Source organism: Heterodontus francisci, unplaced genomic scaffold (genome assembly GCF_036365525.1).
Source record: "Heterodontus francisci isolate sHetFra1 unplaced genomic scaffold, sHetFra1.hap1 HAP1_SCAFFOLD_102, whole genome shotgun sequence".
Classification (NCBI taxonomy): Eukaryota; Metazoa; Chordata; class Chondrichthyes; order Heterodontiformes; family Heterodontidae; genus Heterodontus; species Heterodontus francisci.
Genome location: NW_027140380.1, coordinates 1,566,841 through 1,638,929, shown reverse-complemented (window position 1 = coordinate 1,638,929; position 72,089 = coordinate 1,566,841). Strand labels below are relative to the sequence as shown.

The window sequence follows — 72,089 nt, the reverse complement described above, 5'->3', positions numbered from 1 at the left end:
CTTCACCAGAACAGAGAGTGAGATGTAACATTGATCATCAAACAGACTGTGAGAGAATACAACAGAATAAAACACATGGAGAGACACTGTGGAATAACAAATAGATTTGATTGGAATGTTGAATTTTGATTGGAATGGATAAAACAGCAGATTAAATTGGGATTCTCATCATTATATTGATCTGGGACAGAAAAGAGAAACTGGTGGGAAGAAGGAAGAAAAGAAAGGATGGAACTGTTCAGTTTTTCTGAGTTTTTTCACCCACCCATCAAAGCTGGATTTTAAAAAAAGATGCAAATAACAAAGAATTTCACCAAAAAGGGAGATTAAATGCTGCCGAAACCTTGGATCGAATGATACCCCACAGGGCGGCACAGTGGTGCAGTGGTTAGCCTCACAGCTCCAGGGACCCGGGTTCGATTCTGGGTACCACCTGTGCGGAGTTTGCAAGTTCTCCCTGTGTCTGCGTGGGTTTCTTCCGGGTGCTCTGGTTTCCTCCCACATGCCAAAGACTTGCAGGTTGATAGGTTAATTGGCCATTATAAATTTCCCCTAGTATAGGTAGGTGGTAGGGAAATATATAGGGACAGGTGGGGATGTGACAGGAATATGGGATTAGTGTAGGATTAGTATAAATGGGTGGTTGATGGTCGGCACAGACTCTGTGGGCCGATGGGCCTGTTTCAGTGCTGTATCTCTAAACTAAACAGATCACCTGTTTAACTGTCTCCTCACTGGGGGATTTCAATCAGTGAGTAATATTATTCTCTACCTTTTTTTTTGTTAAATGAACCCAGAACTGTCACTTGGAGTTAATATCTGTGTTTCCACTCCTGAAGAACAAAAGTGTGAATTTCTCAATATTTTTTGGACACATTTCCTGCTGGAAGAACTAAGAACTCTTTTCTAATTTACACAATACTATATACACACTCATCAAGCCTCCGAAGCTAGCATCCTTGGTGCTGCTCTCTCTTCCAAACCTCATCTCATGTGACTGTTACATCATCACTCTGACAGTGGGAGGGGTTGATCCCACTGTTTTCAGCATTAACCCTTTACATCCTTATACTACACTGTCTGTTCAAAAAAATTGGGTGGAGGGAACCTCTTTCATTTATTGAAACACCAACAGCTGCCAGTTGAATATCAACTCAACCCATCAGAGAGAGAGAGAGAGAGAGAGAGAGAGAGAGAGAGACTGTCATAGAACTTCCTGCATCCAGTCCTGACCCTGTCACACTCAGCAGATGCTCACCCAGACCCCACTCTCATCAACACTGAATACTGTTACCGAGACCCTTCAAATACTGTTTATAAAAAGGTAGAACAGGTCAAAGTTCACACAGCTGTATTGAATAGAACAAAGTTTAATATTTTCTCACCGTCTGTCGGTAACCACATGAGACATAGGTTTTCTTATTTGCTTCCTTTGATTTTTCTTGTTCCTGACTGACAAATATTCCAAACCTCGGATCAACCCTCCCACTTGCGTCATGTCCCAGTCACGGTTGAAAGCAACACATAACGACACAAACACTCTGAAACATACAACGCAGTCACACTTTCCTTCAGTGAGATTAATGTCGAGCTGTTTTCCAGGTTGAATGTAACTGTGAACAAACTTCTATCAAAGAAGTTGCCTTTGGCGTATCAGCACTGAATTTCTGTGCAAGGAGGAACAGCCATTCCAAACTCACATCCTTCACAAAGGCTGTTTTCTCCTGTGACTGAAATTCATTATGTAATTTGAATTCTAAGTCAAATTTCACAAGACAGAAATGTAAATGAAAGATCAGGAAGCTTCTAAAGCACACTGCAAATGTGCAATAAGGCTCTGCTGGGAGTTGAACCCAGGATCTCCTGCTTACTGGACAGGTGCTGTAACCAACTAAGCCAGAGAGCCAGATTGAAAAGGATTGTGCAGTTGAAATCAGAGAAGGGCACTATTTATTCTCATCCCACTTCTCCACTGGTCACAACATATTTTAACTTTTCCCACTTCCAGATACAGTCGATCATATACTGTATTTTTCCCAGAACTGAGAATGAATGTTTTGGAAGTAAATACATAATTCAATTTTTTCCAAAAGTTTACAGAATACAACATGTGAGTAATATTCCCCATTGCTTTCTCAGCACTGATGGATTGTGAAGCGGGAGACAGCCAGAAGTCCCACTGAGCCGCACTGACCCTGAGCTGAGAAGGAAATGAGATAAAGTTCAATTCTTCGCAGCAAGATGCTGCAGAGAGATAAGAGTCCTGAATCAAAGTGAGACTTTCTCATACTGTTGTTGAATTTCACGTCAAACAATCCTTGTACTCTCTGCTAATGAAGCCAAAAAAAAGGGAAAAACAGAATGGCACTCAAACTCACAACCCTGAGATTAAAAGTCTCATGTTCGACTGACTGAACTGTCACTTCTACTCGGTCTCTTATTGGATGGATGCAACTGTATGCTCCAACGCTGGGGCAGCTTTCAAATCCTCCCATGGATCCACATGTCAGACTGAGTTCCATGTTGTAGACTCAAGCAAAGGAAATTTGCTCACTTCCAAAACTATCAGTGAGTTGAAGCTTATTACGATCAACATCATCAGAGGTCAGAACTACCTGGTGAAAGAAAACACCCTGAAGAAGGATCCACAATTATTCAAACAAATCGACAAAGTGAAAAACAAAAAATCGATGAGTTAATCCAAGACAAACAACAGAAACACAGAAGAATTCCATTCCATACCAGAACCCAGTCCTGTTGTTTTTGGATCCAGCTCTCAGTTACTGCTTCACCTTCATACACACACTTGGCAATCTGTACATTTAGTTCATTTCAATTTTGTCAACAGGCTCTTTGAATCCAGTTCTCTGGTCCTCAAACAGGCTCCGTGTGAAAGTCAACTCCGCTTTTTGTAAGGCTGCAACCAATCGATGACCTTCAACTAAAAATGCAAATGAAGTAGGAGTCATGCAGGATTTGAAACTAGGATCTCTCACATGCTATCCAATTACACATCGAAAATGAAAACCATACCCCTGGGCCAACAAGACACTTACAAAGAGCCTTATTTTTAGCACTCTTTAGAAATGTGTCATTAAGTATATATTGCCTCTCCCTATCCCTTCTGCGAAAGTCTATCACCTCACACTAGTCACTATTAAATTCTATCTGCCACCTGTCTGCCCATTCTGCTAGCCTATCACTGTCCTGTTGCAGGCAGTTCATTTCATCCTCACTATTTACCACTCCTCCAGGTTTGGTGTTATCAGCATATTTTGAGATTCTACTCTATTTTCCAAGATCCTAGTCATTTACATATAGCAGAAAAAGCAGTGGTTCTCGCAGTGACCATTGGAGAACACCCACTGTCGACTATCCTCCAGTCTGACAAAGAACCGTTTACTATGATTCGCTATTTTCTGTCCTTAAGGCAATTTTCTATCCAATTGGACAGGGAGTCTCCTATTGCATGAACCTCACTTTTGTTAACCACCCTTTTATGTGGTACCTTAGAACAGTACAGCACAGTACAGGCCCTTCGGCCCACGATGTTGTGCCGACACTTTAAACTACTCTAAGATCAAACTACCTACATGCCCTTCATTCTACTATCATCCATGTACCTATCCAAGAGTCGCTTAAATGCCCCTAATGTATCTGCTTCTTCTACCACCGCTGGCAGTGCATTCCACGCACCCACCACTCTCTCTGTAAAGAACCTACCTCTGACATCTCCCCTAAACCTTCTGCCAATCACCTTAAAATTATGCCCCCTGGTGATAGCCCTTTCCGCCCTGCGAAAAAAGTCTCTGGCTATCCACTCTATCTATGCCTCTCATCAAGTGGTACACCTCTATCAAGTCACCTCTCATCCTTCTTCACTTCAATGAGAAAAGCCCGAGCTCCCTCAACCTTTCTTCATAAGACATGCCCTCCAGTCCAGGCAGCATCCTGGTAAATCTCCTCTGCACCCTCTCTAAAGCTTCCACATCCTTCCTATAATGAGGCGACCAGAACTGAACACAATATTCCAAGTGTAGTCTAACCAGGGCTTTACAGAGCTGCAGCATATCCTCGTGGCTCTTAAACTCAATCCCCTTCTCATCCATTCTTAATCCATCCATCCATCCTTTCTTAAAATCCATATCAACAACATTCGCTGCATCATCTTCCTGTTAGTTCATCAAAAAATGCAGTTAGTCAAGCATGAACTCCCATTTATAAATCCATGCTCACTCTCCTTAATTAACTCAAATCTCTCCAAGTGACTGTTGATTTTTTTCCCTAATTATTGTTCCTAAAACCTTACTCACCACTGCTGTTAATCTAACTGGCCTGTAGTTACCTGGATTGTCCTTACACCCTTTGTTGAAATAGCAAGTCACATTTGCCACTGTTCAATCCTCTGGCACCTCCACAGTGCTTTTTGGGAGGGTGTTCCTGGTTTTTGACCCTGCAACAGTGAAGGAATGGCGGTATAGTGCCAAGTCAGGATGGTGTGTGACTTGGAGGGGAACTTGAAGGTGGTAATGTTCCCATGCGTCTGCTGCCTTTATCCTTCCAGGTGGTAGTGTTTGTGGGTTGGAAGGTGCTGTTGAAGGAGGCTTGGCAAGTTGCTGCAGTTCATCTTGTAAATGTTACACACTGCTGCCACTCTGCACTGGTGCTAGAGGGAATGAATGTTTAAGGTGGTGGATGGGGTGCCAATCAAGTGGGCTGCTTTGACCTGATGGTGTCAATCTCTTGAGTGTTGTTGGAGCTGCACTCATCCAGGCATGAGTATTCCATCACATTTCTGACTTGTGCCTTGTAGGTAGTGGGCAGGCTTTGGCGAGTCAAGAGATGAGTTAGTCGCCACAGAGTTCCCAGCCTCATGACCCGCTCTTGTAGTTGTAGCTGTAGTTGTAGTAGTAATAGGCAATCGTCCGTCTCAGAAGACGATGGGCTACGCCCGGGGTGTACGTCACTTCTGTATTAAGCATCGTTTGTTGTGGCTGTAGAGGACGACTCGTGAGTGACAATCCCTTCCACAGCTGGTACAGATGAATATCATTGGCCCGAGGTCGACTGATAATTTTTCCTTCCTCTGAGCTCTCTTTGCCCCCAACTGGTCATTTCTTTTGTCCTCTGCTTTTCCCATGGTCTTCCTGAATGCCTTTCTCCAGGAATTCCAGTTAGCAGGAAGGACTTCCCATGCATCGACTCCAATCCCAGTCTGCTTGAGATCTCGCTTGCAGATGTCCTTGTATCATAGACGTGGGTGACCTGTTGGTCTCGTGCTGATAGCAAGCTCACCAAAGAGTGTGTCTTTGGCAAAGCGACCGTCATCCATTCAGCACACATGACCCAGTCAACAGAGTCACCGCTGACTCAAGAGGGCAAACATGCTGCAGATCCCTGCACGCTGGTGTACTTCTGCATTCGGCACTCTGTCCTGCCCGGAGATGCCCAATATCCATCTGAGACAGCGGAGGTGGAAGCTGTTCAGCTGCTTTTCTTGAATTGCATAAGTTGTTGATGCTTCTCTCCTATAAAAGAGGGTGCTGAGAACACAAGCCTGGTACACGCAGAGCTTTATATTTTCGATCAGTTTGCTGTCGGTTCATACTCGTCTTCTCAACTTTGACATGACAGCTGCAGCATTGACAATCCTGGTGCTGATTTCAGCATCAAGGGACAGATTGCTGGTGATTGTTGATCCAAGGTATGTGAAGCTGTTGACAACCTCCAAAGTGAGGCTGTCGATGTTGATGGAAGGTGGAGTCTCTACGTCCTGGCCCATAACTTTGATCTTCCTGATGCTGATCATCAGTCCAAACTCCTTGCAGGCCAGGGATAAGCGATCTACAAGCTGCTGCAAGTGAACTTCATTATGGGATTTCAGCACAGCGTCATCAGCAAACAGCAACTCACGGACTAGGAATTTACCCACTTTGGTCATGGCGCACAGTCTTGCCAAGTTGAACAGCTTGTCGTCAGCTCTGGTATGCAGGTGGACACCCCCATCTGAGTCACTGAAAGTGTAAAATAGCAGAATGGAGAAGAGTATGCTAATTGTAAAGATGTGAGCTGTGAGGAGCTTACAACCTGCTTTACTCCACTGCTGATCTTGAAAGTGTCTGATGTTGCTCCTTTGTAACTGACGGAACTGTGCATGTTCTCGTGGAAAGAAATGACGCCCAAGAGTTCAGGAGGGCAGCCTAGTTTCCACAGCAGTTTGAAGAGTCCGTCTCTGCTGACAAGATCGAAGGCCTTGGTGATGTCTATAAAGACAATGTAGAGTGGTCTGTCCTGTTCACAGTACTTCTCCTGTAACTGCCGACGTGAGAAAATCATGTCGACTGTCGATCTACCAGCTCTGAAGCTGCACTGAGACTCAGGATAGATGTGTGATGCCAGGGTCTTCAATCTGGTCAGAGCAATGTGAGCAAAGACCTTCCCCACAATACTTAGCAAGCAGATGCCTCGGTAATTTCTGCAGTCACTGCGATTTCCCCCTTATTTTTGTACAAGGTGACAATATTTGCATCACGTATGTTTTGAGGTGCAGATCTTTCCTTCCAACAGAGACACAGAAGTTCATGGAGATGCTGCAGCAGAGCCGCTTTTCCACTTTTGATGATTCCAGGTGGAATAACATCATTTCCCGGGGCTTTACTACAGGCAAGAAGGTCAATGGCCTTGTTGAGCTCCACTATGGAGGGCTCACTGTCCAGTTCCTCCATGACAGGGAAATCTGGAATGGCGCTGAGAGCTACTTCAATGACAATGTTCTCCGTTATGTAGAGTTCAAGGTAATGCTCCAAACACCTTTCCATCTGCTTGTTAGGTTCAGTGATGATCACCCCTCTCTTTGTCTTCAAAGGTGCTGATTTAGTTACTGCTGGTCCCATTGCTTTCTTAATTCCTTCATACATCCCTCCAGCATCCCCGGATTCAGCAGCAGATTGTATGCTGTTGCAGAGTTTTAACCAGTATTGATTAACCAGCAGTGCCGAGCAGTTTTTTTTTTAATTTATAAAATATACTTTATTCATAAAAATCTGTAAAAAATACATTACTAAACAGTTTCAAACAGCACCAAGTCAAAAAATGCAAACAGCACAAGGGAGATCAGTTTCCTTCAATACAATCATGAGTTGCCTCACAACCCTTCCATTTGATTTGTCATACCATAGACATTTTTACATTTTACAGCAAATGAAAATTTTCCCAATACAGTTCGAGGGGTTTCTGATGGATCCAGCCCCTCAGTTCAACTTGGTGGGGGGACCATACACTGTGGTCTTTCCCCATTGAGCCTTTGCTGCGGCTGCCCCAAGCTGTAGTGCGTCCCTCAGCACGTAGTCCTGGACCTTGGAATGTGCCAGTCTGCAGCATTCGATCATGGACAACTCTTTGCTCTGGAAGACCAGCAAGTTTCGGGCAGACCAAAGAGCATCTTTCACCGAATTGATAGTCCTCCAGCAGCAGTTGATGTTTGTCTCGGTGTGCGTCCCTGGGAACAACCCGCAGAGCACAGACTCCTGTGTTACAGAGCTGATTGGGATGAACCTCAACAAAAACCACTGCATCTCTTTCCACACCTGCTTTGCAAAGACACATTCCAGAAGGAGGTGGGCCGAGCAGTCTGCAGAGACCTGTTTCTGGAAGCTCTGAGAGCATCGAGATTTTGTTTGCTGGGGACTGGTTTGTAGTTCATGAGGACTCTCCTCTTAGTTGCAATAACTGACTCTATTTCACTCCAATAAGCCTCAAACCAGTCAGCATTCCTCCCATCTCTTTTTCCATACACAGTGAGTGCATTGTTGTTTGAAAGTGCCTGATCAAGGATGTTGAGGAACTCCTGGGTCCTTTCTGGATCAGTGGTTCGGCGAGTGTTGATCTGAGGACGACCTTTCTTCATGGATGGGTGAAGCTTCCTTGTCTGAAGCCTGACCTTGTTACACACCAGGGAGTGATCAGTTTCACAGTCAGCACTGTGATAGCTGCGAGTGATGAGGACACTGCTGAGGGTGGTAGGTCTGGTGATGATAAGGTCTAGCTGGTGCCAGTGGCGTGATCTCAGATGTCTCCAGGACACCCTGTGGCACAGCTTGACCTGGAAGTAGCTGTTCATCACACAGAATCCATGCTGACAGCATAGCTCCAGCAACCTCTGTCCATTTTTGTTCATCTTGCCAAGCCCCTGGTGCCCTATGCTCGTTGGCCAAGCTGTAGTCAGTACCCAAGCTTGTGTTGAAGTCTCCTGGAAGGTACAAACCCTCGGTGCTGGGAATTCTACTGATGGCAGTGTCAAGTGTCACATAGAATTGATCCTTGACATCTAGGGTGGAGGTGAGTGTCGGGACATAGGTGCACATGAGATTAACTGGGCCCGAGCTTGTTGACAAGTGAAGAGTAGGAAGTGTCTCTGAGCCAACTGTGGGGGGTGGGGGGGGGTTCACTCATCGCAAGTAGCATGTTTTTTTACTGTGAAACCCACTCCAGGCTCACGAGTTGCCTCTTGGGCATTCCCCTTGCCAGAAGAAGGTGTTCCTGCAGAACAGCAATGTCCACATTGAGTCTTGTGAGTTCTTTGTACTTCACAGCTGTCTTGTGTGTGTCATCAACCTGCAGAAGGTTGTCGGTAAGGCCAGGACACATGGTCCTCACGTTCCAGTTTGTGATGAAAAGGACTGGTGTCTTCTTTGTTAAGTTTGTCTTGCCTGGTGCACAGATTATCGATCCACCTGTTGAGAGATGACTCTCTGAGCTCCAAGCACCCATTGAAGCAAGCAGGTTGTGGCAGGATAGCAACTAACTGACTGGGGTTACCCAGCTTGGAGTAGGTGGTAGTTATCCAATGAGATCTGATGTTCTCTACCACTGTCGGAAGTAACCCCTGGTGCTCATACTCTACACCAATTGAATGAGAGCTTATAATCGGTAACTGTTTCTTCCCATGTTGTGTTAATGTTTAACCACAAAGTTGGAGTGTCCTCTCATGGGCAAATAGTATGGAGACCCTGAACATCAGGACCCCCTCTCAGCATTGCTAGTATTGTCCAAAGGAAAGGGAAAATCCAGTACTGTTTGGTAACAGCTCTGCTACAGGAGTTGCTGGAAAACTGCCTGATAAGTAACAGGTAACCGCCTACGGGACTCCACTCCGGATTTACTGTCCAGGTTTTCTCCCTAAGCCTTCTTCTCTCTCAAGACACCCACAGGGAAGTGAGACTTTTTGCCCGTAGATGGGGCTCTGTTTCTTGGCATCAGGATGGAACCACACACCAGTGGGCATGCATGACATGCACAAGGATATCACACACTGCCCCATCCCTGTGACAGCTCAGAGAGATACCCTGATGATAATACACCCCACAGGAACATCACAAACAGCCCCCTCCCTAGGACAGCTCAGAGTCAGACACTGCACACACTGCAACAACAGTGACATTCCTGGATTAGTCCTTCCATTCTGAAAAACAAGCATTCACCCTACTTTATGCTTTCTGTCCCTCAGCCAATTTTGTATCCACGCTGCCACTGTCCCTTTAATCCCATCTGCTCGAATTTTGTTAACAAGTCTATTTTATGGTACTTTTTAAAACACAATTTTGAAGTCCAGACACACATCATCAACCTCACCACCCTGGTCAACTCTGTGTGAAACTTCATCAAAGAAATTAATTAATTATTTCAGACACAATCTTCTGTTAACCAATCTGTACTGGCTGTCATTTATTAGCCCATGTTCTACCAAGTGACAATTAATTTCCTCCTGGATAATTGCCTCTAAAAGTTTCCCTACCACCGACATTAGACTAACTGGTCTGTAGTTCCTAGGTTTATCTCTCTTTTTAAACAGGGCTGTAAAATTAGCAATCCTTGCAGACTTATCTTTCAGTTCTGGAAAGTCTATTGTGGACAATCACTTTGGGCATGACTTTAACCAATAAGGCAACAGGATAATTGTTTAATAAGTATTGAGAGTAAAATAGTACTTAATAATTGAAAGTAAAATTATACTTAACAAACTTGGGGAATTTCACTTTGCAGCTCTAGCAGGTGTGCGGACTGGTCGAGCTTGGTCTCAGAGTGTCACGGTCCTCTTTGTCCAGTCTAGATCCCTCATCAGGTGGAGAACCTGGTTGATGATCTGAGCCTTTACCCCTGAGATCTTCTAGTGTTCCTGCACACTGAAACCTTACAAGATCCCTACTTTTAACCCCTGGATGGCCATCACACCACCTTGTAAAATAATAATTGCTCCTACCTGTTGCTAGGTACATTTAATTAGTTCTTAATGACGTCTTCCACGAACAGTCACCTATCCTCGGCATCTCAGACATGAGTACAATGGAGTGGTTTCACACTGTCTCCCAATCTGATCTGAAACAAGTTTCCTATTCATTAAATCGAGACTCTTGAAGGTCACGATGTACCAGACCATGGGTTTTATCAGGGGTCCTAGAAAGGTCCATTGTTTGAATACATTTAGCTGAAACTGCCCTTTCCCACAAAGACACAGAAACTCACAGTAATTAGATTGAACAAACTTTAAATGAAAACCCATTCTCTCTAAAATGTTTATTGATTCATTAATTATAACTCAATCAAGGTTCATTACTTTTGCAATCATCTGTTTCAGGATGGGTAGCTACTCATTAATTATACAGGATATAAACGTTAGTACTGAACACAAAATGGTTCCTTTGGTCATGTGTTAATTATAAAATGGCTTTCGTAACGTTGTTAGTTTTGACAATGGATACATTATAAAAATGGTCAAGTTAAACTAAGATCGAGCTACCCAAGCTTACCTCCATCCTCCAGTCCTCTGGCATCATTCGCAATTTCGAGGAGGATTGAAAGATTGTGGTTCGAGTCTCCGCTATTTCCACCCTTACTTCCCTCAGCAACCCAGGATGCAGCCCATCCAGACCGGGTGACCTGTAGACAGGTGTGAGCACTGCTAACCTTGTAATTGTCTCCTCTATCTATTTTCATCCCCTCCAAATTCTCCACTTCCTCCTCCTTTACTGTGACATTTGCAGCATCCGTTTGTTTTGTGATGACAGATGAAATGTACTTAATTGGTACCTCAGCCACACCCTCTGCCTCCACAGGATCTCCTAATTGACCCACCCTTTCATTGACTGTCCATATGTTTGGTAAAAGACTTCAGTGTTCCCAGTTATGTGACCTGCTAATCTTTTCTCATACATCTTGCTGATCTCTTTTCCTTTTTCAGCTCTCCTCTGTATTTTCTGTATTCTGCTTGTTTCTCTACTGCATATGAGTCCTCACATGATTTTTCAGTGAATGGTTTTTGAACTATTTTGTAAAAGGATTTAGTTTTGTAAATTTCTCCCTAGCTCCCCTCATGGTCAGGCAGAAAGTTTAACTGCTGTGTTTTCAAACAGCAACAGCTTTATTTGAAAAGCCATTATGACAGGATTCCGGGTTTTAATCCAGTCACAAATCTGGTTCTGATGTCTTGTGGCTCCAGCTGTCACATGACCTGTCAGAGGATGACCTCATAATTGACCCAGTCATGGAGCTGTGGGTTGATGTTTAAATGGTTTCAAAATAATTTTCCAGAAGGACAATCAAAATGAATCGATATATAAAAGGTAGATTTTGTGAATTTGTGCTCCCAGTGGAAATTCCTGCAAAGTCTGCTGGTTTTCATATCCCCAATTCCCCACAGGAAGCTCTGTGCTCGGAGTCTGTATTCACTACATCAACATTATACAGAATCATTTCATGGGAGACCCCAGTGTGAATTGTAGGCAGGTGGGTCAGTTTTAACTTTCAAAGTAACACAGAAGCAAAATACTGCAGATACTGGAAATCTGAAATAAAAACAGAAAATGATGGAAATACTCAGCAGGTCTGGCAGCATCTGTGGAGTGAGAGACAGAGTTAACGTTTCAGATCTGTGACCTTTCATCAGAACTGAGCTGAAATTGTCTGAGTGACTGAGATTGTGGAATTAATTTCAGGGTCAAAGACATTGTATTTGGTAAGGATAGGAAGATGGAGATTATTAAGTATAGTGCAAAATTATAGATGCTTTTACATTATTTTGATCAAAATTGATTTAAACTTTGTGCTCATGAATCCTATCTTTTGATCACAATGACACTGATAACAATGGAAAAAGCAAGACTTGCATTTCACGACTTTTCAAGTGTAGTCACTCATCAGTACAATAGATTACTCTGCAATAAAGATGTATAAGATTCCCACCACACAACTGCCAGACGATGACCATCCCAAACAAGAGAGAATCTAACCATCTCCCTTTGACATTCAATGGCATTACCATCGCTGAATCCCCCACTATCAACAACCTGGGGGTGAGCATTGAGCAGAAACTGAACTGCAGTAGCCATATAAATATTATGGCTACAAGAGCAGGTCAGAGACCAGGAATCCTGCGGCAAGTAACTCACCTCCTGACTCCCCAAAGCCTGTCCACAAGTCAGGAATGTGATGGAATACTCTCCACTTGTCTGGCTGGGTGCAGCTCCAACAATACTCAAGAAACTCAACAGGACAAAGCAGCCCGCTTGATTGGCACCCCATTTACAACTTACATGCCCTCCATCACTGGCACACAGTGGCAGCAGTGTGTACCATCCACAAGATGCACTGCAGCAATGTGCCAAGGCTCCTTCGACAGCACCTTCCAAACCCGTGACCTTTATCACCAAAAGGACAAGGGCAGCAGATGCATGGGAACACCACAACCTGCAAGTTCCCCTCCAAGCCACACACCATCCTGAATTGTAACTGTATCACCGTTCCTTCACTGTTGCTGGGTCAAAATCCTGGAACTCTCCTCATAACAGCAGTACATGGACTACAGTGGTTCAAGAAGGCAGCTCAGCACCACCTTCTCAAGGCAATTAGGGATGGATAATAAATGCTGGCCCAGCCAGCGACACCCACCTCCCATGAATGAATTAAAAAATGATAATATCCTGTAATCCTCCAAAGTAGAAAATACAGATGGAAATGGAAAATAATAAAACACAGTCAGCATGGATTTCACAAAGAAAGACTTGATTAACCTTATCTTTGAAAAATCAACAGCAAGAGTAATAAAGCAGATGTAGAAGAGTTTAAGTTAATAAAGCCTCATCCATTTATGTGCTTGAACCATCAAATTGTGGGTGAACAAACAAACATACTAACTGACAGAGCTGGGTGTTGTGCTTTCTCGATTCCCCTAAAGCAGGGTGTCAATGAGTTAAATCTTCAGGTTGCTGCAACCAGAATAGCCATTGTCCACTATCAGTTTTACTGTTATAAATAAAGGGTGGAACATTCATTGTGAATCTATAGAAACAGTCTGGTCCTGCACACTGCAGACACATCCACGTCATCACCAACCAGCTCTCCTATAATTGGTGCAGTTATTTGACTTTGCCCCATTAGCTCCATGGAATTACTTTTAAAAGATTTTAAATTACAAGCAGTTTTGTTAATGTTCAGCCTTTGAGAAGAAATCATTCCCTGGCCACAGTGGAGACAGCATTGAATATAAAACAGTAGACTACCAGGTAACACAGTGAAAGCTAATCAGCTAATCTATAATTACTTACTTTTCTTACTTTTGCTCTTGCTATTCAGTTTTTCATCATTTTCAGCTCCTGACTGTGGATATTATTGTGATTAAATGTGAAAAGATGCACTGTGTCTCAGCCCCGGTATATTGGCTCTTTCTCTGTACAGTGCTGTATACACTCAGATACTGACAGTGTCTCTCCCTCCCTCAACTTTCCAGCCCTGACGGTGCAGAAAGCGCTGCTCAAAGTTACACATTCTGACTGTTTACAGTTGATTAGTGAGAGATTATTAACGTATCCTCCTGCAGCGCTGCCTCGGTTAATAACAGCAGATCTAAGTCACATTTCAGATACAGAAACAGACGCATCAATTATTCACTCTTTCCCAGAGTGTGTGAGGCCGGGACAAGCAGCAACATTCCGGCCCCACACTCTGCAATTACCCAGCACCAGTGGAAAGCAGTGAATACAGATTCAATCAGTGGGTTAATGTCCATTCCAGTGATGCAAGATTCCACGGCCCAGGACAAACATCCCCATACACCGAGAACAAGCTCAGGAAAACCCGGGGGAGTTAATATCCCAGTCACTGAGCATTCCAGTAACATTGAACAAGTTCCTGAACTGAGTGAACCTTTCAAAGTACAGAAGTGATGTCAAGGTCAAAAAGGTCTGAACAGTTGAGGTGACTGAGCGGTTTCAGCTTCTCTGTTCAGGTTGCAGCTTTCACTGGAGGCATGTGTTTAAATCCCACTTCTGACAACTTGATTTTCAGTTACTTTGCAGAGCTTCCTTGAAGGTTTGAGGTAGAGTAAATACTGAGGAACTGTTTCTAACTGCTGAACGGTCAATAACCGAAGGTTACAGATTTAAAGTGACTCACAAAACCAGAAGGAACTTGAGGAAAAATTCCTTTCTGCAACGTGTGGTTAGGATTTCAGTTATGTGGATAGATTGGAGAAGCTGGGGTTGTTCTCCTTCGAGAGGAGATTTGATAGAGGTGTTCACAATCATGAGGGGTCGTGACAGACCCGATAGAGAGAAACTGTTGGTAGAAGGATTGAGACTCAGGTAAAAGCTGTGGCTCAGTTGGTCACACTCACCTCGAAATCACAAGCTTCTGGGTTCAGATTTCACAGCTGACACTGCAGTGCAGCACTGAGGGTGTTGAAGGTGCTGCCTTTCAGGTGTGATGTTAAACCAAGACCTGGTCTGCATGTTTGGGTGAATGTAAAAGATCCCATGCTGCAATTTCAAACAAGTGAAGAGCAATTCTCCCTGGTGTTGTGATCAATATTTGCCCCTCAATCAGATCAGTTGGTCATTATCACATTGCTGTTTGTGGGTATTAGCTGCTGCATTTCTGACATTACAACAGTGATTACACTTCAAAAGTATTTCATTGTTTACAAAGTGCTTTGATATGTCCAGTGGTCTTGAAAGGTGCTATATAAATGCAAGTCTTTTCTTTCTTTATCACAACACATTGCAGTGTAAAAAATGGCTCTTCATGTCACCTCTGGTTCTTCTGCCAATCACCTGATATCTGTGTCCTCTGCTTACTGACCCTTTTACCACTGCAAACAGTTTCTCCTTATTTAAACTATTGAAAACCTCCATGATTTTGAACAAATGTGTCAAATCTCTTCTGAACTTTCTCTGCTGCAAGGAGAACAACCCCAGCTTCTCCAATCTCTCCACATAACTGAAATCCCTCACCCTGCTACCATTGTGGTAAATCTCTTTTTTATTCTTTCCTGGGATGTGGGCACTGCTGACACAATGTGATTCCTGTCAACGGAGCGGCCCGCTGACATCATCGGAGAGCGCCAAGCTGCTCATAGGCGCAGCTACATCTTGCCAGGATTAAGTGGCACATGCACAGGATGATGTCATGGTTCAGCACCAACATCATCGCATATCCGCCCATGTTCCATCTTCGCACATTCACGCTAAAGTGTCATCGGGTATCCAGCCTCTCACTCAGCTGAAGGAAGCGGCTGAATGGGAGACTTTGAGGTTGGAGCTCTCCCCCCTCGGCCTTGACGCTTCTTCTCCTCAGCTGCTCGCTCTCCACCTCGCTGCTCCCCTGGATGATTGTTCTCCGTTCGCGTCACCCAGCTCTCCTGCCACTCGCTCCCAGCCCCCCAACCCCCACTCCAGCCATTAGCTCTAGGCCGTGCCATTTCCCTCCTCTTGGCCACTCGTTCTTCACTCCTGCGTCACACGTTATGAGAGGTATAGATAGTGTAGATAGCCAGAGTCTGTTTCCCATGGTAGGGGTGACTAAAACTAGAGGGCATAGATTTAAGCTAAGAGGGAGGAGGTTTAAAGGGGGTCAAAGGGGTAAATTTTTCACAGAAAGAATAGTGGGTATCTGGAATGAACTGCCTGGTGGAGGCAGGAACAGTAGTCACATTTAAGAGGCATCTGGACAGGTACTTGAATGAGCAAGGCATGGAGGGATATGGAATTAATGCAGGCAGGTCGGATTAGTATAGATAGGCATAATGTTCGGCATGGACGCGGTGGGCCGAAGGGCCTGGTTCTATGCTGTACGACTCTATGACTCTCTGTGACTCCTGTTAATTGTTTAATTATCCACCACCATTCAGGACTGGATGTGGCAGGACTGAAGAGCTTTGATCTGATCTGTTGATTGTGAGATTGCTTAGCTCTGTCTATTGCATGCTGCTTCCGCTATATGACATGCAAGTAATCCTGTGTTGCAGCTTCACCAGGTTGACACCTCATTTTTAGGTCTGCTTGGTGCTGCTCCTGACATGCCCTCCTGCACACTTCATTGAACCACTCTTGCTCCCTTGGCTTGATGGTAATGGTAGAGTGAGGGATATGTCAGGCCAGGAGGTAACATATTGTGTTTAAATACAATTCTGCTGCTGCTGATGACCCACAGTGCCTCATGGATGCCCAGTTTTGAGCTGCCAGATCTGTTCATTTCTTCCCTCAGATATAATTGAAATAAAAAAATTCTGAAGAAATGCATGAACTAAATATAAAGGAGAGAGAAATAAATACTGACAAAATAGATGGCAGCATTTGGAAGGTAAAAAGATTTCGGTTTTATTATTGATGAGTGAGAGGAATTTCTCACACTTTGGGGCGTCTGTAAGTGGATTTACTGTATCAGAGTAGAAGTACTGTATCAGGCCTTGTTAGCTCAGTTGGTAGAGTATGAGACTTTTAATCTCAGGGTCTTGGATTTGATACCCTTGTTGTGTGGTTGTTCTTCCCTTTTTCAGTCTTCATCGGCAGAGAGTTCAAGGAGAGTTTGAAATTAAATTCAACAACATCATCAGATTTCAACGCCCCACCCCCGTCCCAGTGTAGTTGACAGGACCCACAACCTCTGCCCTCCCCCCTTCCCCCTCCCCCCCGTCCCAGTGTAGTTGACAGGACTCTCAACCTCTGCCTTCCCCCTTCCCCTCCCTCCCAGAACTGCGACAGGGTTCCCCTTGATCCAAGGTTGGCATATATTATCATTCAGGAGCAAGAAAAATCGAAAGGAACCTAACAAGAAAACCCAGTCTCCAGATGTGAGAATCTATAGATCTGCTTTGGGAAAGTGAATCAGAGCAGAATGAAGGGTGAACTGTCCGACTGCCCAGAAGAGATGAAGACACTGCTCAGTCAGCACGTTCCCCTGGTTTATGATGCTGGAACATTCCTCACACAGAAATTATTCAACCTGATGACAAACGTGCTTACAGCCGATAATTTATTAAGATAATTTTTTTTTGAGCTACAACACAAACAGCTACTCGACAATGTGGAAAATTGCCCAGGTGTGCCCTGTCCATAAAAAAAAGCAGGACAAATCCAATCTGACCAATTACCGCCCCATCAGTCTACTATCAATCATCAGCACAGTGATGGAAGATGTCATCAACAGTGATATCAATCACCACGCATTTAGCAATAAACTGCTCATCGATGCTCAGTTTAGATTCCGCCACGGCCTCTCAGATCCAGGCAAACATTTGGAAGCTGGAGTATAATGTGGGAAAATGTGAGGTTATTCACTTTGGTAGTAAGAACAGATAAATTAAATATTATTTAAATTGCGAGAGACTACAGAATGCTGCGGTATGGAAGGATCTGGGTGTCTTCGTACGTGAATCACAAAAAGTTAGCATGCAGGTAGAGCAAATAATTAGGAAGGCAAATGGAATTTTACCCATTATTACAAAGGGGAATGGAGTATAAAAGGAGAGAAGTCTTGCTGCAAATGTACAGGGTGTTGGTGAAACCACACCTGGAGTACTGTGTACAGTTTTGGTCTCCTTATTTAAGGAGGGATATACTTGCATTGGAGGCAATTCAGAGAAAGAGGTGGGCAACTGTCTCTTCCCCGCCACAGCCACCTCGAGGGCATTGAGCGGAGGGGGTGAGACTTCGGGCGTGCAGGAAGGATCTGATGGGGAGGGCTCTTCTCACCACCAGCCAAGTTTCATCTTGGTGCTTGTGTGAAAGTTCTGGTGATGAGGCATTCCGCCAAATGACTTTGAAAGTTTGCTCGGGGAACCATCCGACTGGATCCACCATCTCCTTTTCCTGTAGGGCCTTGAGGACATTCCATGCAGACCACTACCTGAAGGATTGGTGGTCAAAGATGTTTTTCCACAGAAACTTTCCCACGAAGGATAGGTGGTACGGCACAGTCCAACTGGATGGAGCATTCCGCGGCAATGTGACCAGGCCCATCCTTCACAACGCTGGGGACAGATAGAACCTCAGCACGTAGTGACACTTGGAGATTGTGTACTGAGAATCTGCGCACAGCTTGATGCAGCTGCACACGAAGGTAGTCATCAGGATGAGGGTGACGTTGGGTACATTTTTCCCGCCCTTATCCAGGGGTTTGAAGATCGTGTCCCTCCAGACCTGGTCCATTTTGGAACCCCATATGAAGCGGAAAATGGCTCGGGTGATCGCCACAGCGCAGGAGTGGCGTATGGGCCAGAACTGCACCACGTACAGCAACGTGAGCGCCTCGCACCTGATCACCAGGTTCTTACCCACAATGGAGAGAGATCGCTGCTCCCACATGCTCAGCTTATGGTGTATCCTGGCTACTCGCTACTTCCAGGTTTTGGTGCACGCCCCGGCCCTTCCGAACCATATCCCCAGCAACTTCAGGTAGTCTGACCGGACGGTGAAGGGGACAAAGGATCGGTCAGCCCAGTTCCCAAAGAACATGGCCTCGCACTTGCCGTGGTTAACTTTGGCTACCGAGGCGAGTTCGAACTGGTCGCAGATGCTGATCAGTCTGCGAACGGACAGCGGATCCGAGCAAAAGACGGCGACGTCATCCAGGTACAGGGAAGTTTTAACCTGAGTGACTCCACTGCCTCGGATTGTAACACCTCCCTTATGCTTGCATCCTTCCTAATAGACTCAGCAAAGGGTTCAATACAGCAAACAAACAAGACAGAGGAGAGAGGACTGCCCTGTCTGTCTTTGCAAAGCAGGTGCAGAAAAAGATGCAGTGGTTTTTTATCGCAGTTCATCCCAAGCAGCTGTGTAACACAGGAGTCTGTGCTCCACAGGCTGTTCTCAGGGATGCACACCGAGATAAACATCAACTGCTGCTGGAGGACTATCAATTCGGTGAAAGCCACCCTTTGGTCTGCCCGAAACTTTCTGGTCTTCCAGCGCAAAGAGTTGTTCACGACCTAATGTTGCAGACTGGCACATTCCAAGGTCCAAGACTACGTGCTGAGGGACGCACTACAGCTTGGGGCAAAGGTTCACTGGGGAAGACCACTGTGTAAGGTACCCCCACGAAGGTGAACTGAGGGACTGCATCCATGGAAATCCCCTCGGGCTGTATCCAGAAAATATTTCTCCGCCTCCAGGCTCACTTCTTTTGACCAGGAGTCCTCCTCCCGACCAGCAGACCCATTCACCCACCTCCAGCATTCTCCCTCTACCTGGACCCCTCCCCCTGGCCACTTACCCGCTCTTGATCTCTTCATTGAAAACTGTCGGCTGGACATTTGTCATCTCAATTTCTCTGCCCCCCTCACTCACTCTCACCTGTCTCCCTCTGATCTTGATGCACTCCGTTCTCTCAGGTCTAACCCCGACATGGTCATCAAACCTGCAGACAAGGGTGGTGCTGTTGTTGTATGGCGTACCGACCTCGACCTTGCAGAGGCTCAGCGCCAACTCACAGACACCTCTTCCTACCTCCCTCTGGACCATGACCCCATCGGCGAATATCAAGCCACCATCCAAAGGACTGTCACTGACCTCATCTCCTCTGGAGATCTTCCCTCTACAGCTTCCAACCTCATAGTCCCGCAACCCCGGACAGCCCGCTTCCACCTCCTGCCCCACTGAACTTATTTCTTCCCATCTTGACTCTATCTTTTCTCCGCTGGTCCAGTCTCTTCCCACCTACATCCGTGACTCTTCTGACGCCTTACATCATTTTGACAATTTCCAGTTTCCTGGTCCCAACCTCCTCCTCTTTACTATGGACGTCCAATCGCTCTGCACCTCCATCCCCCACCAGGATGGTTTGAGGGCTCTCCGCTTCTTCCTGGAACAGAGGCCCAACCAGTCCCCATCCACCACCACCCTCCTCTGCCTGGCTGAACTTGTTCTCACATTGAACAACTTCTCCTTCAACTCCACGCACTTCCTTCAAGTAAAAGGTGTCGCTATGGGTACCCGCATGGGTCCCAGTTATGCCTGTCTTTTTGTGGGATATGTCGAGCATTCTTTGTTCCAGTCCTACTCAGGCCCTCTCCCCCAACTCTTTTTCCGGTATATTGATGACTGTATCGGTGCTGTTTCCTACTCCCGCCCCGAACTGGAAAACTTTATCAACTTTGCTTCCAATTTCCACTCTTCTCTCACCCTTACATGGTCCATCTCTGATACTTCCCTTCCCTTCCTCGACTTCTCTGTCTCCATCTCTGGGGATAGGTTGTCTACTAATATCCATTATAAGCCCACCGACTCCCACAGCTACCTCGACTACACTTCTTCACACCCTACCTCCTGTAAGGGCTCCATTCCATTCTCCCAGTTTCTCCGTCTTTGACGCATCTGCTCTGATGATGCTACCTTCCATGATGGTGCTTCTGGTATGACCTCCTTTTTCCTCAACGGAGGAATCCCCCCCCCCCCCACTGTTGTTGACAGGGCCCTCAACCGTGCCTGGCCCATTTCCCGTACCTCTGCCCTCAACCCTTCCCCTCCCTCCCAGAACCGTGACAGGGTTCCCTTTGTCCTCACTTTCCACCCCATCAGCCTCCATATCCAAAGGAACATCCTCTGCCATTTCCGCCACCTCCAGCGTGATGCCACTACCAAACGCATCTTCCCCTCCCTTCCCCTGTCAGCATTCCGAAGGGATTGTTCCCTCTGCGACAACCTGGTCCACTCCTCCATTACCTCCACCACCTCGTCCCCATCCCATGGCACCTTCCCCTGCAATCGCAGGAGGTGTAATACCTGCCCATTTACCTCCTCTCTCCTCACTATCCCAGGCCCCAAATACTCCTTTCAGGTGAAGCAGCGATTTACTTGTATTTCTTTCGATGCAGTATACTGTATTCGCTGCTCACAATGTGGTCTCCTCTATGTTGGGGAGACCAAGCGCAGACTGGGTGACCGTTTTGCGGAATACCTCCGCTCGGTCCGCAAGCAGGACCCTGAGCTTCCGGTTTCTTGCCTTTTCAACACTCCCCCCTGCTCTCATGCTCACATCTCTGTCCTGGGATTGCTGCAGTGTTCCAGTGAACATCAACGCAAGCTCGAGGAACAGCATCTCATCTTCCGATTAGGCACACTACAGCCTGCCGGACTGAACATGGAGTTCAATAATTTCAGAGCATGACAGCCCCCCATTTTACTTTCATTTTTAGTTGTTTTTTCTTTTTTCTTCTTTTTTGCTTTTTTACATTTTTTACAACCTTTTATATTGCATTTATTTCATTTCATCTTAGTTTATTCAGTTTGCTTACCCACTGTTTTTTTTCAGGTTTGCACTTGCTGCTGTTCAATATTCAGTCCGTTAACACCTATTCTGTACTAATGCTTTGTCTTTCAACACACCATTAACATATTGTTTGCCTTTGCTCCATGACCTTTTGGTCAGCTATGTGGCCTTGTCCAAGCTGCACCTTCTCCTTTGTTATCTCTTGCCCCACCCCCACCTCACTTGCTTATAACTTGTGACATTTTTAATATTTGTCAGTTCCGAAGAAGGGTCAGTGACCCGAAACGTTAACTCTGCTTCTCTTTCCACAGATGCTGCCAGACCTGCTGAGTGGTTCCAGTATTTCTTGTTTTTATTCCAGAAAATATTTGTTTGCTGCAAAAAGTACATGGCAGGTAAAATGAAATGGAAGGGTTGTGAGGCAATTCATTCCTGTACTGAAGGAAACTGATCTTCTTTGCAATCTTTGTATTGTTGACTTGGTGCTGTTTTTGAACTGTTTTGTAATGTATCTTTTTATAGTTTTTTTAACGAATAAAGTATATGTTGGAAATAAAAGAAAAAGTTCAGAGAAGGTTCACTGGATTTATTCCTGTGATGAAGGGGTTGTCTTGTGAGGAGGATTGAGCAGGTTGGACCTATACTGATTGGAGTTTAGGAACATGAGAGGTGATCGCATTGAGACATATAAGATTCTGAAGGGTCTTGACAGGGTAGATGCTGAGAGGATGTTTCCCCTCGTGGTGGAATCCAGAAATAGGGGACACAGTTTCAGAATTAGGGATTTTCCATTTAAGAAGGAAATGAGGAGGAATTTCTTCTCTCAGACAGTCGTTCATCTTTGGATTTTTAAGTACAAGGAAGTCAAGGGTTATGAGGGCAGGCAAGAAAGTGGGGTTGATGCCATGATCAGATCATCCATGATCCTATTGAATGGCGGAGAAGGCTCGAGGGGCCAAATGGCCTCCTCCTGCTACTATTTCTGTGCTTATGATCTCATTGCAGCTTGTTCCAAATAGAGACAAAAGAGTGGAATTCCAGAGGAGAGGTGAGAGTAATTACCCTTGAGTGAGTGTGGCATCAAGGATCCCTAGCAAAATTGAAATCAATGGGAATCAGGGGAAAACTGTCCACTTGTTGGAGTCATATTGTTGTGAGGGCGGCACAGTGGCGCAGTGGTTAGCACCGCAGCCTCACAGCTCCAGGGACCTGGGTTCGATTCCGGGTACTGCCTGTGTGGAGTTTGCAAGTTCTGCGTGGGTTTTCTCCGGGTGCTCCGGTTTCCTCCCACAAGCCAAAAGACTTGCAGGTTGATAGGTAAATTGGCCATTATAAATTGTCACTAGTATAGGTAGGTGGTAGGGAAATATAGGGACAGGTGGGGATGTTTGGTAGGAATATGGGATTAGTGTAGGAGTAGTATAAATGGGTGGTTGATGTTCGGCACAGACTCGGTGGGCCGAAGGGCCTGTTTCAGTGCTGTATCTCTAATCTAATCTAATCATACCTAGCACAAAGCAAGATGATTATGGTTGGTGGAGGCCGATCATCTCAATCCAGGACATTGCCTCAGGAGTTTCTCAGGGTAGTGTCCTAGGCTCAACCATCCTCAGCTGTTTTATTAATGAGTTTCCCCTCAACTTAAGTCAGAAGTGGGAATGTTAGGTGATGATTCACAACTCCTCAGATACTGAAGCAGTCCATGTCCGCAAGCAGCGCGACCTGAACAACATTCAGGCTTGAGCTGATAAGTGATAAGCTACTTGGTTGCCACAAAAGTGCCACGCAGTGAACATCTCCAATGAGAGAGAATCAAACCATCTACCTTTTAATACTCAGCAGCATTATCATCACTGAATCCCTCACCATCGACATCTTGGGGGTTACCATTGACCAGAAACTAAACTGGACCAGTCACATCTGTGCTGCAGCTTTTAGCGTAGGTCAGAAATTGGGAATTCTGCAGCAAGTATCTCACCTCCTGACATGCCAAAGCCTGTCCATTATCTACAGGGCACAAGTCTGGAGTGTGATGGAATACTCTCCACTTTTCTGGACAGCTGCAGCTCCAACAACACATAAAGAGCTCAATACCACCCAGGACAAAGCAGTCCTCTTCATCGGTACCTCACCCACCACTTTAAACATTCACTCCCTCCACCACCAGAGACCAGAGCACAGTGGCAGCAGTGTGTACCACCTACAAGATGCACTGCAGTAACTCGCTAAGTAACGTTCGACAGCACCATCCAAACCCGTGATCACTACCACCTCGAAGGACAAGGGCAGCAGATGCATGGGAACACCACCACCTGCAGGTTCACCTCCAAGTCACTCACCATCATGACTTGGAACTACATCACCATTTCTTCACTGTTGCTGGGTCAAAATCCTGGAACTCCCTCCACAATAGCACTGTGGGTGTTCCTACACCACATTGACTGCAGCAGTTCAAGAAGGCAGCTCCCCACCACATTCTCAAGGGCAATTAGGGATGGACAATAAATGCTAGCCTTGCCAGCGATACTCACACCCAAGAATGAATAAAAAACAAATCATTCTCCACAGATTCCCCACAATCCAGGCTTGGACATTTACTTCAGGAGCACAGAGCTTTATATAACTACAACATGAGTTCCAATCTTCAGATTCCATTAGCCTTTCACATTATTTTCTACCAGTCCAATAGCTTTTAGTGATTCAGCACTCGGGTCTCTGCTTCTCCAGTTTCTAACATCTCACCCCTTATAAAAAACACTCTGATCTATCTTTCGTAGGTCCTCGATGACCCCACATTTTAAACTCCATCTGCCAAAGCATTGCTCACTCACTTAATCTATCAAGAAGATTTGAAAATAAATTTCTTGCCAAAGAATAATGTTCTGCTTCTGCTCCCTTGCCATTTGCTTTTCCCATTAGTATTTCATTTGGTGTAAATCCAGAGAAAGTAAAGATGGAAGGCAGGAAGGAGGGAAAAATCTTGCTCCTTTTCGTGATCCCTATTTGATCTTCATTCCAGTCCAATTTGGGTGAAGAATTCCGATTGTCTGTCTCAATTTTAATAAAGGATAAACAATTCTGGAATCACCAGCGAGATATTGACAAGAACATGTTTCCAGGCCAACTTTCCACAAAAGCTCCCCCACAACAATGTACTAGACACTTCATGAACTAACGACAAAATTGGGATCCGAACCCACACATGCAAAGCAAAATGCATGAGCACGCCATCGTCTTAACCTCTCGACCACCTTGTCAGCTGTTTGGACAGTACAGATCCTGGCTGTGCAGCCAGATGTGCAATGATGGAAATACAGCCTCTGTAAGTAAATGAAATTTCCATCACATCAGGTCATGGCCTGTTGGGAATGGAGCGGTGTGAAACATTTCCAGACCATGTCCAACACGTTTCTACTCAGTGTGAAAACCCACCACGGAAAGACTGGAACATACAATCATATCATCACATCATGATTAACATCACTCAGACACCTGAACCATGAGGTCACTGACGAAGTCACGATGACCGAATTTCTCATGAAATGACAACTGAACTGACTGACTGGAAGAATTGCTTTAATTCCACATGATCAGAGAGGCACAGTCTCATATAAATGAAACGTTACAATTCTAAACTGGGTGCAGGAGCAGAGAGACAATGTACACCAATGTTAGAAGGATTGAAAAGGTAGCTAAGAGCAAACAGGACACTTGGCTTTATTAATAGAGGCACAGAGTAAAAACATATAAGTTATGCTAAACCTTTATAGAATACTGGGAATGAATGGCCTCTTCCTACACCTCCACAGAAAGCTTCCATTCCAGGTTTACACGCACTCATCAGGATCACTCTCCACAGATCCTGCCACTCCAGGCTCGGACACCCACTTCAGGATCACTCTCCACAGATTCTTCCCTCGAGGCTCAGACACCCTCTTCAGAATCACTCTCCATACATCCCGCCGCTCCACACACGGATATCTCCCTCAGGATCCGATCAAGGAAAGTTGCTTGTCACTTATCAGCTCAAGCCTGAATGTTGTTCAGGTCTTGCTGCTTGCAGGCACAGACTGCTTCAGTATCTGAGGAGTTGTGAATCATCAGCGAACATTCCCACTTCTGACTTAAGTTGAAGAGAAAGCCATCAATGAAACAGCTGAGGATGGTTGGGCCTCGGACACTGCCCTGAGAAACTAGGTATCCAGTCATGAATGGTGGTGGACAATTAAATAACGAACCAGATGAGGAGGGCCCAAAAACATTCCTATCCTCAATGTTGGTGGAGCCGAGCACGTCAGTGCAAAAGGTGAAGCTGGGGCATTTGAAACCATCTTCAGTCAGAAATTGCTCAGTGGATGATTCATCTCGGCCTCTTGAGGTCCCCAGCATCACAGCTTCCAGTTTTCAGCCAATTTGCTTCACTCCACACAATGGCAAGAAACAGCTGAAGGCACTCGATACAGCAAAGACTATGGGCCCTAACAACATTCCGGCTCTAGTACTGAAGACTTGTGCTCCAGAACTAGCTGCACCCTCAGCCAAGCTGTTCCAGTAGAGCTACAACACAGGCATCTACTTGACAATGTGGAAAATTGTCCAAGTGTGCCCTCTCCATAAAAAAAATGCAGGACAAATCCAATCTGACCAATTGCCACCCCATCAGTCTACTATCAATCATCAGCAAAGTGATGGAAGATGTCACCAACAGTGCTATCAAGCACCACACACTTAGCAATAATCTGATCATCGATGCTCAGTTTAGGTTCTGCCAGGGTCTCTCAGCTCCAGGAAATAATTTGGCAGATAGAGTCGAATGTGGGAAAATGTGAGGTTATCCACTTTGGCAGGAAGAATAGAAAAGGAAAATATTATTTAAATTGTGAGAGATTACAGAATGCTGCGGTGTAGAAGGATCTGGGTGTCCTCGTACATGAATCGCAAAAAGTTACCATGCAGGTACAGCAAATAATTAGGAAGGCAAATGGAATGTTACCCTTTATTGCAAGGGGGATGGAGTATAAAAGTAGAGAAGTCTTGCTACAAATGTACATGGTGCTGATGAAACCACACCTGGAGTACTGTGTACAGTTTTTGTCTCTTTATTTAAGGAGGGAGATACTTGCATTGGAGGCAGTTGAGAGAAGGTTCATTGGATTGATTCCTGTGATGAAGGTGTTGTCTTATGAGGAAAGCTGAGCAGGATGGACCGATACTCATTGGAGTTGAGAAAAATGAAAGGAGAACGTATTGAGACATATAAGATTCTGAGGGGGCTTGACAGGGTAGATGCTGTGAGGATGTTTCCCCTCGTGGTGGAATCTAGAACTAGGGGACACAGTTTCAGATTTAGGGGTTTTTCATTTAAGAAGGAATTTCTTCTCTCAGAGGGTCATTAATCTTTGGAATTCTTTACCGCAGAGAGCAGTGGAGGCTGGGTCATTGAATGTCTTCAAGATTTTTATCTACAAGATAGCCAAGGGTTATGTGGGCAGGCAAGAAAGTGGGGTTGAGGTCATGATCAGGTCAGCCATGATCCTATTGAATGGCGGAGCAAGCTCGAGCAGCCAAATGGCCTACTCCTGCTATTAGTTCTTCTGATCTTATGTTCGTATGATCACATTGCAGCTTGGTCCAAGCAGAGACGAAAGAGTGGAATTCCAGAGGAGAGGTGAGAGTGATTACCCTTGAGTGAGTGTGGCATCAAGGATCCCCAGCAAAATTGAAATCAATGGGAATCAGGGGGAAAACTCTCCACTTGTTGAAGTCATACCTCCCCCAAAACAAGATGTTGTGGTTCGTGGAGGCCAATCATCTCAGCCCAAGACATTGCCTCAGGAGTTTCTCAGGGTAGTGTCCTAGACCCAAACATCCCAGCTGTTTCATTGACGACTTTCTCTTCAACATAAGTCAGAAGTGGGAATGTTAGATGATGACTCACAACTCTTCAGATACTGAAGCAGTCTGTGCCTGCAAGCAGCAAGACCTGAACAACATTCAGGCCTATGCTGATAAGTGACAAGCAACCTTCTGGCCACACAAGTGCCAAGCAGTGAACATCTCCAATGAGAGAGAAAAAAAAATCTACCTTTTGATATTCAGAAGTATTATCATCGTTAAATCCCCCACCATCAACATCTTGACCAGAAACGTAACTGGACCAGTCACATCTATGCTGTGGCTATAAGCGCAGGTCAGAGATTACGAATTCTGCAGCGAGTATCTCACCTCCTGACACCCCAGATCCTGTCCACCATCTACAAGGCACAAGTCAGGAGTGTGATGGAATACATCCCACTCAACAACACTCAAGAAGCTCAACACCATCCAGGACAAAGCAGCGCACTTGATCGGCACCTCACCCGCCACCTTAAACATTCAATCCCTCCACAACCAGTAAACAATGGCTGCAGTGTGTACCATCTCCATATGCACTGCAGCAACTCGCCAAGTATCCTTCAACAGCACCTTCCAAACTCGTGACCACTACCACCTCAAAGGACAAGGGCAGCAGATGCATGGGAACTCACTACCTGCAGGTTCCCCTCCAAGTCACTCACCATCCTGACTTGGAACAATATAGCCATTTCTTCACTGTTGTTGGGTCACAATCCTGGAACTCCCTCCCCAATAGCACTGTGGGTGTTCCTGCACCATATGGACTGCATCAGTTCAAGAAGGCAGCTCTCCACCACCTTCTCAACGGCAATAGGAATGGGTAATAAATGCTAGCCTTATCAGCGATAGTCACACCCAAGAATGAATAAAAACCAAATCACTCTCCACAGATTCCCCACAATCTGGGCTTGGACATTTACTTCAGGAGCACAGAGCTTTATATCACTGCAACATGAGTTCCAATCTTCATATTCTGTGCACTTTTCACATTATTTTCTACCAGTCCACTAGCTTTTATTAATTCAGTATTCGGGTCTCTGCTCCTCCGCCGTTTCTAACATCGCACCTCATACAAAAAAACACTCTGATCTAAAGTAGGTAGTAGATGACCCCTCATTTTAAACACCATCTGCCAAAGCATTGCTCACTCACTTAATCTATCAAGAAGATTTGAAAATAAATTTCTTGCCAAAGGATAATTTTCTGCATCTGCTCCCTCGCCATTTTATTTTCCCATTTGTCTTTCACATGGTGCAAATCCAGAGAAAGTAAAGATGGAAGGAAGGTGGGGAGGAAAAATCCTGCTCCGTTTCGTGATCCCTATTTGATCTTCATTCCAGTGCAGTTTGGGTGAAGAATTCCAATTGTCTGTCTCAATTTTAATAAAGTATAACCAATTCTGGAATCACTGTCTGGACATTGACAAGAACAGGTTTCGAGGCTGACTTTACACATAAACAATACACTGAACAGTTCATAAACTAGCGACAAGGATGGGATTCAAACCCACTTGTGCAGAGCACAATGGATTAGCAGTCCATCGCCTTAACCTCTCCGCCACCTTGTCAGTTGCATAGACATCGCTGTCACCTTCAGCACAGATTCTGGCTGTGCAGCCAGCTGTGTAATGATGGAAATATATCTTCTGTCAGTAAATGAAGTTGGGAATGGAGCGGTGTGAAACATTTCCAGACCATGTCCAACACGTTTCTACTCAGTGTGAATACCCACCACGGAAAGACTGGAACATACAATCATTTCATCACATCATGATTAACATCACTCAGACACCTGAACCATTAGGTCACTGACGAAGTCATGAACACCGAATTTCTCATGAAATGGCAACTGAACTAACTGACTGGAAGAATTGCTTTAACTCCACATGATCAGCGAGGCACAGCCTCAGGCCGACTTGTCGGGTGGTGTAAACAGATATCACTGCTTCTGATCTTCACCAGAACAGAGAGTGAGATGTAACATTGATCATCAAACAGACTGTGAGAGAATACAACAGAATAAAACACATGGAGAGACACTGTGGAATAACAAATAGATTTGATTGGAATGTTGAAATTTTGATTGGAATGGATAAAACACCAGAAACAGCAGATTAAATTGGGATTCTCATCATTATATTGATCTGGGACAGAAAAGAGAAACTGATGGAAAGAAGAGAAGAAGGAAGAAAAGAAAGGATGGAACTGTTCAATTTTTTCAGTTTTTTCACTCGTCCATCAAAGCTGATAAAAAACGTTTCAAATAACAGAGAATTTCACCAAAAAGGGAGATTAAATGTTGCTGAAACCTTGGATTGAATAATGCCCCAACAGATCACCTGTTTAACTGTCTCCTCACTGGGGGATTTCAATCAGTGAGTAATATTATTCTCTACTTTTTTTGTTAATTGGTCCCAGAACTGTCACTTGGAATTAATATCTGTGTTCCGACTCCTGAATAATAAAATTGTGAGTTTCTCGATATTTTCTGGACACAGTTCCTGCTGAAAGAACTAAGAACTCTTTTCTAATTTACACAATACTATATACACACTCATCAAGCCTGCTAAGCTAGCATCCTTGGTGCTGCTCTCTCTTCTCCCAAACCTCATCTCATGTGACTGTTACGTCATCACTCTGACATTGGGAGGGGTTGATCCCACTAACTTCAGCATTAACCCGAGACATCCTTATACCACACTGTCTGTCCAAAAGAAATGGGTGGAGGGAACTTCCTTCATTTATCAAAACACCAACAGCGGCACAGTGGCGCAATGGTTAGCACCACAGCCTCACAGCTCCAGCGACCAGGATTCAGTTCTGGGTACTGCCTGTGTGGAGTTTGCAAGCTCTCCCTGTGTCTGTGTGGGTTTCCGCCGGGTGCTCTGGTTTCCTCCCACCTCCAAAAGACTTGCAGGTTGATAGGTAAATTGGCCATTGTAAATTGTCCCGAGTGTAGGTACATGGTTGGAGAATGGTGGGGATGTGGTAGAGAACATGGGATTAATGTAGGATTAGTATAAATGTGTGGTTGCTGGTTGGCACAGACTCGGTGGGCCGAAGGGGCTGTATCTCTAAATAAGAAAAGTAAAATAAAAGCTACCAGTCGTAAATCAACTCAAACCCATTAGAGAGATAGACGGAGACTGTCAGAGAACTTCCTGCATCCAGTCCTGACCCTGTCACACTCAGCAGCTTCTCACCCAGACCCCACTCTCATCAACACTGAACATTGTTACCTAGACCCTTCAAATACTGTTTATAAAAGGGAGAAAAATTCAAACTTCATCACAGCTAGATTGAATAGAACAAAGTTTAATATCTTCTCGTCATCACTCGGTAACCATATGAGACAGTCCTTAAATCAGTAGCATAAATTATCAGCTGTAAGAATGTTTGTCATTGGGTTGAATCATTTCTGCGTGAGGAATGTTCCAGCATCATAAACCAGGGGAACGTGTTGACTGAGCTGTGTCTTCATCTCTTCTGGGCGGTTGGACTGTTCACCCTTCATTCTGCTCTGATTCACTTTCCCAAAGCGGATCTGCAGATTCTCAAATCTGGAGACTGGGTTTTCTTATTTGGTTCCTTTTGATTTTTCTTCCTCCTGAATGATAATATATTCCAACCTCGGATGAACCTTTCCCTGTGTCCCGGTCTCGGTTAAAAGCGACAAATAACGGCACCAACATTCTGAAACATTCAACACGGTCACATTCTGCTTCAGTGAGATTAATGCTGAGGCAGTTTCCGTGTCGAATGCGATTGTGATCAAATTTCTCTCAAGGAAATTGTGAGTGATCAAGTATTTGCACTGAATTTCTGTGCAAGAAGGGACAGTTTCAAACAGCCATTCCCAAATCACTTCCTTCACAAAGACAAAGACTTTGCTGTCTTAACGTGTGACTCAACTTCACAAACAAATTTGAACTCGAAGTTCAGGAGAAGACAGAGATGTGAATGATTGACAGTGTAATCTTTAAATCATAATTTTCCGTTTCTTCGTTGAAGTGAGGCTCAACCCTAAGCCACTAGAGATCGCGGAAAGCTACAAACTTGGATCCAGAAATCAGAAAAGTAGTGAAACAGTTGGTGAGTACATTGTGACACTGAAGAATTTATCACCACATTGCAACATTGGCACATTCTTAGAACGTACATTATGAGACAGATTTGTGCTTATATTGGTGGATGAGAAAAGATACTAAACACACAAAATCCCAATTTGAGCTAGTGTTTATCATAACTTATTTGCTTTTACTCTATGCCTCTATTAATAAAGCCAAGTGTCCTGTTTGCTCTTCGCAACCTTTTCAAACCTTGATCAAAAAAGATTGTTGTACATTGTCTCATTCTTCCTCCCAAACTGTATCCCAACTAGATTGCTCTTTCCATGGAGATAGCATCAAAGAATGCTCGTGAATTTCGTCCTATGCCAGTGACAGTAACACACTTCAGAGGAACTTAAACACACTGGTAAAATGGGCTTTCACACAACAGATAAAATTTTACACAGAGAATTGTGAAGTGATACAGTTTGGGAGGAAGAATGAGACAATGTACACCAATCTTTTTTGATCAAGGTTTGAAAAGGTTGCGAAGAGCAAACAGGACACTTGGCTTTATTAATAGAGACATAGAGTAAAAGCAAATAAGTTATGCTAAACCTTTATAAAACAATGGGGCTGAATGGCCTACTCCTGCACCTCCACGGAAAGCTTCCACTCCAGGCTCGGACACCCTCTTCAGGATCACTCTCCATACATCCCGCCACTCCACGCACAGATATTTCCCTCAGGATCAGATAACAGCTCCACAGTCCTGCCACATCCAGTCGTGAATGGTGGTGGATAATTAAATAACGAACAAGATGAGGAGGCTCCAAAAACATTCACATCCTCAATGATGGTGGTGCTGAGCACGTCAGTGCAAAAGATGAAGCTGAAGCATTTGCAACCATCTTCAGTCAGAAATATTAAGTGGATTTGATCTGTGCTAATTTCAGCTCCTCATGATCGCTGGTGCCTTGGTTCTCTGGTGCTAATTTCAGAGTAAATCATGCAGCTTGACAATTGGAGCCAAAGAAAAAGACACAGGAGAGGTTGAAAGTGCCAAAACCTGGGATTGAACCAAGAACTGTTTAACTGTTAGTACAGCACGAACTCAACAAAGCTATTTCAACAACACACTAAAGCCACCATTCTGTCACTGCTTTGGAAGACAATCTATACATTAAAGTGTTTGTAAAAAGTTACAGAACACAACATGTGAGTAATATTCCCCATTGTTTTCTCAGCACTGATGGACTGTGAAGTGGGAGACAGCCAGAAGTCCCACTGTGCCACACTGACCCTGAGCTGTGAGTGAAATGAGATAAAGTTCAATCTTTAGCAGAGAGATTCTGGAGAGAGGTAAGAGTCCTGAATCAAGGAAAGACTTTCTGACACAATAGAGGCAAAATACTGCAGATGCTGGAAATCTGAAATAGTAACAAAAAGTGCTGGAAATACTCAATAGCTCTGGCAGCATCTGTGGTGAGAGAAACAGAGTTAACGTTTCTGGTTAGATTAGATTAGAGATAAAGCACTGAAACAGGCCCTTCGGCCCACCGAGTCTGTGCCGAGCATCAGCTACCCATTTATACTGATCCTACATTCCTACCAAACATCCCCACCTGTTCCTATATTTCCCTAACACCTACCTAAACTAGTGACAATTTATAATGGCCAATTTACCAATCAACCTGCAAGTCTTTTGGCTTGTGGGAGGAAACCGGAGCACCCGGAGAAAACCCACGCAGACACAGGGAGAACTTGCAAACTCCACACAGGCAGTACCAGGAATCGAACCCAGGTCCCTGGAGCGGCGAGGTGGCGGTGCTAACCACTGCGCCACTGTGCTGGTCTGTGACCTTTCATCAGAACTGACACAGGTTAGAAAAGAATTAGGTTTTAAACAAGTGAAGGGGAGGGGCATGTGGGAGAGAACAAAGGGGAAGGTGTTTGATAGGGCAGAGGGCAGGAGAGATTAAATAACAAAGCTGTCCGGGGACAAAGGCAAAGAGTGTGTTAATGCTTGTGGTTGCCTGACACCAGTCATGCTCTGATGTTATTGAACACAATGTTCAATCCACAAGGCTGCAGAGTGCCGAATCAAAAGTTCGGGTGCTGCTCCTCGAGCTTGGGTTGATTTTAACTGGAACACTGGACCAGACCAAAGACAGAAATGTTGACATGAGAGCAGGGGGAGTTTTGAAATGGCAAGCAACCAGAAGCTCAGGGTCATGATTTCGGCCTGAGCAGAGGTGTTCCACCTAATCTGCGTTTGGTCTCTCCAGTTTAGAGGAGACCGCATTGTGAGCAGTGAATACAGTATACATAATTGAAAGAAGTACAAGTAAATCGCAGCTTCACCTAAAAGGAGTGTTTGGGGCTTTAGATAATGAGCAGAGAGGAGGGATAAGGGCAGGTATTATATCTCCTGCGATTGCATGGGAAAGTGCCTTGGGAAGGGGACAAGGTATCGGGGGTAATGGAGGAGTGGACCAGGGTGTCACGGAGGGGACAATCCCTTCCAAATGTTGACAGGGGATGGGAGGATGCGTTTGGTGGTGGCATCACGCTGGAGGTGGCGGAAATGGTGGAGGATGATCCTTTGGATGTGGAGGCAGGCGGGGTGGAAAGTGAGGACAAGGGGAACCCTGTCGCAGTTCTGGGAGGGAGGGGAAGGGGGCAGGCAGAGGTTGAGAGTCCTGTCAACTAAACTGGGAGGGGGCGGGGGGGGGGGAGTAGTTGAAATCTGGTGATGTTGTTGAATTTAATTTCAAACACTCCTTGAACTCTCTGCTGATGAAGACTGAAAAAGGGAAGAACAACCACACAACAAGGGTCTCAAATCCAAGACCCTGAGATTAAAAGTCTCATGCTCTACCAACTGAGCTAACAAGGCCTGATACAGTACTTCTACTCTGTCTGTTATTGGACGGATGCAGCTGTTGGCTCCACCCCAAGGGCCGGAATTTGTTCCACCAACTATGAAGCAGTTTCCGATCAATTCCCCAGATTATCAGTAAATCCACTTCCAGAAGCCCCAAAGTGTGATATATTCCTCTCACTCATCAATAATAAAACTGAAATCTTTTTACCTTCCAAATGCTGCCATCTATTTTGTCAGTATTTATTTCTCTCTCCTTTTTATTTAGTTCATGCATTTCTTCAGAATTTTTTTTTCAATTATATCTGAGGGAAGAAATGAACAGATCTGGCAGCTCAAAACTGGGCATCCATGAGGCACTGTGGGCCATCAGCAGCAGCAGAATTGTATTTAAACACAATATGTTACCTCATGACCTGACATATCCCTCACTCTACCATTACCATCAAGCCAAGGGAGCAATAGTGGTTCAATGAAGTGTGCAGGAAGGCATGTCAGGAGCAGCACCAAGGAGACCTAAAAATGAGTGAAGCTACAACACAGGACTACTTGCATGTCATATAGCGGAAGCATCATGCAATAGACAAAGCTGAGTGATCTCACAACCAACAGATCAGATCAAAGCTCTGCAGTCCTGCCACATCCAGTCCTGAATGGTGGTGGATAATTAAACAATTAACAGGAGGACGAGGCTCCACAAATATCCCCATCATTAATGATAAGGGAGACCAGTATATCAGTGCAAAATACAAGGTTGAATCATTTGCAACCATCTTCAGCCAGAAGTGCCAAGTAGATGATCCATCTCGGCCTCCTCCTGAGGTCCCCAGCATCACAGGTGCCAATCTTCAGCTAAATCCACTTCACTCCACATGATATCAAGAAATGGCTGAAGGCTCTGGATACTGACAACATCCTGGCTGCAGTGCTGAAGACTTGTGCTCCAGAACTAGCCACGCCGCCCACCAAGCTACAACACTGGCATCTACCCAGCAATGTGGAAAATTGCCCAGGTATGTTCTGTATACAAAAGGCAGGACAAATCCAACCCGGTCAATTCCTGCCCGATCAGCCTCCTCTTGATCATCAGTAAAGTGATGGAAGGTGTCGTTGACAGTGCTATCAAGCAGCACTTACACAGCAATAACCTACTCACCAATGCTCATTTTGGGTTCCGCCAGGGCCACGTAGTTCCTGACCTCATTATTGCCTTGGCCCAAATATGGACAGAAGAGCTGAATTCAGGAGGTGAGGTGAGGTGACAGTGACTGCTCTTGCCAAGGGCATCAAGGAGCCCTTGCAAAATTGAAGTCAATGGCAATCAAGGAGAAAAATCTCCACTATTTGGAGTCATACCTTGCGCAAAGGAATATGGTGCTGGTTGTTGGTGGCCAATCATCTCAGTACCAGACATCGCTCAGGAGTTCCTCAGGGTAGTGTCCTCGGCCCCAACCGTCTTCAGTTGCTTCATCAAAGAACAAACAAAGAACAAAGAAAATTACAGCACAGGAACAGGCCCTTCGGCCCTCCAAGCCTGCGCCGATCCAGATCCTAAACATGTCGCCTATTTTCTAAGGGTCTGTATCTCTTTTCTTCCTGCCCATTCATGTATCTGTCTAGAATCAATAAACTTCCTTCCATCATACGGTCAGAAGTGGAAATGTTCACTGATGATTGCAAAATGTTCAGTTGCATTAGTAACTCCTCAGATACTGAAGCAGTCCGTGTCCACATGTAGAGAGACCTGGGCAAGATTGGGCTTGGACTGATAAGTGGCAAGTAACATGCACGCCACAAAAATGCCAGGCAATGACCATTTCCAACAAGAGTGAATCTAACCATCTCCCCTTGACAGTCAATGACATTAACATGGCTGAATCCTTCACAATCAACATCCGGGGGGTTACCAATGAGCAGAAACTGAATTGGATCAGTCATATAAATACCGTAGCTACAAGAGCAGGTCAGAAGCTGGGAATTCTGCTGCAAGTAACTCACCTCCTGTCCACCATCTACAAGGCACAAGTCAGGAGTGTGATGTAATACTCCCCACTTGCCTGGATGAGTGGAGCTCCAACAACACCAAAGAAACTCAACACCATCCAGGACAAAGCAGATCACTTGATCAGCACTCCATCCACTACTTTAAATATTCACTTCCTGCACCACCAGTGAACAGTGGCGGCAGTGTGTACCATCTACAAGATGCACTGCAGCAACTCACCAAGCCTCCTTCGACAGCACCTTCCAAACCCCCAACCTCGACCACCTAGCAGGACATTGGATGAATGGGAACACCACCATCTGCACGCTCCCCTCCAAGTTACACACCGTCCTGACTGGGAACTATATCACCATTCCTTCACTGTCACTGGATCAAAATCTTGGAACTCCCTTCCTAACAGCACTGTGGGTTTACGTACAACACATGGACTGCAGCAGCTCCAAAAAGGCAGCTCACCACCACCTTCTCAAGGGCAATTCAGGATGGACAATAAAGGCTGCGTTTGCTGACAACGCAACCACTAGGTGGCACAACTCGCTTTCTCCCCCTGCTTTGCACCGGCCGCTTCCACCCTCCATAGTCGCTCGCTCCAGACCTCGCTGCTCCCCCCCCCTACTTCCTTGGCCGATTGTCTCCCGATCATGTCACCCCATTCTCCAGTCGTTCGCTCACTCCCCACCCCCCCTCCCCTCCAGCCACTAGCTCTAGGCTGCGCTGCTTCCCTTCTCTCGGCCACTTGCTCCCACGTTTGTCCAGTCTCCACGCGCCGCCCGAAGAAGCAAGGTGGGCTGCAAAGTGTGACGTAGGAGTGAGTAGTGAGTGGCCTAGAGGAGGGAAGTGGCACGGCCTAGAGCTAGCGGCTGGAGCGGGGGTTGGGGGGCAGAGAGCAAGCGGCCATAGAACTGGATGACGCGAGTGGGGAACAATTGTCCAGGGGAGCATCGAGGTGTAGAGCGAGCGGCTGAGGGGAGGAAGCGTCGAGGCCTGGAGCGAGTTGCCGAGGGGGGAGAGCTCCAGCCTCAAAGTCTCCTATTCAGCCGCTTCCTCCAGCTGAGTGAGGGGCTGGATACCTGATGACGCTTTAGCGCACATGTGCGAAGATGGACCAAGCGCGGATATGCGATGATGTTGGCGCTGCGCAATGACATCATCCTCCACATGTGCCACTTAATCCTGGCAAGATGTAGCTGTGCCTATGCACAGCTTGGCACAGTCCGATGATGTCAGCGGGCCGCTCCGTTGACAGGAATCACATTGTGTCAGCAGTGCCCACATCCCATGAAAGAATAAAAAAGAGATTTACCACAATGGTAGCAGGGTGAGGGATTTCAGTTATGTGGAGAGATTGAAGAAGCTGGGGTTGTTCTCCTTGCAGCAGAGAAAATTCAGAAAAGATTTGACACATTTGTTCAAAGTCATGAAGTTCTTCAATAGTTTAAATAAGGAGAAACTGTTTCCAGTGGTAAAAGGGTCAGTAAGCAGAGGACACAGATATCAGGTGATTGGCAGAAGAACCAGAGGTGACATGAAGAACCATTGTTCACACAGCAATGTGTTGTGATAAAGAAAGAAAAGTCTTGCATTTATATAGCACCTTTCAAGACCACTGGACATATCAAAGCACTTTGTAGACAATGAAATACTTTTGAAGTGTAATCACTGTTGTAATGTCAGAAATGCAGCAGCTAATACCCACAAACAGCAATGTGATAATGACCAACTGATCTGATTGAGGGACAAATATTGATCACAACACCAGGGAGAATTGCTCTTCACTTGTTTGGAATTGCAGCATGGGATCTTTTACATTCACCCAAACATGCAGACCAGGTTTTGGTTTAACATCACACCTGAAAGGCAGCACCTTCAACACCCTGAGTGCTGCACTGGAGTGTCAGCTGTGAAATCTGAACCCAGAAGCTTGTGATTTCGAGGTGAGTGTGACCAACTGAGCCACAGCTTTTACCTGAGTCTCAATCCTTCTACCAACAATTTCTATCGGGTCTGTCACGACCCCTCATGATTGTGAACACCTCTATCAAATCTCCTCTCTAAAGAGAACAATCCCAGCTTCTCCAATCTATCCACATAACTGAAATGCTAACCACATGTTGCAGAAATCGATTTTTCCTCAAGTTCCTTCTGGTTTTGTGAGTCACCTTAAATCTATAACCTTCGGTTATTGAACTTTCAGCAGTTAGAAACAGTTCCTCAGTATTTACTCTACCTCAAACCTTCAAGGAAGCTCTGCAAAGTAACTGAAAATCAAGTTGTCAGAAGTGGGATTTAAACACATGCCTCCAGTGAAAGCTGCAACCTGAACAGAGAAGCTGAAACCGCTCAGTCACCTCAACTGTTCAGACCTTTTTGACCTCGTCCTCACTTCTGTACTTGGAAAGGTTCACTCAGTTCAGGAACTTGTTCAATGTTGCTGGAATGCTCAGTGATTGGGATATTAACTCCCCCGGGTTTTCCTGAGCTTGTTCTCGGTGTATGGGGATGTTTGTCCTGGGCTGTGGAATCTTGCATCCCTGTAATGGACATTAACCCACTGATTGAATCTGTATTCACTGCTTTCCACTGGTGCTGGGTAATTGCAGAGCGTGGGGCTGGAATGTTGCTGCTTGTCCCGGCCTCACTCACTCTGGGAAAGAGTGAATAATTGATGCATCTGTTTCTGTATCTGAAATGTGACTTCGATCTGCTGTTATTAACCGAGGCAGCGCTGCAGAAGGATACGTTAATAATCTCTCACTAATCAACTGCAAACAGTCAGAATGTGTAACTTTGAGCAGCGCTTTCTGCACCGTCAGGGCTGGAAAGTTGAGGGAGGGAGAGACACTGTCAGTATCTGAGTGTGTACAGCACTGTACAGAGAAAGAGCCAATATACCGGGGCTGAGACACAGTGCATCTTTTCACATTTAATCACAATAATATCCACAGTCAGGAGCTGAAAATGATGAAAAACCGAATAGCAAGAGCAAAATTAAGAAATGTAAGTAATTATAGATTAGCTGATCAGCTTTCACTGTGTTACCTGGTAGTCTACTGTTTTATATTCAATGCTGTCTCCACTGTGGCCAGGGAATGATTTCTTCTCAAAGGCTGAACATTAACAAAACTGCTTGTAATTTAAAATCTTTTAAAAGTATTTCCATGGAGCTAATGGGGCAAAGTCAAATAACTGCATCAATTATAGGAGAGCTGGTTGGTGATGACGTGGATGTGTCTGCAGTGTGCAGGACCAGACTGTTTCTATAGATTCACAATGAATGTTCCATCTTTATTTATAACAGTAAAACTGATCGTGGACAATGGCTATTCTGGTTGCAGCAACCTGAAGCTTTAACTCATTAACATCCTACTTTAGGGTAATTTAGAAAGCACAACATGCAGCTCTGTCAGTTAGTGTGCTTGTTTGTTCACCCACAATTTGATGGTTCAAGCACATAAATGGATGAGGCTTTATTAACTTAAACTCTTCTACATCTGCTATATTACTCTTGCTGTTGATTTTTCAAAGATAAGGTTCATCAAGTCTTTCTTTATGAAATCCATGCTGACTGTGTTTTATTATTTTTCATTTCCATCTGTATTTTCTACTTTGGAAGATTACAGGATATTATCATTTTTTTTATTCATTCATGGGAGGTGGGTGTCGCTGGCTCGGCCAGCATTTATTATCCATCCCTAATTGCCTTGAGAAGGTGGTGCTGAGCTGCTTTCTTGAACCATTGCAGTCCATGTGCTGCTGTTATGAAGAGAGTTCCAGGATTTTGACCCAGCAACAGTGAAGGAACGGTGATACAGTTACAATTCAGGATGGTGTGTGGCTTGGAGGGGAACTTGCAGGTTGTGGTGTTCCCATGCATCTGCTGCCCTTGTCCTTCTAGGTGATAAAGGTCGCGGGTTTGGAAGGTGCTGTCTCAGGAGCCTTGGCACATTGCTGCAGTGCATCTTGTGGATGGTACACACTGCTGCCACTGTGTGCCAGTGATGGAGGGCATGAATGTTGTAAATGGGGTGCCAATCAAGCGGGCTGCTTTGTCCTATTGAGTTTCTTGAGTATTGTTGGAGCTGCACCCAGCCAGACAAGTGGAGAGTATTCCATCATACCCCTGACTAATGTACAGGCTTTGGGGAGTCAGGAGGTGAGTTACTTGCCGCAGGATTCCTAGTCTCTGACCTGCTCTTGTAGCCATAATATTTATATGGTTACTGCATTTCAGTTTCTGTTCAATGGTAACCCCCAGGTTGTTGAGAGTGGGGGATTCAGCGATGGTAATGCCATTGAATGTCAAAGGGAGATGGTTAGATTCTCTCTTGTTTGGGATGGTCATTGTCTGGCAGTTGTGTGGTGATAATCTTATACATCTTTATTGTAGGGTACTCTATTGTACTGTTGAGTGACTACACTTTAAAGTCCTTCCTTCATTGGCTGTAAAAGGCTTTGCAATGTCCTGTGGTCGTGAAATGCAAGTCTTGCTTTTTCCATTGTTATCAGTGTCATTGTGATCAAAAGATAGGATTCATGAGCACAAAGTGTAAATCAATTTTGATTAAAATAATGGAAAAGTATCTATATTTTTGCACTGTACTTAATAATCTCCATCTTCCTATCCTTACCAAGTACAAAGTCTTTGACCCTGAAATTGATTCCACAATCGCAGTCCCTCAGACAATTTCAGCTCAGTTCTGATGAAAGGTCACAGATCTGAAATGTTAACTCTGTCTCTCTCTCCACAGATGCTGCCAGACCTGCTGAGTATTTCCAGCATTTTCTGTTTTTATTTCAGATTTCCAGTATCAGCAGTATTTTGCTTCTGTGTTACTTTGAAAGTTAAAACTGACCCACCTGTCTACAATTCACACTGGGGTCTCCCATGAAATGATTCTGTATAATGTTGATGGAAGGAATACAGACTCCGAGCACAGAACTTCCTGTGGGGAATTGGGGATATGAAAACCAGCAGACTTTGCAGGAATTTCCACTGGGAGCACAAATTCACAAAATCTACCTTTTATATATCGATTCATTTTGATTGTCCTTCTGGAAAATTATTTTGAAACCATTTAAACATCAACCCACAGCTCCATGACTGGGTCAATTATGAGGTCATCCTCTGACAGGTCATGTGACAGCTGGAGCCACAAGACATCAGAACCAGATTTGTGACTGGATTAAAACCCGGAATCCTGTCATAATGGCTTTTCAAATAAAGCTGTTGCTGTTTGAAAACACAGCAGTTAAACTTTCTGCCTGACCATGAGGGGAGCTAGGGAGAAATTTACAAAACTAAATCCTTTTACAAAATAGTTCAAAAACCATTCACTGAAAAATCATGTGAGGACTCATATGCAGTAGAGAAACAAGCAGAATACAGAAAATACAGAGGAGAGCTGAAAAAGGAAAAGAGATCAGCAAGATGTATGAGAAAAGATTAGCAGGTCACATAACTGGGAACACTGAAGTCTTTTACCAAACATATGAAAGGGTGGGTCAATTAGGAGATCCTGTGGAGGCAGAGGGTGTGGCTGAGGTACCAATTAAGTACATTTCATCTGTCATCACAAAACAAACGTGTGCTGCAAATGTCACAGTAAAGGAGGAGGAAGTGGAGAATTTGGAGGGGATGAAAATAGATAAAGAGGAGACAATTACAAGGTTAGCAGTACTCACACCTGTCTACAGGTCACCCGGTCTGGATGGGCTGCATCCTGGGTTGCTGAGGGAATTCAGGGTGGAAATAGCAGAGACTCGAACCACAATCTTTCAATCCTCCTTGAATATGGGAATGATGCCAGAGGACTGGAGGATGGAGGTAAGCTTGGGTAGTTCGATCTCAGTTTAACTTGACCATTTTTATCATGTATCCATTGTCATAACTAACAACGTTAAGAAAGCCATTTTATAATGAACACATGACCAAAGGAACCATTTTGTGTTCAGTACTAACGTTTATATCCTGTATAATTAATGAGTAGCTACCCATCCTGAAACAGATGATTGTAAAAGTAACTAACCTTGATTGAGTTATAATTAAAGAATCAATAAACATTTTAGAGAGAATGGGTTTTCATTTAAAGTTAGTTCAATCTAATTACTGTGAGTTTCTGTGTCTGTGTGGGAAAGGACAGTTTCAGCTAAATGTATTTAAACAATGGACCTTTCTCTGACCCCTGATAAAACCCATGGTATGGTACATCGTGACCTTCAAGAGTCTGGATTTAATGAATAGGAAACTTGTTTCAGATCAGATTGGGAGACAGTGTGAAACCACTCCATTGTACTCATGTCTGAGATTCTGAGCACAGGTGGCTGTTAGTGGAAGACATTAATAAGAACAAATTAAATGTACCTAGCAACAGCTAGGACCAATTATTATTTTACATGGTGGTGTGATGGCCATCCAGGGGTTAAAAGTAGGGATCTTGTAAGGTTTCAGTGTGCAGGAACACGAGAAGGCCTCAGGGGTAAATGCTCAGATTATCGACCAATTTCTCCACCTGATGAGGGATCTAGACTGGACAAAGAGGACCGTGACACTCTGAGACCAAGCTCGACCAGTCCCCAGAGCTGTAAAGTTATCTTCCCCAAGTTTGTTAAGTATAATTTTACTTTCAATTATTAAGTACTATTTTACTTTCAATAAAAGTTCTGGACTTATTAATGAAGTATCCTGTTGCTTTAATTGGTTAAAGTCATTCCCAAAGTGATTGTCTGCAATAGACTTTCCAGAATTAAAAGATAAGTCTGCAAGGGTTGTGAATATTACAGCCCTGTTTAAAAAGAGAGATAAACCCAGGAACTACAGACCAATTAGTCTAATGTCGGTGGTGGGGAAACTTTTAGACACAATTATCCAGGAGAAAATTAACTGTCACTTGGTGGAACATGGGCCTAATAAACGACAGCCAGTACAGATTGGTTAACAGAAGATTGTGTCTGAAATAATTAATGAATTAATTTCTTTGATGAAGTTTCAGAGAGAGTTGACGAGGGTGGTGAGGTTAATGGTGCGTGTCTGGACATCAAAATTGTGTTTGAATAGATACCATAAACTAGACTTGGGGCAGCACAATGGCACAGTGGTTGGCACTGCAACCTCACAGCTCTCGCAACCCAGGTTCAGTTCTGGGTACTGCCTGTGCAGAGTTTGCAAGTTCTCCCTGTGACTGTGTGTGTTTCTGCTGGGTGCTCCGGTTTCCTCCCACACGCAAAGACTGCAGGTTGATAGGTAAATTGGCTGTTGCAAATTGCTCCTAGTGTAGGTAAGAGAATGGTGGGAATGTGGGACGGAATATGGGATTATGGTGGAGGATTACTATAAATGGGTGGTGATTGGTCAGCACAGACTCAGTGGGCCGGATGGCCTGTTTCAGTTTTCCATCTCTCTCCGACTTGCTAACAAAATTCAAGCAGATGGGATTAAAGGGGCAGTGGCAGTGTGGATCCAAAATTGGCTGCAGGGTAAAAAGTAGGGTGAATGCTTGTTTTTCAGAATGGAGGGAGTAATACAGTAATGTCCTTGTTGTTGCAATATGTTCAATGTCAGACCCCGAGCTGTCCGAGGGATGGGGCAATTTGTGATGTTCCTGTGGTTGCAATCTTTGCAGTGTCTGACCTTGATCTGTCACAGGGACGTGGCATTTATGAGGTCCCTGTGGGGTGCTGTTTGTTTGGTGTATCACACTGACCTGTCCCAGAGAGCGGGAAGGTTGTGATGTCCTTGTGGGTTGCAATCTGTTCAGTGTCTGTCTCTGATCTGTACCAGAGATGGGGCAGTGTGTGATATCCTTGTGCATGTCATACAGGCCCACTGGTGTGTGGTTCCATCCTGATGCCAAGAAACAGAGCCCCATCTCTGGGCAAAAAGTCTCACTTCTCAAGGGGTGTCTCGAGAAGACACAGTGGCGCAGTGGTTAGCACTGCAGCCTCACACCTCGAGTGACCCGCGTTCGATTCTGGGTACTGCCTGTGTAGAGTTTACAAGTTCTCCATGTGACTGCGTGGGTTTCTGCCGGGTGCTCTGGTTTCTTCCCACAGCCAAAGACTTGCAGGTTGATAGGTAAATTGGCCATTGTAAATTGCCCCTAGTGTAGGTAGGTGGTAGGGGAATTGAGGGGATGTGGCAGGAATATGGGATTAATGTAGGATTAGTATAAATGGGTGGTTGATGGTCGGTACAGATTCGGTGGGCTGGAAGGACCTGTTTCTGTACTGTATCTCTAAATAAATAAATAAGAAGGCTGAGGCAGTAAACCTGGTCAGTAAATCCGGAGTGGAGTCCTGGAGGCGGTTACCTGTGACTTATCAGGCAGTTTTCCAGCAACTCCTACAGCAGAACTGGTAACAAACAGTACTGGTTTTTCCTTTCCTTTGGACAAAACGAGCAATGCTGAGAGGGGGTCCTGATGCTCAGGGTCTCCATACTGTTTGCCCAGGCCTGTGCCCCAGAGAGGACACTCCAGCTTCGTGGTTAAACATGAGCACAACCCGGGAATAAACAGTTACTGATTATAAGCTCTCATTCAATTGGTGTAGAGTATGAGCGCCAGGGGTTACTTCGGACAGTGGGAGAGCTCTTAGTGTCTCATTGGATAGCTGCCAGTCACTCCAAGCTGGGCAGCCCCCAGTCAGTTAGGTGCTGTGAAGCCACGACCTGCTTGCTTCAATGGGTGCTTGGAGCTTAGAGAGTCATCTCTCAACAGGCGGATTGATAATCTATGCACCAAGAAAAACAAACTCAACAAAGAAGACACCAGTCCTTCGCATCACAAGCTGGAATGTGAGGAACATGTGTCCTGGCCTTACCGACAACCTTCTGCAGGTTGATGACACACACAAGACAGCTGTGATCGACAAGGAACTCACAATGCTCAATGTGGACATTGCTGTGCTGCAAGAAACTAGACTCGTTCAAAGTGGATCCCTCAAAGAGAAACACTATACCTTCTTCTGGCAGGGGAAAGCCCAAGAGGCAACTCGTGAGCATGGAGTGGGTTTCACAGTAAAATACACGCCACTTGAGATGAGTGAACCACCCACAGTAGGCTCAGACAGACTTCTTACTCTTCACTTGTCAACACGTGTGGGCCCAGTTAATCTCATGTGCATCTATGTCCCGACACTCACCTCCACCCCAGATGTCAAGGATCAATTCTATGTGACACTTGACACTGCCATCAGTAGAATTCCCAGCACTGAGGGACTGTACCTTCTAGGAGACTTCAACACAAGCTTGGGTACTGACTACACAGCTTTGCCAATGTGCATAGGGCACCAGGGGATTGGCAAGATGAATGAAAATGTACAGAGGTTGCTGGAGCTATGCTGTCACCATGGATTCTGTGTGATGAACAGCTACTTCCAGGTCAAGCTGTGCTACAAGGTGTCCTGGAGACATCCGAAATCATGCCATTGGCACCAGCTAGACCTTATCTTCACCAGACATAACACCCTCAGCAGTGTCCTCATCACTCGCAGCTATCACAGCGCTGACTGTGACACTGATCACTCCCTGGTGTGTAACAAGGTCAGGCTTCAGCCAAGGAAGCTTCATCCATCCATGATGAAAGCTCATCTTCTGATCAACACTTGCCGAACCACTGATCCAGAAAGGACCCAGGAGTTCCTCAACATCCTCGATCAGGCTCTTTCAGACAACAATGCTCAAGGCCTCAGTGCAGTGTCAAAGTGGAATCATCTGCACACCACCATCTATAACTCTGCACTCACTGTGTATAGGAAAAGAGATGGGAGGAATGCTGACTGGTCTGAGGCTTATTGGACTGAAATGGAGTCAGTTACTGTAACTAAGAGGAGAGCCCTCATGAACTACAAACAAGTCCCCAGCAAACAACATCTAAATGCTCTCAGAGCTGCCAGAAACAAGTCTCTGCAGACTGCTCGACACTGCACCAATCAATACTGGTTAAAACTCTGCTGCTGAATCCGGGGATGCTAGAGGGATGTATGAAGGAATTAAGAAAGCAATGGGCCCAGTAGTAACTAAATCAGCACCTTTTGAAGACAAAGAGAGGGGTGATCATCACTGAACCTAACAAGCAGATGGAAAGGTGAGTGGAGCATTATCTTGAACTCTACATAACGGAGAACATTGTCATTGAAGTCGCTCTCAGTGCCATTCCAGACTTCCCTGTCATGGAGGAACTGGACAGTGAGCCCTCCATAGTCGAGCTCAACAAGGGCTCAAAACATGCGCGATGCAAACATTGTCACCTTGTACAAAATTAAGGGGGATCGCAGTGACTGCAGCAATTATCGGAGCCAGCTACTCAGTTCCACTCACCTGCTCGATCCCTTTCCTCCTGCAAGTTCCTTTGCTTCAGGTATCCATCCAATTTCCTTTTCAAATCATTGATTGTCTCTACTTCCACCACACTCGTGGGTCAGGACATTACTACTCACAGCATAAAAAAATTCCACCTCACCCAAGGATGGGAAATATTTATATCTTCTATATTTAGCTTATTCCCTATCTCTACGAGAATAGAATGGCAGTCAACATGAAAGGGAACCCAAAAATCTTCGAGCAGTATATAAATAATAAGCAGGTAGTCAGCGGTCAAGTGGGCCCCATTAGGGACAAAGAGGGTAATATATACTTAGAGCTGCAGGGCAATGTTAATCTAGTTAATAAGTACCTTGTATCAATGATCACTAAGGAAGTGGAATTTCACAAAATAACAGTAGGAGTGGAGAGTGTAGAGGCAATGGAGAGGGTACAAATTGAGAGAGGGAGGTACTGAAAAGGCTGGTTATGCTTCAGGAAGATAAATTACCTGGTCCGGATGGCTTTCATCCCAGATTGCGAAAGGAAATGTGGATGCAGATAACAGAAAGGCTTTCTATAATCTTCCAATCTTCCCTGGATATGGGGGAGGTGTCAGAGGATTAAACAGTGGCAAATGTGACACCCTTATTCAAGAAAGGGTGTAAGGACAGTCCGGCTAACTACAGGCCAGTTAGATTAACAGCAGTGGTGGGTAAGGTTTCAGAAAGAACAATCAGGGAAAAAATCAACAGTCACTTGTAGAGGTTTGAGTTAATTCAGGAGCGTGAGCATGGATTTATAAATGGGAGTTCATGCTTGACTAATCTAACTGAATTTTGTGATGAACTAACAGAGAAGGTTTATGAAGGGCATGCAGTGGATGTTGTTTATGTGGATTTTAAGAAACGACACATAAAAGGGTGATTAACAACATTGAGGTTCATGGAATAGGAGGGTCAGTGTCCAATTGGATAGAAAATTGGCTTAAGGACAGAAAACAGCAAGTCGTAATAAATGATTCATTCTCAGACTGGAAGGTTGTCGACAGTGCTGTTCCCCAAGGGTCACTGCTGGAACCACTGCTTTTTACTTGCGACAGATAAATGACTTGGATCTTGGAATATAGAGTAGAATCTCAAAATATGCCGATAACACCAAACTTGGAGAAGTGGCAAACAGTGAGGATGAAATGAACCACCTGCAACAAGACAGTGATCGGCTAGCAGAATGGGCAGACAGGTGCAGATGGATTTTAATAGTGACTAGTGTGAGGTGATGCATTTTAGCAGAAGGAATAGGGAGAGGCAATATATACTTAATGGCACAGTTCGAAAGAGTGTGCAGGAATAGAGGGACCTGTTCACTGAACAATGAACAACGTGAACAATTACTTCTTGTTGTGTGCTCTCAGATTTGTCACCTTCACTGGACTGGAGTGAGGTGACATCTACTGGCAGGAAGCAAGAACTGCAATCAAGCAGCAGAAATTCCATCGTCTGTCAGGGTGAAAGAAACATTGCAATGTGAGGAAATAGTGAATGGGTTTGATTGGGTTGATGGAGACATGATTCCACTTGTGGTGGAGTCCAAAGCAAAGGCCAGAAATATAAAATTGTCATTATTAAAAGATATGAGGAATTCATGATAAATGTATTTAGGTAGTGTGTGGGTGGAATCTAGATAAAATAGAAAGTGAGATTGGGTGGACAGAAGCAGTGTGAAAGGATGGCTCAAACAAAAGGTAAACGCCCTGAAAGGTGAACTCTGTTTCTCTCTCCACAGATGCTGCCAGAGTTTCTGAACATTTCCAACACTTGCTGTTTTTATTTCAGAATTTGCAAGATGTTGCTTTGCTCTGAAAAAAAATTGGATGATCGGCTTTGACTGCCAGTGAAATTCCACAGGAGCTAAAAGGAAGTTCTGATATCAGTGGCATGTTGATCTAGGGGTTTGATTCTTGCTTAGGGTGAGTGATTAATTAATGTGTGAGAGATCCTGGGTTCAAATCCTGGACAAGCCCTTCTTCTTTGGCATTTTTAGTTTAAGGTCATTGATTGGTTTCAGCCTTGCAGAAGGCGGAATTGATTTCCATATGGAGCCTGCTTGAGGACCAGAGAGCTGGATTCAAAGAGCTTGATTAACTAAATGTACATATAGCCAAGTGGGAATATAAAATTGTTGCAGTAATTGTGACCTGACTCCAAAAACAACAGGACTGGGTTCTGGACTGGAATGGAATGGAATTCTTCAGTGTTTCTGCTGTTTGGCTTGCATTGACTCATCGATTTTCTTGTTTTTCACTTTGTCGATGCCTTTGAATAATTGTGGATCCTTCTTCAGATTGTCTTCTTTCACCAGGTAGTTCTGACCTCTGATGATGATGATCGTAATGAGCTTCAACTCACTGATAGTTTTGGAACTGAACAGATTTCCTTTGCTTGAGTCTACAACATGGAACTCAGTCTGACATGTGGACCCATGGGAGGATTTGAATGCCACCCCTGCGTTGAAGAATACAGTTGCATCCATCCAATAAGAGACCGAGTAGAAGTGACAGTTCAGTCAGTCAAACATTAAACTTTTAATTTCAGGGTGGTGAGTTTGAGTGCCATTTTGTTTTTCCCTTTTTTAAGGCTTCATTAGCAGAGAGTACAAGGAGTGTTTGAAATGAAATTCAGCAAAAGTATGAGAAAGTCTCACTTTGATTCGGGACTCATCTCTCTGCAGCATCTCGCTGTGAAAGATTGAACTTCATCTCATTTCATTCCCAGCTCGGGGTCAGTGCGGCTCAGTGGGACTTCTGGCTGTCTCCTGCTTCACAATCCATCAGTGCTGAGAAAGCAATGGGGAATATTATTCATGGCTCAGTAACCTGAGGACACCGTCTTAAGGTGAATGGCAAAAGAACCAAAGGCAACATGAGGAAAAACTTCTTTTGCACAGCGAGTGGTTAAGATCTGATATGCACTGCTTGAGAGTGTGATGGAGGCTGATTCAACCATGGCTTTCAAAATGGTATAAGATAATTATCTGAAGTGGAAAAATTGCATGTTTTCATGGAATACATGATTCTGTGGCGTGAGCTGAGTTGCTCGTGCATAGAAGCAGCACAAGCACAATGAGCTGAATGGCTTCCTTTTGTTCTGTAACTATTCTATGATCTATGATTCTTTTCAGAGTGAAATCAACACTCACATACAAGAAACTGACAGGTACAATGTAAACCCCACACTAACATACCAGCGAATGCTAGGGACAGAGTAAAACCAATCAGTCCTGGACTAGAAAATGACAGGTACACTGTGAACTTCGCATTACCAGACAAGAAATTGACAGATACAGTGTGAAACCCACAGTCACGTAGCAGCAGTTGGCAGGTAACGTGCAAAAATCTTTCTTTCATATCCCAACTGCAAGGTACAAAGGAAATTAGTTACAAACCCAGGCTCACACTTCAAAGACTGAGAGATACAAAGCAAAACACATATTCACCTACAAGTACAGAGACGAAGAAACACTCAGAGGAGGTGCAGATTAAAGACACATGCATGTAACAGAAACTGATAGGGATAGAATCAAACCCTTTCTCACTTCTCAGAAACTGATAGATATAGACAAAAGCTGATGCTCACATACAAGTTGTTGAAAGATATGTGGTGAAACTCACAGAGCAATAGCAGAAACAAACAGGTACTGAATAATACCCACAGTCACAGACCAAAAACTGAAATATACTGAGTTAAACATCACTTTCTCACACCAGAAACTCATGGCTACAAAGTGAAGCTTACTCTATCCTCCCAGGCATTGACAGGTGCAAAAGAAAACACTCACGAAGATACCAGGTCAAGAAATGTCCGTAATAAAACCTTTGAGCTGAAAGAATAGCATTCATGACAGGTGTGGTACCCAGAATGCTCAGCGGCCGAGAATCCGCCCAATCTGTGACAGGAGCGGGGAGCGCAGGCGCAGTAGAGACAGCTTTGTCAGCAGCTGGAGCTGCGGGTTCGGAGTTGGAGCGGGATATTCACAAAGTGCGAGAAGACTTTGCGGGCTCACACAGCTGGAGCAGGGCCTCAGGGCCACAATAACATGGAACAATCCCATCTGTATCCCTGCGGATGGCGGTGGTGAAGCTTTTCCCGGTGAAGCTTCCCGAAACCGCGTCTATAAATGAATAAGAATTGGGGACTGGGCAGGGAGCGTCTCTAAATGAATAAAATTTGGGTACTGGTCAGGGAGCGTCTGTAAATGGATAAGAATTGGGGACTGGGCAGGGAGCGTCTATAATTGAATAAGAGTTGGAGACTGGGCAGGAAGCGTTTCTAAATGAATAAGATTTGGGGACTGGGCAGGGAGCGTCGATAAATGCTTAAGAATTGGGGACTGGTTCGGGAGCGTTTTTTTATTCGTTCGTGGGATGTGGGCGTCGCTGGCTCGATCTCAGCTCGAGTAATGTGTCCAGTTCTGGGCACCAGGCTTTAGAAAGGACATCAAAGCTTCTGATACAGTTCAGAGGAGATTTACTAGAATGATCCCAGAGATGCGGGGTGTCAGTTCTCTGGACAGGCTGGTGAAGCTGGGATTGTTCTCCTCAGAGTAGAGAATGTTAAGGGAAGATTTAATAGAGATGTTCAGAATCATGAAGGATTTTCATAGGGTAGAGAGGGAGAAACTGTTTCCACTGTCCTGGGGGTCAGGAACCAGAGGACACAGATTTAAAATAATTGGCCAAAAATGTCAAGGGGAGGTGAGGAGAGATCTTTTTACCCAGTAACTGATTCGGATTTGGAATGAATTGTCTGACAGGGTGGTGGAAACAGATTCAATTATAACTTTCATAAAGGAATTGGACAAATATTTCAAAGTGAAATTCTCCAGGATTATGGGGAAATAGGCAGGGGGTTGGACTAATTGCATCTTTTTGTCAGAGAGTCAGCAGAGGCACAATGGGGCCGAATGGCCTCCTTCTGTGCTGTATGATTCTATGAACATAAGAACGAGGAGCCGGAGTCGGCAAGTCAGCCACTCGAGCCTGCTCTGCCATTCAATACAATCATGGCTGATCTCATCACGGCAGTTCTTGTTTCTTGCCAGTAGATGTCACTTCACTCCAATGCAGTGAAGTTTACAAATCTGAGAGAGAAACAACAGGAAAGAATTGTTCCCATGATAGTGAATGTGTTGGATTTAGAAATACTAGGAGTGGAGACGAGTTATTACTTGTCTGCTCGATCCCCATAGCCCAGTAAAATTATTTCCTTCAAGTGCCCATTCAAATTCCTTTTGTAATTCTCGATTGTCTCCATTTCCACCGCCCTCGTGGGCAGCGAGTTACAGATCATCACCAATCAGTGTAAAAAAAGTTCTTGCGCACATTCCCCCTGTACTTCCTGTCCAAAACCTTCAATCTGTGTCCCCTAGTCCTTGTACCAATAGTTAACGGGAACAATGTTTCCTTGCCAACTTATTTAAAACTGTCATAGCCGAAAACATATCTATCAATTCTCCCCTCACTCTTCTTTGATACAGGCAGAACAACCCTAGCTTTTCCAACCTAACCTTGTAACTAAAATCCCCCATCCCTGGATCCATTCTGGTAAATCACCTCTGCATCCTCTCAAGGACGCTCACATTCTTTCTTAAGTGTGGTAAGCAAAACTGGAAGCAACACTCCAACTGGGGCCGAACCAGAGCTTTATAATGGTTCAGCATAACTTCCCTGCTTTGTACTCAATTCCTCTATTTATAAAGCCCAAGATCCCATATGCTTTGCTAACCACACTCGCAATATGTCTTGCCACCTTCAAAGATTGATGCACATGAACCCCAAGTCCCTCTATTCCAGCACACACTTTAGAACTGTGCCATTAAGTAAATATTGCCTCTCCCTATTCCTTATGCCAAAATACATCACCTCACACTTGTCACTATTAAATTCCATCTGCCACCTGTCTGCCCATTCTGCTAGCCTATCATTGTCCTGTTGCAGGCAGTTCATATCATCCTCACTGTTTGCCACTCCTCCAAGTTTGTTGTCATCGGGATATTTTGAGATTCTACTCAATATTCCAAGATCCAAGTCATTTATCTTTAGCAAAAAAAGCAGTGGTTCCAGCACTGACTCTTGGGAAACACCACGGTCGACTATCCTCCAGTCTGACAAAGAATCATTTCATAAGACTCGCTGTTTTCTGTCCTTAAACCAATTTTCTATCCAATTGGACACTGACCCTCCTATACCACGAACCTCAATTTTGTAAAGCCCCCTTTTATGTGGTACCTTGTCAAACGCTTCCTGAAAATCCATAGAAACAACATCCACTGCATTCCCTTCATCAACCTGCTCTGTTAGTTCATCAAAAAATGCAGTTAGATTAGTCAAGCATGAACTCCCATTTATAAATCCATGCTCACTCTCCTTAATTAACTCAAACCTCTCCAAGTGACTGTTGATTTTTTCCCCTGATTATTCTTTCTAAAACCTTACCCACCGCTGCTGTTAATCTAACTAGCCTGTAGTTAGCCGGACTGTCCTTACACCCTTTCTTGAATGAGGGCGTCGCATTTGCCACTGTTTACTCCTGGCACCTCCCCCGTATCCAGGGAAGATTGGAAGATTATGGCAAACTCTTCCATTATCTGCATCCGCATTTCCTTTCGCAACCTGGGATGCCAGCCATCCAGACCAGGTGATTTATCTACCCGAAGCACAGCCAGCCTTTTTAGTACCTCCCTCTCTCAATTTGTACCCTCTCCATTGACTCTACTCTCTTCACTTCGACTGATATTTTGTCAAATTCCACTTCCTTAGTGATCACTGAGACAAAGTACTCATTAAGTAGATTAACATTGCCCTGCACCTCGAAGCTTATATTATCCTTTTTGTCCCTAATAGGCCCGACTCAACCTCTTACTACCCACTTATCATTTACATGCTGCTCGAAGATTTTTGGGTTTCCTTTCATGTTGACTGCCAGTCTATTCTCATAGAAATAGAGAGTAAGCAAATATAGAAGATATAAGTATTTCCCATCCTTGATGAGGTGGAATTTTTTATGTTGTGGGTAGTACTGTCTTGGCCCACGAGTGTGGTGGAAGCAGAGACAATTAATGATTTGAAAAGGAAATTGGATGAATACTTGAAGGAAAGAAACTTGCAGGAGGAAAGGGATCGAGCTGGTGAGTGGAGCTGACTAGATTGATCCGGGGAGAGCCAGCATGGACATGATAGGCCAAATGACCACCTTCTGTGCTGTAAATGACTCTGTGTTGTTTCTCAAATTCAATCCACTGGTGCTTGGCAAATAATTTCAAAGTAAATTGTGCAACCGGAAAATCAGAACCAAGGCAAGGGACGCATAAGGAAGCGAAATTGCTGAAACCCGGGATTGAACCAGGGACCGTTAGATTTTCAGTCTAATGCTCTCCCAACTGAGATATTTCAGCCGTACATTAACAGTGGTTTGGTGTCCTTGTTTTGGAAGAAAATACATACATTCAAGTTTTCCAAAAAGTTGAAGAACACAACATTTGAGTAATATTCCCCATTGCTTACTCGGTGCTGATGGATTGTGAAGCGGGAGACAGCCAGAAGTGCCACTGAGCCACACAGACCCCGAGCTGAGAATGAAATGAGATCAAATTCAATCTTTCATAGTGAGATGCTGCTGAGAGGGAAGAGTCCTGAATCAAAGCGAGACTTGCTCATTTCAAACACTCCCTGTACTCTCTGCTCATGAAGCCTTAAAAAAGGGAAAAACAGAATGGCACTCAAACTCACAACCCTGCCATTAAAAGTCTCATATTCGACTGACAGAACTGTCACTTCTACTCGGTCTGTTATTGGATGGATGCAACTCCAACGCAGGGGTGGCATTCCACTCCTCCCATGGGTCCACATGTCAGACTGAGTTCCATGTTGTAGACTCAAGCAAAGGAAATCTGCTCAGTTCCAAAACTATCAGCGAATTGAAGCTGATTACGATCAACATCATCAGAGGTCAGAACTACCTGGTGAACGAAGACACTCTGAAGAAGGATCCACAATTATTCAAAGGCATCGACAAAGTGAAAAACAAGAAAAACAAGAAAATCAGTAAGCAAGATGCTGGAGAGAGTTCAGAATCACAGAATCATAGAAAGTTGAGCGCACAGAAAGAGGCCACTTGGCCCATCATGTCTGTGGCGTCTGAAAAATGATCCACCTGTTCTAATCCCACCTTCCAGCATTTGGTCCTTTGACCTGCAGATTACGGCACTTGAGGTGATTATCCAGACTCCTTTTGGATGAGTTGAGGGTTTCTGTCTCAACCACCCTTTCAGGCAGTGAGTTCCACTCCCACACCATCCTCTGGGTGAAAAGGTTTTTCCTCGTCTCCCCTCTAATTTTTCTACCAATCACTTTAAATCTATGCCCCCTCGTCACTGACCTCTCTGCTAAGGTGAATAGACCTTGCACTTCCACTCTATTTAGACCGCTCAAAATGTTGTACATTTCAATCAGATCTCCTCTCAGCCTTCTCTGTTCCAAGGAGAACAGCCCCAGCCTATCCAGTCTTTCCTCAGAGCTGCATTTTTCCAGTCCTGGCAACATCCTTGTAAATCTCCTCTGTACCTTCTCTCGTGCAATTGCATCCTTTCTGTAATGAGGTGTCCAGAACTGCACACAGAACTCAAGTTGTAGCCTAACCAATGAGTTCTACAGTTGCAGTATAAGCTCGCTGCTCTTGTATTCTATACCTCGGCTAACAAAGGAAAGGATTCCATCTGCCTTCTTAACCACCTTATCGACCTGTCCTGCCATCTTCAGGGATCTGTGGACATTCAATCCAAGGTCTCTCACTTCCTCTATACTTCTCAGTATCGTGTATTCTGTTGCCTTGTTTGACCTCCCCAAATGCATCGCCTCACACTTCTCCAGGTTGAATTCCATTTGCCACTTTCCTGCCCACTTGACCAAACCATCAATATCTTCCTTCAGCCTACAGCTATCCTCCTCATTATCTACCTCATGGCCAATCATTGTGTCATCTGCAAAGCTCTTGATCATGCCCCCTACTTCCAAATCGCTAATATGTACCACAAAAAGCAGGGGACCTGGTACTGAGCCCTGCAGAACACCACTGGAATCAGCTTTTCGTTCGCTAAAACACCCGTCAACAATTACCCTTTGTTTCCTGCCACTGAGCTAATTTTGTATCCACCTTACTGCATTTCCCTGTATCCCATAGGTTTTTATTTTTTTAACCAGTCTGCCATGTGGGACCTTGTCAAATGCCTTGCTAACATCCATGTGGGACACGTCAGTTGCACTACCCTCATTTATCTTCCTTGTTACTTCTTCAAAAAATTCCATCAAGTTGGTCAAACAAGATCTTCGCTTAAAAATCCATGCTGACTATCCTTGATTAACCTGTGCTTTTCGAACTGACAGTTTATTCTGTCTCTCACAATAGGTTCCAGTTATTGGGCCATGACTGAGGTTAGTCTGACTGGCCTGTAATTACTCGGTCTTTCCTTCGCTCCCTTTTTCAACAGAGGTTCAACCTCTTTTGTAGCAGACTATTGTAAATTTCACAATTCGCATGGGAAAAAGTATTAAATACTTCACTTACAAGTTCTAATGTTACTGGCGAAATGAGGGCTTATGTATGATTTGAACCCAGGACCTCACACAAATACACAGCAGGAATTCTGCTCCTTTACCAAAAAGCCATCTCCTTTATAGAGATGTAAATATGCAATATTGGAAGAGTGGAGGACTTGGGACCAAAACAGTGACTTTGACTTTTCTGCCTGTCTTCCAAATTCTGCAAGGTTCCATGCAGACAATTAATGAACTGTCAGGGTGTTACTTTATTCCATTCTTCTTCTTCTTATTCTTCTTCTTAGGCAGTCCCTCGGGAACTAGAATGATTTTCTTCCACTTCAGGGTTCTGGGTCCAGTGACTAGATGTCTACTTAAATCGCAGAGAAATTAAACACTTTTCAATTTGTCTCACGACATAAATAGCAACATTTGCAGATATTTCACAGCTGTATGATTGGATGCTTCTAACGTTGTTACACTCAGTACACATGGTACTTTCATGTTGCAATAAATATTATAATATCTATTCAGGTAACTGTCATCCCACAGCTCCAAAATTTCACTGGTTCAACATTCTCATCAAACACTAAAGCATTCCACAAAGCAAGGCTCACAAATTCAACACCAGTTTCTCTTTTGGAGTCTCTCTGGTGTAATCTGATCTCTGATAGATTACTGGTGATCACCCTCCACATGAGCAGTCGTCCTAATCCCATGTACCTGTCCTGTTCCCACCTCCCTTTCCTGTATACACAACAGAATTCCATACTGCTGATATATGCTGGTAAACACTTTCCTTGTTGTATGAAACTGTGATTACAGTGGAAATCCGCAAGAGAGGAAGCTATTGTTGGCACCTTTAACTCTGCAGCCAGTGACCAGAAGAATTTTCACTCCTGAACGAGGACTGTTTCAATTTCCTTTTGGAAGATCACATCATCACATGAAGGAAGTGAAGTGCTTTTGTATCACAGTGACCACAGAGGAGTTTTAAAACAAACTATTAAATTATGAATTCATATTTTATTTTGAATGCTACATTGGAGGTTAATTTCACAGACAGTCCTGCAGTTTATGATTTGTGTGAAATCAGTGAGATTGTGAGTTGGGTCGACCCCTCCCGATCAGAGTCACCAGGACAAAGGGAGTGTTTAGTCATCGACATCTTGCTCAGTTCAGCATTTTGGTGGCTGGCTCTTGAACTCACACCGTCTCCTGACAGTGACAGGAGTAAACAAGTTATCGCTGAGGATTTCAAGTGCTATTTAAAGATTATTCACCTTTTACTGTTCACTTACTGCTGGAGGTTTGAAGAGGACATTTGAAACACGTTGGGAGACTTTCTGGGAAACTTTGTCAAGACTTCACCAACACTCTGTCAGCATTTACTCGGGAAATACTCTGAGGATTTCACCTATAAAGAGTAAGTGCTGTGTTACTCCACCTTATTGGAAACTTTACAGGAATCAGCAGGAGAAAGGGAGCGTTTGGTCATTGACATCTTGCTCGGTCCGCGGGAGAAATGGGAGGAGGACACGAGGCCAGGCTGAGCAGCACCAGCCGCGGCAGGAGAGAAGGACAGGAGAGACAGGAGAGGGAGGTGGACTCCTTCTCCTCTGTAAGTACAGGACATTCCTCCTCCTTTGGACCTCCTCCATCAGGACCTCCAGTACTGTACCTGTGAACCTGTGCCTTCGTTCCCTCAGTCCCTGAGTGATCCTGAAACATGCTGCTGTGTGTCAGGCAGCACACTTCACACCTTCAGTGGAAATGTGTGTGTGGAATCCACTTATACTGCACCAAGAACATTGCTTCGAATCAGCACTCGAGTGATGAACTGCAGCTTTCTGTTTTCATGCCTCCAGGCAATTTCAAATTATGGTCATCAGAATGTTGTGTGAAAACCAGATTTCAAACAGGCGAGTCTTATTATCACAGCACCCGTATCCCAAAATCACCAGCTGGAATTTCCTTCCAAAAACCACCCACTTCTGGGAGCTGGTCTGGCAAGTGAAGTGGGACACGGCCCCACAGCAAAACTCCACACCAGAAGTGACCACTGGGATTTCTGCCATGATTTCCCTCTCTGAGCCTCTGTAACTCTGATCATTTTGTGACAGTGCACCCACCAGAATCAAATGACTGGGGCGACGGGGGAGAAATGGCTAAATGTGAACACACAGTGGGCTAATTCTGGATTACGGATTTACCAGGAGTTATGGCAATGATGATGAAACTGCAGTTTCTGAGCAGTCAAGGCTACGTTGTCAGAATGCCAGCTGTGGAAGCAGTAACTGTTGTCACTGTAGAAGTGACCAGAGCTCTTCGACCCTCCTCCTAATGTCTGGTTGGCAGCTACATTGATCTCCCGGACGGCCAGTGCCCAGGGTCTTCCTCACTTCATGTGTTGCCTCCCTCATTGTGTTGGCGGTGTGAGTTCTGGACTCCTCCAATTGTCCCGTCATCTGCACCAGGAGAGAAGAGACTGTCTCCACAGCCTGTGTGTGAGACCAATGCTCATCAATCATTGATCTTTACCAGCCGAGGCCTCGGAGATATTGCTCTTGGAATCCTCAGCTGAGACCTCCTGCTTCTGTCACCCCCGGGGGGGAGACAGATTTCTCCTCAATGTTATCCCCAGTTCCTCCTGCTCACTGCTGCTCTGTGTCAGGAATACTGCCTCCCTGAATGGGTTTGAAGATTCACCAATAGTTACAATAACACAACAGAATATTTATTTAATTACAATCCATACATTTACAAATGTGTAGGTCATGTTGAAAGAATGATCAGTTTGTTGTTCTGAAGAGGAGGAGGTGGAGGAGGATCGGGGTCTGTGTCTTTAGGTTTCATTCTGGTGGGGGACAGCAGCAGTTCATTACACAGCTCGTCCACCAGGTAACCCACCGGGCGGGTCGGACACGTTCCAGCTGCTGCAGGAGTAAAGTTGAAAAGGTCACTGCGTGTTCTCGGAGCTGCTCCTGCTCATTATTGAAGAATAACTCACAATCCATGGTATAGGAATTGATCTTTCACTGATCAATGGTTTTGTTTCTGAGAGTGAATCACAGCAGAGAGAATTCACAGCTAAATTTCAAACATCTATAAGTAGGGATTTGTGTGTCAATAGTGTGGAGACACTAAAGATCCCTTTGAATCAGACAATTATAGAGACGGAGCTGAATACATGGAAAGAAATGGAGGATGGGAACAGATGATGAACCTCTGCAAATTCAACAAGGAGGTTGTTCTGCTGCCAGAGCAATGGTGGAATATGCTGGTCCCAGTCTGCCTGGTATTGTGGAGCAGCTGGCTTCTCTCATCCTTAAGATCCAACACTGTCAGGCAGTCACTGTGACTGTCTTCCTTGGAGAACTGATAAAAGCTCCACAGGTTTCGAAGCATCTTAAACTAACTGCTGTGATAGGTATCTGAGGAAGTCCATGTAACTCCCATTGGGCTCCTCTAGATATCAATGAGGAAGCCTCGGAAGATCCAGTAAGTGGCAAGATCATCCACAGTGTTGACCTACAAGATCTGATGATCTCCTCACTCTTTCCATCCAAGTGCAACAATAAGTGAACCAGTTTGGAATGGACCTGTTGGTAGAAGAAAGATCTTCACCCTCAGATTCCACTTGGTCATGTTTCCCAACACATTGGAACATTTCCACCAGTACTTTCTCACACCTTCCCTCAAAGAGTGACTGAATTCTGCTGAGGATTGTATCGACAAAGGGTGGATTAGTGTTTGCTCTCAACTGAATCATGTTCTTCGACAGGTATGACAGCACCTCAAGCGTTAGCATCTCTTTGTTGTGCTTATTCCTCAACAGGATAATGATTGAGTCCAGCACCCCCCAAAACCATCCAGCATCTCCAACGGTCATGTTCTCCAGGCCCCTGACACACTGCAATGAGAGAAGCAAACAGCAAATACCTCAACAATCTGCTCACCAGAGTGATTGTGAGTGGTTGCGAAGAGGATGGAAGGACAGCAAGTGACAATATTAGCTTGCCCAGCGGAGACAGAAATTGATGAAACCTGGTGGTGTTTGGAGGATCCCCCAGCTCCAAAACTTGAACAGAGACAGGGAATGAGGCCACCGTTCCCTTTCTCACCCCCTTTATCATCTCCGACTTCGGAGCACCAAACCTACATGGTTCAAGTGGTGACTGAGGTAACTGCAGCAGCCCGACAGCGTCTCTAGTTTAAATTAGCTAACTCAGCCAAGAGCAGGAATCAAACCTGAGATCCTCTGGTTCATATGGTTGAATGCCAGGTGAACGGCAGTGCCTTTACCACTAGACCATTGGGGAACTCGAGAAACTGCGTTTCTAAATTAAAAAGTGCAATTTGTTTTCAGCAGCTTAAAAAACACAGATTTAGTATATTTTCACAATTCCCTGTCTGGTTTTTACACAAATGCACTGAGTTCCCATTGAGCCTTGAGGATAGAGTGTAATTAGTCTACAAAAGCAGACAGGTCAAATGGCTCCTGATTGGGACAATCTGATTAATGTCATTTAAGAATTATAATAACTTAAATCTCTGGGAAGGAGAGGAACTTATTACACTGGGTTTTTAAAAATCTACAATATATGTGATTATGTTTGTAAACGGTTTCAAAGCAGCTGTTTACAGAAGTTAAAGGAACTCGGTTATGAATTATAGTCATCTTTTTGATGAGGCATTATTAGAGGTCATGCTAGATTAACGCTGGTGTTTTGTAGAACCACCGTTTCTCTGGCCTCAAAATTCCTCGCGTTCTGCCACAATGTTGCTCATCAACACACTTAGCCTTTAGATCCTTAACTATTTACAAACATCTCCCACCCCCCAAAAAATTATATTCCCTGTGCTTGAATGGATCAGATTGTCAGACGGCTCTAATCTTGATTACCTCATGTTTTTTCATGCTTGTAGAGAAAGGGAACACATCTACAAAAGGTCAGGGATGAGTTTTGTTTGACCTGTAGGTTCTGGATTTCTTCGGTAAGTTGTATGGTCTGTTTAGTAGTGCAGTCTTCGGAAGGCAAGCCTGCTTTTGCTGCAGAGCCTCTGCTGGAAGCACAGCAGCTCAGTGAAGTGCTTGAAGACTCAATATCATCTGTCAAGCTGCTGTCTTCTAGATCTGGGGAGTAAAAAACACAATCACATGAATAAAAAGTTACTGTGCTGAGAATGTTTCAGGTTATTGAAGTGTTGTGGCTCAGTCTGGGTTCAACAAACTCCATAAGAGAAACAAGCAGTTTGCAAGAACCGGTTTCTCAATTGTATAAAAACCGTCATTCTTCAACTCAACCGAAAGCGAAACAAATGTTACATTCTGTAGAAAAAAATTATTCCCTTATTGCTCGGGCTGTCAACACAGGCCAAACCCATGCATACGAGGGAGTCAGTGTGACTGCATGGTGTCACAAGTGTTTCCACCCGGACCATTGAGGCCAGACTCCTTTTCTTAAAGATGGTCTTTTTGCATCTTCCCCATGCCCTGCACCATAATTCACTCCTCGCCAAGTGTACAAGTGACCTTACACACTACAAATTAGCAGCACTAGAACAGAACCGTGTGGGGCACTGCTACCCACTTCCATCCCCTCGGAGAAACTGCCCTTAACTCCTACTCTCCTCTCCCTCAGAACCAGTTTTTAATCCCATTTCATCCCATTCCCCTAATACCAAAAGTGTTAATCTTCTCCAATGGTCTCCTCTCTACTAACTTTTCCAAGGCATTCCGAATGTCCCTGTACACACGGCCACCATTATCTGTCACTTCAAAAGAACTCTATTGGGTTTTGTCGAGCACGATTTTCCTTTATGAAACCAGTGTTTCTGCTTCTAATAATTTTCTCACTTGGATATTTAGTAATTTTATCTTTAAAGATTCTAAACATTGACCTAGAAAATAAGAAATAGGAGCGGGTGTAGATAGTACGGCACCTCGAGCCTCTCCACCATCCAATAAGATCATGGTTGATCTTCTACCTCAATCCATTTCCCACCCTATCCCCATTTCCCTTGTTTCCATTCACGTCCAACACTCTACCAATCTCAGTCTTGAACATACTCACTCAACTAACATAGATGTTAAATTAACTGGGCTGCAATTATTCGGCTTAGTTCTGTCACCCTTTTCGAAGATGGATATTACATTACCTTTGAATGAACATAATAAAAGTGTCAGTGCAAAGTTGAAACCACTTCACACTGATCGAAAATGCAGTCTAAATACACCCAAAATGCAAGAGGGAACTTCAGGATTTTGACCACAAAGACTTAATAATGGATCCAGTTGATGTGAGGATTAGTGAAATAGATTCAGAAACACATTTGTGAATAAGATCTTGGGTTTTACAAAGAGGAGATGTAAAATACATACAGGTTTTCCAAATCTATTTTGAAGATCTGTTAGCTGTACCTTGAGCTCGCAGTTCTGTGTCCTCACCATGCTTATCATAACCTTGTCACTGCATGAGAGGGAGTCTCATGCAGGTGAGTTACCTCTTTTCCATTGGTTGTTTTGCCCATGCGCGACACTTCACTCAGACTACGAAGCAAACAGATAACCTATCCCCAGACATATAGCAATTCAGCCTTACAGGTTATAAACATTGGGATTCTGAGGAATGCCATCTGGCCTATTCAAGCTCATTGATTCAGAAAGAACTGCATCCCTCACTCCCACACTCTCCAACTGTTTCTTCAGTGTTGACAAGCTTTTTTATCTTCACTGCCCTATCTGGAAGTCTTTTCCACACGGCGATCACTATTTGTGTCCAGAAATTCCTGACATCAGTCCTAATTTTGCTTTCTCCCAGTTGAACCTGTGTGTCTTAGTTTGCTAAAATAACTGGCACTAGCTTTCATGTCCTAGGCTGACACTCCAATTTCACTTTCACTGAGGAGCCTCCTAGTCTGTAGATGGAGAATATTACTGCTGGGCACTTACGGGTTCAAACCCACATCATGTTGTTTTGTTGCAGCATGAACTGTTGCATTATATATAACTTTACAAACAGCATTTCAATTATTTTATCCAATCATTGTTTTTCTCCTCCTCTGGTTGTTGTGTCCTCACTGGGATTATGATCCATGGGTTCGGTCAGCCTTCTAGAACATTCTTCATGTGTGAGCTGAGAGAGCCATTGTTGACAGGCTGCTTGGAGCACATCACAAGTTCAGCTTAATCTCTCCCTTGCCTCAGGTCCATCCCTGTGTAATTGACATCAAGTCACTGAATTGCTATTAGGAGGAGGAATCCTGGCTACGTTTTCCCATTCTTAAACTAAGGACACTGAGACTAAATGTGGTACGTCAGCTCAGCACAAATCTGGGCAAATCTACCTTGGGGTTTCCGAGTTTCCATCATTCCATTGCCACGCCACATACACCCATTAAACCTTTAGGGGAGGTGGAACAACAAACAGCGGCAAAGAATTTTGATCCCGTTTCTCCAGTTGAATGTGTCCAGTGCATTTCTTTTTTTGTTTTAAAGAACATTTTTTCCTCAAGCCCAAAGAGAGTGGGAAAAGGAACTGGATTGCTCTCTCACATCATTCTGTGCAGTTCAGTTCAGTCAAAACTCTGAATGGATGTGTTCTTTGAGATTTATGTCTTCTGGGAAAGCCATTCCTCCTCCCCCTGCCCTAAATGAAGAGGGAGCCCCTCTTATCTGTGCAGGGATAGGCACTGACATGTTGATGTTGCACCATGGACATTTGACAAAATTATTGACTCAGCCATGGACATGGGGGCAATTAATCTGTATATAAATTGTATAGCCAATCTGATGCCTTCAAAACACAGTCTGATTTAAAACATATTTTCTCCCTATAAATAAAGTAGCATACAAACATCAATGGAGAGCAGCAAAATGCATTAGCTGGCAAGCAAGCAATATAGTATGTAATGCCAATGCGAATTACTTTCATTGATAGAATAAAGCTAACTACACCATGTCACGGGGCAGTAGATGGACCTTATCGATGACTTCTGTGGATTCACACTGTGTCAGGACTGCAAATTAATTCAATAAACCAAGAAACCCAAGGAGATGATTGTTATTGTGGTTATTGAGGTGAGGCAATAGAAAAATCAGCAGGAAAATGGACCATTTCTCATACTACTGATGTTCTTGTGTTCTTGTGTCTGGACAGAGTAGATAGGGAGAAACTGTTCCCATTGCTGGAAGGATCTACAACCAGAGGACACCAATTTAAGATGATTGGCTAAAGAATCAATGGCACCATGAGGAAAAACTATTTTAAGCAGCGAGTGGTTAGGATCTGGAATGCACTGCCTGAGAGTGCGGCGGAGGCAGGTTCAATCGAGGCCTTCAAAAGAGAATTGGATAATCATCTGAGGAGAAATATTTGCAGGGCAATGGAGAAAAGGCAGGGGAGTGGGACTGGGTGAGTTGCTGTTGCAGAGAGCTAGCATTGACACGATAGGCTGAATGGCCTCCTTCTGTGCTGTAACCAGTCACTGATTCTATGAGTTTATCACCTGAAAGCCCTGTTACATTTGCTCTTCCTTTCATCCATGTTAAACTCGAACATTTTTGATTTCTTGTGTTAAATACTGCTTACATGCTTATTTGCACGACTCTATTATTTATTCAGGTTGAATTGTCTTATTCAAAAAAATTATCTGTTTATTTATTTCTGTTTTATTTATTAATAACACCTAAGTACATTTATACACAAAGATACACACAAATATATTCCAAAACCACACACACAGACATACACATTTATTCATAATGAGCCCATTGATGCACCCCTGGCTACAGTAAAATAGTGGTAATATTTACTGCACTAGTAATCCAGAGGCCTGGACTAATAATCTGGTGACAGTGATTTCAAATCCCAGCAATAATCTGGTGACAGTGATTTCAAATCCCATCGCTAAACTGGTGACAGTGATTTCAAATCCCAGCAATAATCTGCTGACAGTGATTTCAAATCCCAGCAATAATCTGGTGACAGTGATTTCAAATCCCATCAGTAATCTGGTGACAGTGATTTCAAATCCCAGCAATAACCTGGTGACAGTGATTTCAAATCCCATCAGTAATCTGGTGACAGTGATTTCAAATCCCAGCAATAATCTGTTGACAGTGATTTCAAATCCCATCAGTACTCTGGTGACAGTGATTTCAAATCCCAGCAATAATCTGGTGACAGTGATTTCAAATCCCATCAGTAATCTGGTGACAGTGATTTCAAATCCCATCAATAATCTGGTGACAGTGATTTCAAATCCCATCAGTAATCTGGTGACAGTGATTTCAAATCCCATCAATAATCTGGTGACAGTGATTTCAAATCCCATCACCACAGTTGCAGAATTTAAGTTCAGTTAATGAAATAAATCAACAATAAATAGCTTGTATCAGTAATGGTGACAATGAAACAACTGGAGTATTGGTTCACTAATGTTCTTAGGACAGGAAATCTGTTCTCCTCACCTGGTCTGGCCCATGTGTGACTTCAAACTCACAGCAATGTAGTTAACTCTTTACTGCTCTCTGAAATGCCCAAGCATACCGTTCATCTGTTTCAAATGAACAACTACACGAAAAACTGCAAATCCACACGGGCTGCAGCTGTTCAGGAAGCCGGTTCAGCACCAGCATCTCAAGGGCAAGTCAGGATGGGCAGTAAATGTTGGCCTTGTAAACGATGTCCACATCCAATGAATGATTAATAAAACTCACCATTTACAGGAGCACAGTTTCAATCATAGATATGTATAACATATTACAGATTAGAAACATAATGAAAATACATTTACAACTGACACTGTCATAACTTCAGCACTCATTTTGTATAGAAATGTGACACCCACATTCACACACTGACAGTTTATATTGTCACAAGGTACTATTTGCAGCTCTGGGAAAAGTCTACACACCAGACCTTTACAAAGACAAATGCTGCAGTTGTAGAAAACGTGAAATTAGGATGGGAAATGTTCATCGAGTCATAGAATAGTGAACAAAGACCATTTGGCCCATCATGCCAGTGCTGTATCTTTGGCTGTGTTCTCCAATTAGTCCAACTGCTCTGCTTCTTCCTAAAAACATCTCAAGGTGATCCTCCCCTGTCCTGGCAATATATCCACGTTACATTCATTTTACAAAAACTTTGCATGTATGTCAGCCAATGACCAGAAGAGGGCAGCATGAACCGCCATTGCAGCTGAACATACCGGGCTGAATTTTACCAGCCTCTCGATGTCATGGGTCACGGCAGGAGGGGGCCATAAAATTCCGCGGGAAGAGACCCGCAGCGACCCCCGACTTCGGGAAAGGCCCGCCGCTCCCCCACCGCCCACCCTCACCTCCCCACCGGCCGCTGGGCAGTGGGACCAAGTGTGAGATTCTGAAACCAGTTTTCAGTCTTCAAAATATGTTCAATGGGGAAGAAGAACAGTCAGAAGTCGTGGTCTATTTTGGAACCAATGACATGGGTATGAAAAGGGTTGAGATCCTACAATCAGAGTTTTAGGAGCTGGGAATGAAGTTAAAGAGCAAGACCACAAAGGTTATAATATTTGGATTACTCCCATGTGTATTAGTGAGTATAGGAATAGTAGGATAATACAGGTTAATGCATGGCTGGAGAAATGGTGGATGAGGCAGGGCTACAGCTTCCAGGAACATTGTCACCACTTCTGGTGTTGATGTGACCTGCACAAGATGGACAGGACAAATGTCCTCGCTGTCACTTTAACTAATGCTTTGTGAAAGGATTTATACTAATTTGGCTGGGGGAGGGGCACAAGGATGAAGCATTAGAGAATAGATACAAGGTGCACCGAGGACTGAGAGAAACAAACAGCATTAGAATAAAGAATAGTTCAGAAACACAAAACTCAAACAGGAGACAAATGCAAGGCAGACTGAGATAGGTTAAGAGTGCATGTTTGTAAATACTTGAAGCATGGTAAATAGGATTGGTGAGCTGCAGGCACAAGTAGCCACATGGGATTGTGATCCAGTGGCAATAACGGAGACATGGATCAAACAAGGGGAGGAATGGGAACTTAATATTCCTCACTGCGATGTATTCAAGAAAGATAGAGAAGAAAAATAGGCAGAGGATTGTGTGGGTGCAGCTGTATTGATCAAAGATACTGTTACAGCACTAGGAAGAGAAAATGTACTTGAGGGTTGAAAGGTAGAATCTAATTGTTTAGAATAATGCATCAACAGAGGAGTTATTCCACTGCTCAGTGTATATCCAGGCCACTAAATAGTAGGAAGTGGACAAAGGAGCAAATTTGCAGGCAAATTGTCGAAAGATGCAAGAACCTCTGAGTAATGCTAATGGGGATTTCAATTATCCGAATACAGGCTGGGAAAATAACTGTGTGAAGGGCAAAGAGGGAGAAGAATTCCTGGAATGTGTGTAAGAGAACTTTCCGAATCAGTATATTTCCATCCAATGGGGAAGGAGATGGTACTGGATCTAGATTTGGAGAATGAAGTCAGGTGAATGAAGTATGTTTCAGTCGGAAAGGATTGTGTGAAAGAGTCATTAAAATATCATTCGTTTTAGATTAGCTGTGAAAAAGGACTGTCTGTGTAGGTATAAGAGCATAAGAAGTAGGAACAGCAGTAGGCCATTCAGCCCCTTGAGCCTGCTCCGCCATTCAATAAAATCATAGCTGATCTTATCGTTGTCTTTACTCCACTTTCCTGCCCCCCAATAACCCTTGGTTCTCTTGTCAATCAAAAATCTGTCCAACTCAGCCTTGAATATATTCATTGACCCAGCCTCCACTGCTCGCTGGGAAAGAGAATTCCAAACGCTAATGACCTTCTGAGAGAAGAAATTCCTCCTCATCACCATCTTCAATTGGAATCACCTTAATGTGAAACTGTGTCCCCTATTTCTACATTCCCCCATGAGAGGAAACATCCTCTCAGCATCTAGCCTGTCAAGCCCCCTCAGGATCTGATATGTTTCAATAAGATCACCTCTCATTCTTCTAAACTCCAATGAGTACAGGCCCAACCTGCTCAACCTTTCCTCACAAGACAAACCCCTCATCCTAGGAATCAGCCTTCTCTGAAGTGAACCTTCTCTGAACTTTTTTTTTATTTCCAAAATATACTTTATTCATAAAAATCTGTAAAAAATACATCACCAGTTTCAAACAGCACCAAGTCAAAAATTACAAACAGTGGAAAGGAGGTCCGTTTGCTTCAATACAATCATGGGTTGCCTCACAACCCTTCCGTTTCACATTTGTCGTGCCAGATACATTTTTACATTTTACAGGAAAAAACATTTTCCCGATGCAGTTCAAGGGGTTTCCCATGGATCTAGCCCCTCGGTTCAACTTGGTCGAGGGACCTTACACTGTGGTCTTTCCCCATTGAGCCTTTGCTGCGGCTGCCCCAAGCTTTAGTGCGTCCCTCAGCACGTAGTCCTGGACCTTGGAATGTGCCATTCTGCAACGTTCAGTCGTGGACAACTCTTTGCGCTGGAAGACCAGCAAGTTTCGGGCAGACCAAAGGAAGTCTTTCACCGAATTGATAGTCTTCTAGCAGCAGTTGATGTTTATCTCGGTGTGCGTCCCTGGGCACAGTCTGTAGAGCACAGACTCCTGTGTTACAGAGCTGCTTGGGATGAACCTCGACAAAAACCACTGCATCTCTTTCCACACCTGCTTTGCAAAGACACATTCCAGGAGGAGGTGGGCAACTGTCTCTTCCCCAAAACATCCACCGTGAGGGCATTGTGCAGAGTGGGTGAGACTTCGGGCGTGCAGTAAGGATCTGACGGGGAGGGCTCTTCTCACCACCAGCCAAGCTACATCTTGGTGCTTGTTGGAAAGTTCTGGTGATGAGGCATTCCGCCAAATGACTTTGGCAGTCTGCTCGAGGAACCATCCGACAGGATCCACCGTCTCATTTTCCCGGAGTGCCTTGAGGACCACTGCCTGATGGATCGGTGGTCCAAGGTGTTATCCCGCAGAAACTGCTCCACGAAGGATAGGTGGTTGGGCACAGTCCAACTGGATGGAGCGTTCTGCGGCAGTGTGACCAGGCCCATCCTTCGCAACACCGGGGACAGATAGAATCTAAGCACGTAGTGACACTTGGAGTTTGCGTACTGGAGGTCTACACACAGCTTGATGCAGCCGCACACGAAGGTGGTCATCAGGATGAGGGCCACGTTGGGTACATTTTTCCCACCCTGATCCAGAGGTTTGAACATCGTGTCCCTCCGGACACGGTCCATTTTAGATCCCCAGATGAAGCGGAAAATGGCTTGGTGACTGCCACAGCGCAGGAGTGGGGTATGGGCCAGACCTGCGCCACGTACAACAACAACGTGAGTGCCTCACACCTGATGACCAGGTTCTTACCCATAATGGAGAGAGTTGCTGCCCCCACATTCTCAGCTTGTGTTGTACCCTGGCTACTCGCTCCTTCCAGGTTTTGGTGCATGCCCTGGCCCTTCCGAACCATATCCCCAGCACCTTCAGGTAGTCTGGCCTAACGGTGAAGGGGACAAAGGATCGGTTAGCCCAGTTCCCAAAGAACGTGGCCTCGCTCTTGCCGTGGTTAACTTTGGCTCCCGAGGCCAGTTCGAACTGGTCGCAGATGCTCATCAGTCTGCGCACGGACAGCGAATCTGAGCAGAAGACGGCGACGTCATCCATGTACAGGGAGGTTTTCACCTGAGTGCATCCACTGCCTGGGATAGTCACCCCTCTTATGCTCGCATCCATCCTAATAGACTCAGCAAAGGGTTCAATACAGCAAACAAACAAGACCGGGGAGAGAGGACAGCCCTGTCTGACTCCAGATTGGATCGGGAAACTTTCCAATTCCCACCCATTGATTGAAACTGCGCTACTGATGTTTGTGGAGAGCAGTTTGATCCAATTGCAGATTCCCTCCCCAAACCCCATTTTGGAAAGCACGTCCATCATGTATGTGTGCAATATCCTGTCAAATGCCTTCTCCTGGTCCAGGCTGATGAGGCAGGTGTCCACCCTCCTGTCCCGTACATAGGCGATCGTATCCCTGAGTAGCACGATACTATCAGAGATCTTCCTGCCTGGTACAGTACAGGTCTGATCAGGGTGGATCACCAACTCCAGAGCAGACTTGAATCGACTGGCTATGACTTTGTGCAGAATCTTGTAGTCAACATTAAGCAGTGAGATGGGCCGCCAATTTCTCATTTCTGCCCTCTCCCCCTTCCGCTTGTAGATGAGGGTGATGATGTCTTTCCTCATGGAGTCTGACATGCTGCAGGCCAGGAGCATACTCTCGTATACTTCCAGCAGGTCCGGGCTGACCCAGTCCCACAGGGCCGAATACAACTCAACCGGTAAGCCGTCGCTTCTGGGAGCTTTACTTGTCTCGAAGGATCCGACGGCCTTTGTCAGCTCGTCCAGAGTTTGCGGCTTGTCTAGTCTCTCCCTCCTGCTGTTATCTAAGACCTCTGTGATAGATGACAGGAAGGACTGGGAGGCTCTGCTGTCTGTGGGCTTCGCGTCATACAGCCCAGCATAAAAGGATTTGCTGATCCTTAGTATGTCGTACTGCGACGCCGTCACCGAGCCACCTTCTTCCTTCAGGCTGCTGATCACAGAGCTCTCTCTGTGTACCTTTTGGAAGAAGTAACACGGGCACATCTCATCCTGCTCAATGGAGCGGACTCTGGACCGGAAGATGATCTTGGAGGCCTCCTTGGCAAAGAGCGAGGCCTGCTGGCTCTTCACCTCTTGGAGGTCCTCCTTGACCTCGCCCCCCATTGACTGCAGCCGGAGCAGATTTTGCATACTTTTCTGGAGTCGGGACATTTTCCTCTCTCTCTCTCTCACCGTCTGAACACCTTTGTGGATGAAGAACCTCTTGATGTTCTCCTTGATCGCTTCCCACCAGTCAACTGGAGACTCAGGAGGGGTTTCACGGTCCTCCAACCTTTGTAATCCCTTTTGAGTTCCTCAACGTTCTCTGGGGTTAACAGTGTAGCATTGAGCTTCCAAGTCCCTCTGCCAACCCACTGGTCATCCTGTAAGTGAAAGTCAGCCAGTAAGAGGCAATGCTTGGAGAAGAACACCGGCTTGACGTCGGTGGATCCGACCATGACAGTGCGGGACACAAACAGGAAGTCAATGCTGGAACGGGCAGACCGGTCCGATCTTGACCAGGTGTATCTGTGCTGCGCTCCGTCTGCAGGTTTGCTGAAGACGTCGTGCAGTTTGGCATCTTTAACTGTTTCTATTAGGAATCTGGACGTAGCGTCCAGTTTGCTGTCGTCTCTGCCGGATCGTCCAGCTGCATCAATGCTGCAGTTGAAGTCACCGCCTAGGATGACCGGCCTGGATGTCGCCAGCAGTAGTGGGCGCTGCTGGAAGACGGTCATCTGCTCGTTGCATTGTACCGGGGCGTACACGTTGATCAACCGGAGCGGAGCGTTGTTGCAGATTACATCTGCTACGAGGAGGCGGCCGCCCACCACCTCCTTAACTTCGGAGATGGTGAAGTTACCTCCCCGCAGCAGAATACCCAGGCTGGAGGAACGGCAGTCATTACCCCCCGACCAGATCGATGGCCCGTGGGACCACCATCGCGACCACTGCCTGTAGGTGCTGAGGTGTGGTATTCCACACTCGTGCAGAAACAGTCGGTCGGCTTTGACCTTGGCAAGGTAATCCAAGGTTGAAACACATCGCGCAGTTGATTTAATGCTGTGCATGTTACTGGAAGCAATTCTTATACCCATTTTTTAAAAGTTGGTTGTTGCTTCCCATACCATTTGTCCTAGCTAGTCCCAGTCCTTCGGGATGTTC

At 44.8% G+C, this 72,089-nt stretch overlaps 3 non-coding genes across 3 annotated transcripts; all 3 read right to left on the bottom strand.

Moving 5' to 3' along the window:
• Positions 1–1,832: 1,832 nt before the first annotated feature.
• trnat-agu (transfer RNA threonine (anticodon AGU)) lies at positions 1,833–1,906 on the bottom strand. Its single transcript has one exon. It is a non-coding gene; the product is annotated as a tRNA-Thr (tRNA).
• A 27,011-nt stretch (positions 1,907–28,917) lies between these two features.
• Positions 28,918–28,999, bottom strand: trnas-gcu (transfer RNA serine (anticodon GCU)). Its single transcript has one exon. It is a non-coding gene; the product is annotated as a tRNA-Ser (tRNA).
• A 25,046-nt stretch (positions 29,000–54,045) lies between these two features.
• trnaf-gaa (transfer RNA phenylalanine (anticodon GAA)) lies at positions 54,046–54,118 on the bottom strand. Its single transcript has one exon. It is a non-coding gene; the product is annotated as a tRNA-Phe (tRNA).
• Between the last annotated feature and the right edge of the window lie 17,971 nt (positions 54,119–72,089).